Source organism: Echiichthys vipera (genome assembly GCF_963691815.1).
Source record: "Echiichthys vipera genome assembly, chromosome: 9".
Classification (NCBI taxonomy): Eukaryota; Metazoa; Chordata; class Actinopteri; order Perciformes; family Trachinidae; genus Echiichthys; species Echiichthys vipera.
The window spans coordinates 19,176,233-19,244,442 of record NC_139834.1 but is presented as its reverse complement, the minus strand read 5'-3'; the positions used below and the strand labels follow the sequence as shown (position 1 = coordinate 19,244,442).

General features: G+C 40.4%; 9 protein-coding genes across 13 annotated transcripts in view; 3 read left to right on the top strand and 6 right to left on the bottom strand.

The window, feature by feature from the left end:
- The window catches only part of LOC310951931 (uncharacterized protein), a 5,889-nt gene extending 1,369 nt beyond the window's left edge, over window positions 1-4,520 (top strand). Inside the window, exons 2-8 of the mRNA XM_083920416.1 lie at window positions 32-70; window positions 155-463; window positions 1,173-1,481; window positions 2,428-2,742; window positions 2,893-3,042; window positions 3,148-3,220; window positions 3,888-4,520. Of these exons, the coding sequence (XP_083776542.1) occupies window positions 32-70; window positions 155-463; window positions 1,173-1,481; window positions 2,428-2,742; window positions 2,893-3,042; window positions 3,148-3,191 (1,166 nt within the window). The 3' untranslated portion in view covers window positions 3,192-3,220; window positions 3,888-4,520. The remainder of the gene's footprint in view (window positions 1-31; window positions 71-154; window positions 464-1,172; window positions 1,482-2,427; window positions 2,743-2,892; window positions 3,043-3,147; window positions 3,221-3,887) is intronic.
- A 142-nt stretch (window positions 4,521-4,662) lies between these two features.
- Window positions 4,663-10,460, bottom strand: LOC310951932 (uncharacterized protein). Its single transcript, XM_083920417.1, has 7 exons — window positions 10,261-10,460; window positions 10,013-10,111; window positions 9,311-9,342; window positions 9,021-9,046; window positions 8,878-8,931; window positions 8,725-8,787; window positions 4,663-6,194 (listed from the first exon to the last, which is right to left on the bottom strand). Exons 1-7 carry the CDS (start codon window positions 10,340-10,342, stop codon window positions 5,987-5,989), a joined length of 564 nt encoding a protein of 187 aa, XP_083776543.1. The 5' UTR covers window positions 10,343-10,460; the 3' UTR covers window positions 4,663-5,986.
- Window positions 10,461-12,518: 2,058 nt separating this feature from the next.
- On the bottom strand, window positions 12,519-15,143 carry LOC310951492 (uncharacterized protein). Of its 3 annotated transcripts, none has more exons than XM_083919734.1 (7): window positions 15,092-15,143; window positions 13,692-15,008; window positions 13,311-13,607; window positions 13,158-13,224; window positions 12,986-13,055; window positions 12,780-12,899; window positions 12,519-12,686 (listed from the first exon to the last, which is right to left on the bottom strand). In XM_083919734.1, the coding sequence occupies exons 1-7, from the start codon at window positions 15,132-15,134 to the stop codon at window positions 12,570-12,572; spliced, it is 2,031 nt and encodes a 676-aa protein (XP_083775860.1). In that variant the 5' UTR covers window positions 15,135-15,143; the 3' UTR covers window positions 12,519-12,569. The 3 variants fall into 3 exon arrangements, with proteins under 3 accessions (XP_083775860.1, XP_083775861.1, XP_083775859.1); XM_083919735.1 differs by having other exon boundaries at window positions 13,824-15,008; XM_083919733.1 differs by having other exon boundaries at window positions 13,311-15,008.
- A 568-nt stretch (window positions 15,144-15,711) lies between these two features.
- dnase1l1l (deoxyribonuclease I-like 1-like) lies at window positions 15,712-17,994 on the bottom strand (the record flags this gene model as incomplete). The annotated part of the gene is made up of 8 exons (XM_083920627.1): window positions 15,712-15,792; window positions 15,879-15,975; window positions 16,484-16,641; window positions 16,779-16,891; window positions 17,296-17,417; window positions 17,511-17,597; window positions 17,682-17,770; window positions 17,854-17,994. 8 exons carry the CDS (start codon window positions 17,992-17,994, stop codon window positions 15,712-15,714), a joined length of 888 nt encoding a protein of 295 aa, XP_083776753.1.
- A 2,061-nt stretch (window positions 17,995-20,055) lies between these two features.
- Window positions 20,056-26,302, bottom strand: traf3ip3 (TRAF3 interacting protein 3). Of its 2 annotated transcripts, none has more exons than XM_083919546.1 (14): window positions 26,174-26,302; window positions 25,085-25,528; window positions 24,834-24,978; window positions 24,622-24,739; window positions 24,508-24,535; window positions 24,378-24,407; window positions 23,779-23,874; window positions 23,043-23,114; window positions 22,727-22,867; window positions 22,497-22,634; window positions 22,284-22,419; window positions 22,023-22,168; window positions 21,023-21,139; window positions 20,056-20,588 (listed from the first exon to the last, which is right to left on the bottom strand). In XM_083919546.1, exons 2-14 carry the CDS (start codon window positions 25,490-25,492, stop codon window positions 20,388-20,390), a joined length of 1,776 nt encoding a protein of 591 aa, XP_083775672.1. In that variant the 5' UTR covers window positions 25,493-25,528; window positions 26,174-26,302; the 3' UTR covers window positions 20,056-20,387. The 2 variants fall into 2 exon arrangements, with proteins under 2 accessions (XP_083775672.1, XP_083775673.1); XM_083919547.1 differs by having other exon boundaries at window positions 25,085-25,551; window positions 26,174-26,262.
- A 1,790-nt stretch (window positions 26,303-28,092) lies between these two features.
- On the top strand, window positions 28,093-32,983 carry atp5pb (ATP synthase peripheral stalk-membrane subunit b). Its single transcript, XM_083920937.1, has 7 exons — window positions 28,093-28,223; window positions 29,614-29,650; window positions 29,763-29,908; window positions 30,556-30,719; window positions 31,056-31,181; window positions 31,705-31,884; window positions 32,722-32,983. Exons 1-7 carry the CDS (start codon window positions 28,196-28,198, stop codon window positions 32,797-32,799), a joined length of 759 nt encoding a protein of 252 aa, XP_083777063.1. The 5' UTR covers window positions 28,093-28,195; the 3' UTR covers window positions 32,800-32,983.
- Window positions 32,984-34,292: 1,309 nt separating this feature from the next.
- eps8l3b (EPS8 signaling adaptor L3b) lies at window positions 34,293-42,340 on the top strand (the record flags this gene model as incomplete). Its single annotated transcript, XM_083920536.1, has 17 exons — window positions 34,293-34,330; window positions 34,496-34,611; window positions 34,704-34,768; window positions 34,858-35,016; window positions 36,207-36,356; window positions 36,546-36,631; window positions 36,738-36,883; window positions 37,038-37,156; window positions 37,260-37,398; window positions 37,515-37,591; window positions 37,748-37,822; window positions 37,934-38,079; window positions 40,158-40,398; window positions 41,097-41,210; window positions 41,301-41,389; window positions 41,498-41,630; window positions 42,067-42,340. 17 exons carry the CDS (start codon window positions 34,293-34,295, stop codon window positions 42,109-42,111), a joined length of 1,938 nt encoding a protein of 645 aa, XP_083776662.1. The 3' UTR covers window positions 42,112-42,340.
- Window positions 42,341-44,082: 1,742 nt separating this feature from the next.
- Window positions 44,083-50,796, bottom strand: LOC310951336 (glutathione S-transferase Mu 4-like). The gene is made up of 8 exons (XM_083919515.1): window positions 50,644-50,796; window positions 46,753-46,828; window positions 46,591-46,655; window positions 46,415-46,496; window positions 45,399-45,496; window positions 45,210-45,305; window positions 44,626-44,736; window positions 44,083-44,507 (listed from the first exon to the last, which is right to left on the bottom strand). The coding sequence occupies exons 1-8, from the start codon at window positions 50,677-50,679 to the stop codon at window positions 44,412-44,414; spliced, it is 660 nt and encodes a 219-aa protein (XP_083775641.1). The 5' UTR covers window positions 50,680-50,796; the 3' UTR covers window positions 44,083-44,411.
- Window positions 50,797-54,333: 3,537 nt separating this feature from the next.
- ampd2b (adenosine monophosphate deaminase 2b) lies at window positions 54,334-65,572 on the bottom strand. 2 transcript variants are annotated; one of them, XM_083920654.1, is made up of 19 exons: window positions 65,476-65,572; window positions 65,168-65,298; window positions 60,146-60,270; window positions 59,905-60,035; window positions 59,745-59,813; window positions 59,555-59,657; window positions 59,186-59,375; window positions 58,313-58,454; window positions 58,099-58,188; window positions 57,852-57,981; window positions 57,560-57,754; window positions 57,281-57,412; window positions 57,007-57,170; window positions 56,206-56,332; window positions 55,946-56,109; window positions 55,511-55,631; window positions 55,099-55,272; window positions 54,762-54,872; window positions 54,334-54,649 (listed from the first exon to the last, which is right to left on the bottom strand). In XM_083920654.1, exons 3-19 carry the CDS (start codon window positions 60,173-60,175, stop codon window positions 54,434-54,436), a joined length of 2,289 nt encoding a protein of 762 aa, XP_083776780.1. In that variant the 5' UTR covers window positions 60,176-60,270; window positions 65,168-65,298; window positions 65,476-65,572; the 3' UTR covers window positions 54,334-54,433. The 2 variants fall into 2 exon arrangements, with proteins under 2 accessions (XP_083776780.1, XP_083776781.1); XM_083920655.1 differs by having other exon boundaries at window positions 65,427-65,541.
- Between the last annotated feature and the right edge of the window lie 2,638 nt (window positions 65,573-68,210).

Below are 68,210 nucleotides of genomic sequence, written 5' to 3'. Positions count from 1 at the left end.
AAATAATTTCATGTTCCTAATTTCCTCACAGGCCTCTTAGGTGTTCTGTGGGATGGAGTTACTGCTTTTGGTAAGTCTGGGATTGATGTAAATGTGCTGCACTCATAGCTGTTCCTACACTTTCTGTCAAAGTATTTTTTTCTCTTATCCACAGATGGGGTCAGACTAGTGGATGGGGAGAACAAGTGTTCTGGCAGAGTTGAGGTACTCCGCCATGACCAGTGGGGGACTGTTTGCGACCATGGCTGGGACCTCCGAGAGGCTGATGTTGTATGCCTGGAGCTGGGCTGTGGCTTAGCTGAATCTGCCCTTCATGGTGCAGTGTTTGGTGCAGGCAGTGGAGAGATCTGGCTGCGGCATGTCCAGTGCTCCGGACATGAGTCCAGTTTGACACGCTGTGCTGTTGTCCTCCACAGTAATGTCTACTGCACCCATGAGAATGATTCAGGGGTGAAATGCTCAGGTGAGACTCTAGCCTGTTGATTCATTTCATCTATCAAGAAGCAGTGCCAGATGGTTGACTTAGTGATTTCTGCTGGGTTCATTCATATAGGCTTTTCTGCCTTTTGACGAGTTAGACATACACACATACAAATCTAGACCTGTGAAGGTTCTCATTTGTCCAGGTCATATCTGTGACTCCACGACCGTCGTTAAGACTCAATAGAGCACCAACGACTGTCACTCTCACGAGCACAAAGGGTTCCAGTGAAAGGTTAAATACCTGGATCTCCCACCAGTTAGTTGGACCAGTCCCAGCCTGGTCAGATGCCTACATGGACTGATGAAGCCTCTTTGGATGAGAGGTGAAACGTCTTCCTAGACAAATAACCAAGTCCAGTTGCTTTTGATTGAAATTGCTTTGGGGACATACAAATCTAAATACTCACTGCATACAAATTCCAGGATCCTCAACTATTTCATATTTTAGTTGGTGCATGTAAACACTAAATCCTGTATATAGTAGATAGACAGATATTACCTGGGACATTGGTTATCCCACAGTGTTATGGGTCAAAATTTGACCAACATCTATTGATCCGCCTGCCCATTAAACCACTCAGTTTACCGGAAAGCTTATAGCAGTATGAGATCACTGCCACGGCCTTATTCACATTTTATGATTTTATGATATCATTCCCATTTTGTGACTAACCTGTCTTTACTCACAGGTACCCTTTTAATGCCCACCCTCAGTCTGCAGTCACCTCACACTGTGTTCTCTCCTGGGGAGGCTGTTCGCTTCAGCTGCAGTGTTCTACTGGGCCACCACCTCAGCGACTTCCACCTGTACAAGCATGGAGTGTCCACACCGCTGGTTACACAGAGAGCGGACCAGACCCTGACCAGAGTGGAGCTGACACTGTCCGACATAGAGACTTTCCACCAGGGCAGCTACAGCTGTCGTTATAGGATCAAGAGCGGCTTCCCTTCTCAGCTGCTCAGCTCTCCACCAAGCAACTCCATCAACATCACTGTTGGTGAGTCATAACCGCACCGACCATATTAAGGCTGTTGCAGCAGTGGACATTCCCATGGCTCGTTGTTTTGTTATGCAATCAGCTTTTTTCATCTTCATTTATTTATTGTACCAAGGGAAATCATAAGAAGAGAAGTACAAGTACAAGAACAAAAAAAAGTTGAAACTATTATCAAACTAATAATACCTTTGCCACCACCAATGCTACTATTAGTAACAATAATAATAATAACAACCATTAATACAATTATAATAATAAAGTCAGGGGAGTGCAGCCGCATGCATCTGCAGTGAAGCAAGAGGCATTGTCAAGGATCTCTAGATCAGGTCGATAGGATCAACCATGTTATTGTTTCATTTCTCAATAAAATGTGATTTGGTTTTCATTTCACTATGCAATATTTATCACGTTTGATTCTCTGCCCAAGTTAACCTAATGGGTTTGCCTCCCCACACCTTGAATCTTTGAATGAGGTTTTATTTCATTTTATTGGATTTCTTTACTCCTAACTTACATCTTGCAATGTGTAATATACAATGCATGTAACAAAAGAATAATCAAAGCACAAAAGTCAGTAGGTAATTTTACATATTTTGTAATCTGTATCGTCATTCATTGTTTCACTATAGCTGCTGTGCTGCTTATAATTTGACAATCATTAATCGCGATTTATTGATTTCAGTTTTGGTCTTGGCAATTATGCATATGGAAATAGATTTTCTGACCAGTCACCAATTCGCAAAGATTGAGTGTATTACATAATAGGAAATGCTATTTTATCTTAGATTATTTTGTTAAAACAATTAAGGGTTAAAAGGACCCTTTTTGGTTTAATGTTTCAGGCCCATGTTGAGTTTAAACAAAATCCTCATCTTTTCTTTAAAGCCTGATCTAACCTCTGTATTCCTCTTGAGTAACAATATTAACTTGCTTTGACTGATCTCAGTGGAACTCCTGACTCCACAACACTGGTACAACACGTCCACTGAGGCTCCGGCTGGTTCCGTCATTAAAGGCCACAATTTTAACATCACCTGCTCCACGCCGCAGCAGTACCCCGGAGGTTCCTTTCAGCTACGTCTGATCCGCTCCAATGGTACAGTGCGCCAGTCCCTGCCTGCCCTCACGCCGTCCGTCACTTTCACCTTTCCCAACGCCCAGAGCTCCAACGAGGGTTACTACTACTGCCTGTATCGGGTCCAGATGGGTGGACGCACCTTTGTCTCCAGAGAAAGCCAGCCCCTGCCTATAGCCATCAGAGGTGACACTGATACTAATGAGATTCTGTGGAGATATTCCTGACTTGAACAGCTATTTTGTGTTTCTCTTTTGCAACCGTACTTGTATTAGTTAGTTAGTAGATGAAATCCCATCCTGTATGTAACTTATAGATAACTCCTCTCGCCATCAGATCCAGATCCAGTACTGAGCCCAATGGTGATCAGCTGGCTTGTGTCTGGTCTGACATTTGTTGTAGCTGTCATCGTTATAATCATCGTGGCCAAGGTGCTGTGTAACAAAGAGAAGAAGCCCACTGAACTGGAGCGAGAGACCAGAACCTGTAAGTTTCTTTTTCTGTCAGAGGCTTTTGAGCTTTATACAGATGGGTTTTTTACAAAACATACCGTATGTTTACCCAGAGTAATGGATGTGCTTCTGTCTACAGGTGTGGACAACACTTATGTTGCCTTATCGATTAACAAGCTATGACGGGGTATGCAGGCACGAGATCACAAAAGGTATTGAAGGTCTTGATTCTTGCACATACGCCGCCTATAAAATAACATTTACCCTCCTTGGAATATTATTATTTGAAGAAATACACTGAATCAAAGAGGATTTAATATGTTTTGTATTCATCCTCTGACCTGTGCTTTTTATTTTAACTTGTATGGCAGTTTGGTTAATTCTGGTTGTTTTTAAACATGCTGTATAAATACATTTGATTGGATTTTAGTTGAATTCCTTGCAGTGTCTTCATAGTGTAAGCTTTGACACAGTACTAACCTAATATTGTGGCAGGTGGTACAGGTGTATTGAATGTATTAATATTTTTCAATGCATTGTATCAGCTGTGTAAATAAGTGTGTCTTCTAAAATCCAATTGAAACCAGCGACGATTCAGGTGTGTCGTAATAAAGGGGGTAAATAATTGAAACATCTATTTTATTTTGGCAATTCATTTAAATCACTTTGTAGTCATTTGTCATATTAGTCTGTTTTCTTTTGACATTAAATGATTATTGTGTGAAAAAAGACACAGCAGCCACACGAGAGTAAAACATGAAAACTTCCAAGGAAGGGTGAATACTTTTTATAGCCATTGTAATATTGAGAAAATAGTCTGTTTCGTATTTTTGCCACCATTTAAAAAAAAAAAAAGAGTTTGTTTCTTATTTTACGCAGAATCTCTAGCGAGTGGACGGTCGGAGGACTCACGCTGCATCCATCTTGGATTCAGTCGGCAGAAGACGCAACAGAAGGGCTTGGTCGGTCATCCAGCACACCTCATAGGCACCTCATGGATGAGGCAGTTTCTACGGGACTCTAATATAGACCTACAACACACCAACTTCAGGCTAGTGTTACTGCCGGGGAACAATGGATGATTGGCTTTTATCCTCGTTTTATGGTGACACGTGAACGGCCACAGAAGACCGAACAGTAGAATGATTTCCAGCTCAAAGTCTGTAGTGGTTCCAGCGAGACTTCAGATTCACTCAGACTTGGCTTACTGCCATGACGCCAGATGTATTGAGTGACAAACTAACTAAAAGCAAAACTGGGGAAAGCGTGACGGGGCTCCCTCAGGTCTGTGTAAAAACATTGTTTTGTATTTATTACCAGGTGACACTAACGACAGGCTCCACTAGCTTATTATGTACTCGCTTCTACAGATCAATGATTCTTAAAGGATTAGAAGATGTTTTTGTATTTTAAGTCTTAACCAATGCATCTTGTCATTTACAATATGTACATTACTGCACTTACAGCCAGTAAATAGAAGCTGTAGTTGATTAAAATGCTGCTGTTGGTGGAGCTTCTGGGTTCAATGAGTTTTGTTTGACAAACTATAAATATTTCTGCATGTACTGTCGGTGGATTTACAGCATCAGATCAAACTAGTTATGAGGAGAAAGCTTTTGACATAGTGCATTATATAATCAATTTATTTTTACACCCGTCATTTAAAATTGTTGCTCTTGAATAAATTACTTGGTGCTTCAAATCTTTATACAAGCTCTTTAATAGTTTGAATTATGTATCACCAATACAAAACACATCAAACTCTACAAGATGTAAAATGTTGAAGTATGTAGAACAAATGTGATACCTCTACTGAAACAAAGCATAACCAGATTTTAATATTTTTACCCGGGATAAAACGTTTCCCTACTAACTACTATTAACCACTGAAAAACATCAATAATCATCTCATTTATTCCTACAAAAACACTCAGGCACTTGCATTACAGATGGTCTGAAAACTATCCCAACTGTATTTTAATTATTATTTCTTTTAACTGATAAAAGGAAGCATTGTTGTACCCCAAAATTATATAAAGTACAAGGATTGGGGCAATTTTTCATATTAACAATATACACAGAATCATGAACCGTCAGACATCCTTTTTTAACAGGTACTGAGAAGAAGAACTTTGGGACGCTAAATAGATGCGGCGCAATACTGACAGCGGAGTGATTAATACACTGAAACGAGTTCAGGTGTTTGGTTTTGAAATATGGACACAATCTGTCCAATGTCGTTTAGTGCTAAGAAAACTAACTTAAAGGTGCTTAAAATCTGGGTAAATGACATTCTCTTCATCAAATTTAAACAATGCTCTGTGAAGTCTAATTAAAGATGTGTGTAGTCCAATTGATGTGAAATAAAGAAAAACAAAAGATTGGCAGAGGCTCGCCACAGTACAATGTTATCGCCTGTTTTTTTTGTTTTGTTGTTGCAGTTTGTGACGCTTATCCTGCCAAACAAAACTCAGTCAACATCAAAATGTCTCTTTCTAAATGCGAGACATCTTAATATGATAATCCACTGACCTTAAAGTGCTAACATCAAGATCTGTGGATGTTTAATTTCTGGAGTGAGTTTTTCAGATGCGATGAGCTGCCATATTCAGCACTACAAGCCAAACACCAGCGGGTGCACTGTGCTGTGGGTGTTGATCTCTAAAACTTCAACAGATCAAACTGAAACTGTCCAAACTGTAAGAGGAAGAAGGGTTTTGTATATTTTCGAGTGATATGTCAGTAAAAAAATCATCATCTATTCTAATAGTGGTGCTGTAGTGAAGCTGGGTGACAATTTAACCGTTAACCATACGCAAGCAATTAAAACTGCAAGTAAAAGCATAAAAATATTGCATAAAGCCCAATCTCAGCAATGCCTTAAATGAAGACATCAACCAAAACACATTCATCCAATTAAAAATGCACAAAAATAGTATAATATCCCTGAAAACTCCAGGAATTAAAAGAATAGAAAATCATTCTATTTTGTTGAGGGATTCATTCGCCTCCATATTGGAAAACACTAAGTAGAGGAAGACGGCCACAACCAGGAAGAACACAAACTGAACCCAGAGTGGGATGAGGCGAGACGACTTTGGTGCCTTCGGAGCATCTTGAGTCTTCATGGGTGTCGATTTCACATAGGAGTTTGTGTAAGTGGACGGCGTGTCGTACATGTAGGGCCTGAAAGGGAATTGAATCATGCTTCAGTACATAATTTAAATTCTCCATCACAAACTAGCACTAAATGTGACTGTGTTCAAACAACTGTAATGATGGTTAGGCAAGAACAGGGTGACAAGACTCATTCCCTCCAATCACAACTGAACATAATTTTTGTGCTGCCTCCATTACGACAATCAGTATCTAGGTTTTCATCCAAATGCACTGTAACTTTTAACCCAGTTTGAAGAAAATCAGCAAAAGAAAATGCAAATGAATGCCTGTTTCCATGTATTACCGTTTATATATGATGATTATTAGGAGTCGTTTAATCCAGATAAGCAGCAGGTAGCTCCATTTCTCCAGTCAGAAAATCATTATACCATCGCAAAAGAAGAGGGTGCAACACAAGGACTTATTTAAAAGAACGTCAGTCAAACGGTGACAAACAAAATATGACATTGCTGTTTCTCGCTGTGTCTCTGTGTATAAACCACAAATCAGACAAGTATTAGCTAGCTGCCTGGGTCCCCGCGTCCTCCCTGCCACAGGGGAGCGGGCGGTTGCAGCTCCAGAGACCTTACCGGCTGTTGCGGTTTGAATTCAGCCGGATGACCGCAGGCTCCACTGCCGGGGTTCCCAGCAGCCTGGTGTGTCACCATTTATTTGCTAAATCTGTTTCCATTAGATTTTGCTTATATTGATTTACCAACTTTTCCACCTGAGCCAAGCGTTAATACTTTTTGGGGATATTTCACAACTTTTTCAAAATGTCAGTGTTTCCATTCATGGTTTCTTATGTGCAAGTGGAAAATGTGCATTAAAACAGGTGGATGTAAATGAAAGTAGTGTCATTTTGACAGAACTTTAAAGGTGCCATGTTGTAAAAAGACGAGATTAGAAAGTAGGCTGAGGTGCTATATAAATACTGTAAAAGTATCACAACGCTCACTCTACTCCGTATTCAGAAACGGAGCCCTTAAACAAGCTGTGAGGACTTCCGTTAGGTTGTAATGTCACAACTATACTAGGTAGAAAGTGCCACTACAGTGCCGTTACAGTCATTCGCTGACTACATTAATGGTGCAGAGACTCAGCGCCGATGTGGAAGACCCGAAAACGCAGAACTATTAGAGCAGATTGGGTTTTTTGTGAGGGGGGCTTAGAGGGACGGGCATTAAAAAGGAGTGTTTCAAGGTGCACTCGCACTGTCAGTTTGACTGGGTGGGTGACTGTCCCCCTCCCTCTTCTCCCGCAAATGCTTCTTGCTTATACTTCATCACCCCTCGGAGATTTAGTTTTGTGTGAGTAAACAGTGCAGTAAACACTCCACCTCTGCACACCGCAAACCGTTCAGCGGAATCTTTTTAAAGGTCAGTCGCGGGGAACAGTCGTAAATAAATAGACATCGGGACCGCCGTCAATGCTTGCGCTCGTGCTCGCACACGTGAAACCGTGGGGGCCGTGGCCGGCAAGCGCGCTGTGCCTGGGTGCAGTACAGTTGTACTCGCACTGGTCAAACGAACTAGACTTAAGCTGTGAAGCGTGCTTGGGCACGATTGGACAGTGTGAGTGCGTCCTCAGACAGAGGGTGAATACAGATATATTCAGACAGGCCGTATGAGAAATTATGTTTTTTGAACATTAAACCATGTTAACATGTTCTAGTAGAAACCAAAAATACAAGTATTAACCTTAAAATTAGCATTTGAGCTTTAAAGTGCAAGACTTTTGAACTTAACTTTGTTAACTGGCATTGAATATACCACTTAAATATAATTACATAAATATCATTATCAGAATATCCTTCAAATATCAAAGGTAAAGTGAGTGTGTTTGTTATTATTAAAGGTTATATTCTTGGTTATTACTGATATATTCATGTGTAGGTATATACAGCGTTGTACGGGTGCTTGAAATCCTTGAAAATGCTTGAGTTTTAATGTTGTGTTTTCGAGGTTTGAAAAGTGCTTGAGTTTTGGATAAAGTACTTGAAGTTACATGTATCTGCATTTCTTTCACAACAAATGGCTATAGAATATAAATGTAATTATTTTAAATGTCTTATCCTTCGTGATTTTAGAAAAAGGAAATAATTATTTCCCATATGTATGTATTTGTAGAAATATGAGATTTACCACGGCTGTAAGGTGCTGGAAAAGCTTGAAAATGGACCCTGAGAGTGCTTGGAAAACCCTGTATATAGCATTTTACTGTTGTAGTTAGTCAAGACGGAGGTTTTTTATATTATGTTAGGTAGTTTAATCGGAAACACCCCATCATAGATTTTACATAGAAGACTATATGTAAGCCTTCTATGTAAAATCTTAATTTTTAAAGTAACAGCAACTATATCTGTCTTATCACTGCAGAGAAAGAGTACAATATTTGCCTCTGAACTGTAATGTTGTAGAAGCATGAAGCATGAAATCGAAATAGTCAAGTAAAGTACTGAAGTAAAGTCAAAAAGGTGAAGACTATTTAGTAAATCTTCATCTAAATAGACTGATAAGCTGACATCTGAAGACACTTTTTGTCTGAACACACTTACTCATCAACAGGATCCCTTCCTCTGTATTCAGGCTTTGCACTTGAGTAGCTGGAGTAGGATGTCCTGTAGAAAGTGACAAAACAGTGCGTGTGTGTTTACTCGTCACCGACCGAGACGACAACTACTGCAGAGGTTTATATAATTATAACTTACTCTTGTTCATACGCTCTCTCACTCCACTGCGGCCTTGACCTCATGTAAGACACACTAGACAGACAAGAAAAAAGGGTAATTACTAAGTCAGACGGTGAAACGGAAGAAAGGCAATGAACGTTTGGAGCGGATAGAGGACTGACCTGTCTCCTGCACACTCACTCCTGACCTGAACATAGGAAGCAGAGACAGTGACCGTAAATGACATTTGACAGTGATAAAAGTCTGCACTGATTGATAATTTCAGGGCCAATAATAATGACAGGTTTTCAGATTGACCCGTTGACTTTCCCACTGTTGATATATTTTTTGTAAACAAATTGTAGTTACGCCCAAAAGGCTATTTTGACCAATTTTCCCCGTCAAACATTTATTTTCATTAATTTAATTAGAAGAGTAATGAAACAAACACAGTGTGGACAGAGATACTTACAGGTGTCCTGTATTCATAGGTGACTTCCTCCTCTGAAACAAAAACACAAACGTAGGGTTAATTGTACCATTACACTATCACTTACACATTTAAACACTTAAAGTGTAATTCCAGCTCTAAATCATCCCATGGTCTTTTTTCAGCCCCGTACAGACATCAAATAAGCCATCGAGACAGTTTTTTTGTGTGCATAAACTATTAATGGAGAAATCCGGTTGAGCTGCTGTTAGCCATACGTGGCTAACACTGATTAGCTCGGGGCAGAATGGTGAAGACATTAAAACGTCTTTTTTAACCACTTATACTGCTCAAAATAACACCAAACCTCTGCAGTAGCATGAGAAGAGTCCCTACACAGAAAACAAAGCACCAACAACGTAGTTAGTGAATACAGAGTTTATCAAAAGATTGTTTTGAAAGACTCACCAACTGACCCCGGTACCAGCTCCACTCATAGTAAAGTCCTAACACATTAAACAAAGCACCAATGGGCTCCTTCCTTTTGGTTTGCGTTTGGTGATAGAGTTGAATGGACTTTACTATGAGAGGAGCTGGTACTGGGGCCAGTTGGTAAGTCTTTCAAAACAATCTTTGAATAAACTCCGAGTTCACTAACTCCGTTGTTGGTGCTTTGTTTTCTGTGTAGGGACTCTTCTCATGCTACTGCAGAGGTTGGCAGAGTGTGTATATCATGACAGTTACCCTCTTCTCTGTAGAAGGTTTTGTCAGGCGATGGTTTCCCTGTCGTCCCCTTGGCCATGGCCTCTCTCAGCTTCCTCTCGTACAGATTCCTGGTGGAGTCTGAGAACAAAACAACATTACGCGACATTATCAACACGCCTAAACTCAACAAATACTCGCGGAGTTAAGTTAGTAACTGCACATGTAAGGAGAGGAGGTGGTTGATTCAAAAACGGGCGCAAAATAAAGGTTGGGTTAACGCCACTCACCGACCACAGGCCCGTGCTTTATCCCGTACTCATCCAGCAGCGCGCTGATCTCCTGCGCGGATTTACTCCGGAGCGAAGACATTTTTGGACTTATTCCTCTAGATTTAGGTGTCTTTTCTGTTTTGGTTAAGCTGTTTGGAAGCAGTTTCGGTTAACCACCAAAATCAAAACCAACAACAACAGCTCCTCCCACCCGGAAATGGTTGGTTTCCTCGCTCAGGCGGGAGGGGTCGGGATTCAACGGGAGGTTTGGGTCACGGAGAGAGTAAGCCCCGCCCACCTATGGTGACATTCGCGCCTTCCGTCATTTCCGGTTGCGTTAGGTACATTCTTCTTCTACGGTTTCACCACTTAATTGAAGCAGCGCCCCCAGCGGATCGTAATGTTTTTAATAATACTTCCTAAAGCTGATGCTTTATGTAGAAACTTTATTAAAAGCTTTTTTTTTTTTTAAATAATACACCCACGGGGCGTTTTGAGGGGTATAGAATAAAAGTATTGCTTTTCCATAAAAAATAGATTTGGTCTTAATTCATATTTTTTTAAAACTTTGATGGGTTTGACAATGACTTTCTGTCACGTTCTGATTACATTGTACCAGAAAATAGTGGCCTGCATGCGGGTTGCAGGGTTGTCTGTGGTTTGGTGCAGCTACTGTAAAGGCTCATTCCCACTCTACGTTAAACACGGATATGGACCCTTTCGTCTGGTCCCGGAGGTCGTTTCGTCCATCAGTGGGTCCGTCTCCTCTGAGCTTACGAAGAGAGAGTGCTCCGGACGGAACGGGGCAATACCAACGTAAGAGTCAGTCCAACCATTCGCGAAAATCGAAGAAGATGAGAGTAGTATCTGGACATTTAAAAAGCTAAAGAGCAAATCATCAAAATAAGTGGCAGACAGCCGACAGAAAACTCAAAGAAGAAGAAGAAGAAGAAGAAGAAGAAGAAGTGGCTGCGGACATCCTAAAGCTCTCTCATCGGCAAAATCAAAGAAAAAAAACTTAATCAAGGTGTCAGTTTTCTTTGAGTGGTTTCGCCGCGTACACTTTTTGCGCCCTTTTTGATGATTGGAAGCCTCAGCGAAGGGGGAGTTATTTGTCCCAGCAGCTGAGTGACCGGAGACAGGCAAAAACGAGAGTCAATATAGGCCAAGCATTCACTCAATGGACTGAGATAAAAGAGTTCAACGTCATTAAAACGCACACTGAAATGGTTACGTTTCTCTTGATCGGTAAGCTAACTTTCATGTTTACTTTGCTGTAACGGCTAACACTAACAGCTAACGGTAACTCCTTTACATAACTTGTTTTTATGGTTTGATTTGCCGGAGGGAACAGGTTCAAACAGGCTCAAACAAACTCCAGTCTCCTGTAGGCTACTGGACCGGGTCTGACCAACCTGGCAACGCGACTACTTTTAACAATTTTTTGTTGCTGCAACTACGATCTTGAGACACTAGATGGAGATGTTCTGCTCATTCTATATATTCAACCTTTAAGTAAAAGCAGACTGCAAAACCAAAACGATGAACTCTGTTGTAATGTAATTCTGTCACGCAAAAAATGTTCATCCATAAAAATAAAACACTGATATCATCCCCCATGTTACTTTTTCTTAAATTCATTTAAAATATACTTTAAAATTGGTAAATGGAAGAAAAGCACAAACACATGTGCTGATATATGATATATGAATATGATATTCTACTGTAGGTTTTAACTAACTGAAATTAAACTGTAATTCCCCTGTTTTAACTGTATTTTATTTTATTTTTTTCTCTAACTTATTGATATTATAATTCTGTTCAGATTTTATCACTAAACTCACTTCCTTTGTAATCCATTCTTAATCCTTTATTACAAAATGTCTATCTTTGATTACAATGCCGTTGTGCCATTTGGCAAATGCTTTTCTACCATTTATGCAATGTATGAATATATATGTTGCTATATCTATTTTGTGCAATTTCAATACAGTTAATTAAAAAAAGGTACTTTGTAAACAAAAGTACAATAATTCCCTTTGTGATGATGAGGAGTAGAAGAAGAAAACTACTCCAAATATTCAAATACACTTAAATATACTTGAGTAAATGCAATAAATACTTGAGTTATTGTCCATAATATGCAGTTAGAACAAAACTTATCTACAGTGCAGTTCATACAAATACAACAGCACCATTGTAAACAGATATAAATCTTTATTAAGCACAAAACTGCATGTTACAGACAACAGGACACAAGGACATTATTGCCCTGTAGGATTTATCTTTCATCATCAATGAGCATGTGAACAAGTATAAAGTTTGCCCTAAAAGAACCACACGTGGCTGAACCAGCCTGCTCGGTCTGTGGCAAACCAGAACATCAGCAGTCCCGTCAGTATCACCAGAGCCATCTTCAGTGTCAGCTTCAGCATGTTGAAACACTGAGGAACACAGGACAGAGAGGGAAATGTAACCAAACAATTCAGGAACAAATGAATAAAGTGAATGTTCAGTGAAGGCCAGTGAGTACGCACTTTGTCTTTCCTGGTACAGATGTTTGTGTTTCTGACATCTGGCACATTCTCTGGTAGCTGAGTGTTGGGGGGCTCACAAGCAGGCGTAATTTCCGTGGTGTCGTCCGTCTCCCTCGGTTCCTGGGCAAAGACAAAGAAGTTGCAAAAGAAATTGAGCGTGTGTTAATGTGTTTTTAATGTGTGCGGATATGTGTCCGCATGCAAACCTCAGATGTTTCTGTAGAGCTCAGGTCCTCCTCCCCTTCTGTGGAGCTGGTGAATGAGTCTCTGTCACTGCTGAGAAACAAGGAAGCAGGCACAGTTTGTCTTTTGTTTGGATCCGTCACAGTTCAGGTTCAAGAAAAAAGAGTTTTTATACGTACTAGGAATTCTGCTCACCTGTCAGTTTCATACTGAATGACTTGAGACAATGGATCTGCGCAAAACTGCACTTTTATCTCCCTCCCTATAAAAATGCAAAAATGGCAACTGAGTAATTTTTTGAAAATGTTACTCCATATAGAGATTATACCCTTCATCATCTGCACGCACCTTCTCTTTCATTCTCTCCGTCGCTGTCGTTGTAAAACTTGTAAAAAGCTTTAATTCTTTCCTGCTCTTGTTCCCAGTTCCTCTCCTCCTCGTACTCGTCGTCTCCCAGCTGCCCCAGCTCGGCGCTCCCAGATGCTTCCGGTTCGGTGTTGAAGAAGAAGCTGTCGTCCAGGGATCCTTGGTAAGAGGGGCTTGTTGTTGTCAAATCCTCTCTCTGCACCACTGAGTAGCTGTTGACGTCTTCCGCTGGAGCCACATGTGAAAGTGGCGTTTCTGCATCCTCTGTGGTTAACGGGTCTTCAGACAGAAAAGTATGAGATGTTAACACGTCTAGATTCCACGTCAAATCTGCTGAAAACACTGTGTTGTAGTCGTGAGCACCGCAAGTCTCCTCCGGTGGCTCTTTGCCGTCCAGATCTTGCAGACGCGTACTATCGAGGGGTTCATCGTCGCTCGTCTTTTCTTCAACCTCATCATCACTGGAGGTGTAGGAATTGCTCTCTCCTGTCTCACCTTCATCATCAATCCCCCTTGCAGCTGCATCCCTCGACATGTTCCCGGTCTCTTCTCCTCCAGCTGCCACGTACAGGCCCCTGAACTCATCAGCCTCCTCCTCTAAGTCTCTGCTGTACAGATAACTGTCTCCCTCCTCATCTCTTTCCATCCATGTCACATCTTTCACAGCTCCTTCCAGGCCGGTGTTCTGCTCTGCAGCCGAGCCGCTGTCTGACGCATCAGCGGAGGTGTTTGACTGGGGATTTTCTTGATTATGTCCTCCATCTTCCACATTTTCACATGAAGAAAAGTCAGAGGGATAATCTGCAAAGCTCTCACCTGCGTCTTGGTGCTCCTCCCCTGAGAAATCCTTCATTTTCTCTCCACATTCCTCACCATCAACTTCAGCGATAAGATCCTGCAGATTTTGCACTGATATTTCTGGGAACTCCAAACTGGCCTTCACTGGGCCTTCTGTGCAAGGATTTTCCAGCTCCTGCTTAAAGCACACACCGAGAACAGATTCTTCTTGTTCGATTTTCATGCCCTCGCACCCAGAGTCACGCAAGTCCTCTTCTTTTTCCTCTTCCCTCTCTTGCTCATCCTTTTCAATCCCATCACCTTTTATCATCATCTTACTACTACGTTCAGGGACTCTCTCAATATAGGACACCTCCTCATCACTCACACTCTCACCTTGCTCCTTGTTTCTAACTTGAGGGTTTTCAGCACCCTCCGCGGCCAGAGGTTGTCCCTCAGCAATGCTCCTGTCCTCTTTATTATCATCGCAAAGCTCGTCACCGTAGCGATCCAACCTCAGCAAATCCCCTGGTTTCTCTCCTGTTTCCATAGCCTCTTCCTCTTCTCCAGAGACACCTACTTCCTGTTCAGCTTCTCCATCTGAGCTTGTGTAATCCTCCTCCAGTGTTTTGTCCCATACCTTGACCCCTACACCTTCAAAATCCTCCTCATTGCTTTCATCAATACAATTCTCTTTAGCAACGTTTTCAGCCGTGTATGTTTCTTCAGTTTCCATGTCAGAAAAAACTGCCGTTTGACCAGTTGCTTCCTGTTGCAGAGCCTCGTCTTCCTTTGTAAGTGACTTTTCTTGAGGGATGTCTGTTTTATCTTTCTCAGATTGTTCATCGAAATGCAATTTCTCAAAGTCCAAATCTCCTTCTGGGAATGACGGAACGGAAGTTTCTGTAACAACATCATCATTTGAAAATTAAATTCTTAGTAAATGTTTTTTTTCAAACGTGATAAATACAAGACATGTTGCTTACCTGAAAAAGCATCACTAAGGAGATCAGCAAAACTTTGTTCCATCTTTTCAAACAGGGACAACAGTAGTTTATATAATAGAAGTTATATCAAGACAGACATTACTGCATTGCCACGGATAATCTTTTCTCAGAAAGGAAGAGAGCGCAAAGTAACTCTCATCTGTTGCTGCTGCAAGTGGCTTCCTGTCAAACAGACGGTGCATGAATTACACTTTAAAACTAATATATTTGACCATATATATAACTACAGATGTCTACATTATGTAAACCTTACCATAAAACTGAAGATAATAAAAATGTGTGAAATTCCTGACAAATTAAAAACATAAAAGTGATGTTTTGTGTTGCTGCAGGAACTTACCTTCATGAGCTCATGAAATGATGTCAGCTTTGATGTGGTTTGGTTTCAGACGCACAATATAACCACCGACAGCCGAACACGCAGTTCCTTCACGCTGAAACAACTCATGTTTATTGGTGCCTTATAACTGAGTGCAGTGCCACTTTGACTCATTATGAAAGAACACTTGTTATATTTTGTGGGGTACTTTGATTTATTTCGACAACTAAAATCAAGTAAAATTTCAGTTAAAAATCATCCGGGTTTGTGGACGGCTGTCCTACAGCTCATTACGGAGGAGGTAGCGGTGGTTGGGCTTCAGGTCAACTTCTACAGGAAAATGATCACTCACCTCAAGAGCCTAAAGATGCCATCAGAAGAAAAAAGATTAATGTTCGTTTTAAGTTACTGAACTAAAGAAAGGTGTACTTTTTAAAACATGTTTACCTCCTCCTCTGTGAGATGGAAATTCTCTTTAAAGTTGAATGGTTGAGCTGAACCTGGCACTATACTGGAAATAATATCATGTCCATGGACAATGATCCTGTTTGAAAATGTAAAAAAAACATATTGTAAGGCATTACTCTGCAGCAGAAAGTTGTCTGAATATACCTGTATTCACCCTCTGTCTCTTTAAGAGCCCCTCCTCAAAGAGCCCAATCTGCTCTTATTGGTCGGCGTTTCTGGGTCTTCCACATCTGCGCTCTCTGTGTCTCTACAGCATCATTGCAGCCAGGGAATGACTGTAACAGCACTGTAGCAGCACTTTTTACCTATATATAGTACAGTTGTGACATCACAACCTTACAGAGGTCCTGACAGCTCGTTTAAAGACACAGTTTCTTAATACGGGCTGTGTGCATTTCTCTATTAATGGAGCTTTTTGATATTTTCACAGCGTTTACCTGCACCTCGACCTGCTTTGTAATAAAAAAAGACACGAAAATCTCACTTTTTACAACATGGGACCTTTAAAATGATCATATTAAATACACAAAGTAATTCTGCTACTTCAGTGCCTTTGTGTATTTCCGTTTCCATCGGTCACTCACCTGTCATAGGCACAGTGTGTCTTCTCACGGACAGTCGTGTCTTGCTCATCTCCTATCAGCCACCGAAATTTGGGGTCACTCCTCAAGCGCACAGCTCTCCAGCCCTTGATGGTGACGTAGCTGCAGTCGGCGTTGAGGTCCCCTAAGATGATCACGTTCTGGGTGAATGAAAGGAAGCAAAGAAGGGAAGTTCAACAGATCGCAATCACCCGTGCATTTCGTCATATGTGGAAGAGGCAGAGCTGCGGCCAAAACAAAAAAATAAAAAAAATAAGGATGATGTGATTTAACCTACATCAGTCTTCCACTTCTTGTAAATTCCTTTGAAGACAGAATACAGTTCGTTTATCTCCTTCATAGCATTTCTGGGACAAGTGTGCTGTCCAATCAGGACAATATCCTTCACCACTGCAGACAAACAAACAAAAAAGACACATTTTGAATTGATCATACTGGAGATCCAGTATTCACACAGAACATAGAGAAACCTCATTGTTTATAGTGATATCATCCAGCCCAGACGTCTCTTTTATTCCTCCAGATCCGGTTAATGTTATTTAAACTAAGTTACTTCAGCTGTTGAGTAAGAACCCGGCTTGGTGTCTGGCTGTAACTTTTTCATCAGCAGTGACAGAGAAAGACTAATGACCTGGATAATGCGTTGTTATCTGTCTAGCATCCAGGTTTAACAAAACCAGGGAAAGAAAGTCTACATTTTTGAACCAAGGCCCCAGATCATAATACTACATAATACAAACGTGGCCTATTTGTGTTCCTGTGTAATTCCAAAGATAGTTCTTGTTTCACCGTACATGTCGTAGGGGAGTGAAAGCGAACGATGAAAGGCTCTCTGGAGAAAACATCCGTTTCATTGGTCCCTTCTCCTTCTAGTTTAGGGTACTGATAATGATCTTTGACCGTCAGCAAATTGTTCCTGGAGGAGATGAGAGAGGGAAAAGACGACATTAAGGATGTCACGTTAAACTGACCATAAATAGCAATGTGTTGTGTATTTTATACGGGTTACCTGTAAATGTAGACATACTGCTCCTTGTAGGTCTTCTTTCCCAGCCTTTCACTTTCCACATAGGAGTATGAGTTGGATTTGTCAAATCTGCTGATGACAACATTAATGAGTTTAATGTTGAAGATGTGACAGAGGCTTATATTTTATTATTGAACCGAAGAAAGCTCGTACCCATTAAGATCCTTAACCAAAGTTTGTATTGCTGCTCCTTTAGAGTCTCGGACCTCCTGGATCAGACACAAGTCATACCGAGAGAGAATCTTGGGTGCAAAAGAAAGGGAAAGGATCAATCAGTTGTATTGTTTTGAGTGTGTGTTGCTCTGGTTGTTGTACCCAACACTACCTTCAGTAGAATCCCCATAACCTTCTTGTTGTTTGCCTTTGATTCACCGAAGCTCTGGACATTGAAAGCGCAGATTTTCAGGGAAGACGTGACGTTTAACACACTCAACCCCACAACAAACAGCAGAAGTGCAGTCCTCATTTTGCAGAGGGTGATCACTCTGTAAGAAAGACGAAAGATTGGTAAGATCCTCTCAGTCATATTGTGAAATGTGTTACAAATCGCTTCTGTCATCTGCGCCTGCTTCTCCGCTCTCCCTTACCTTCAGCGCCAGTTTCACCAGGAGATTGACCTTCAGTCCAGCAAAGATCCATCTCTACAGTGAGCTGCGGTGTATTTGGGGAACATGCAGGTAAACGTGGGGTGAAAGATCTGTGCGTGGATGTGCTGTGTCAGTGCCTGTTGAGAATGGAGCTTTATCTGGAACAGTTAAAAACCACCGAATACAATGAACAACAGTGTGTTTTGTCTCTGAGTCGGAGTGTAATCAGACAATAGACACCGCCATGTGCCATGTGTCCGTTTCATGAACATTTGTGTTGAATTTACAACATATTATTCTGTCATTTGAGCACTGACATGTGAGTAGCTGGTAGTTACCACACAGTGCCATCACATCACTGAGACAATTAATGCTGAACACTAGTGTGTGGTATTCACTGTGGCGGGGAGGCTTCTCCCTCTGATAGTTGCACTGACATTCATTTTTATTTACACATAACTCTGTATTATGTTCATTTTTGTTCCAGACAAAAATGTTTTATTTCTGTCTGGTACTTGACATGATCTAATACAGGACGAGTAATATACTGTAGTGATACTGATATAAGTGAAACCAAAATAAACTATTACAAATCTATATTTAAAACTTCTATAGCAGCTATGTAATGCAAATGCAGCTGTGAATAAGATACTAACCAGTACTGACAAAGGCTGTTAGTAAAATGCAATAACAGAAACCTTTTATGCACTGGTGAAATGTAATGAGGTACATTTATTCCAGGACTGTACTCAAGTACAAATTTGATAGACTTGAACTTTACTTTCCATCTACTCCTTTAAACTTTAAGACATTTTATAGGCAAACTATGTACTTCACTACACTTATTTGACAGCTGTATTCACTTTGTAAGCTAACATTGTAAATAATAAAACATATGATGAATTCTTAAGATAGGTTGCATTGTTAAAGCTTAAAACTGCTCAACATTAAAATGCTGCATATAAACTGTGATGATGACTCATGAAAATCTATCTCTGATGGAGGTTTGATGAATAATTAACAGGCTACTTTTACTTGTGTTGCTTTATTACATTCAGCTAATAATACTTGTACTAATGAAAGAATTTCAACTGAATCTGTCTTCAAATACTAGCGTTGTTGTTTGCTTATGTATGAAGTAGTTGAAGCAGGTCTGACAGCATCCATCCTCTAGAAAAAAACGCTCTGCGGCTCAGGCAGTGATTTCATGTTTATTAATTACATACAGTATATTGATACGGATAATTTAGAGGGCAAGTACGGACGAGTCCACTGGTGCGCAGGAGTTTAAAGTCTCTATGTGGGATGAGATGGTGATTTGGTTAAAATGCAACAGAATACAACCACCACTGCCAGTGACCTCTGGGGCGCTGGTCACTGGCAGCCCCCTCACTCTAACATCTCTCTTGGGGCGGCAGTAGCTCAGTCCATAGGTGACTTGGCTGGGAGCTGGAGGGTTGCCGGTTCGAGTCTGATACAGATGGACGAGCCTGTCTGTGCATGTGTGTGTGTTTCGGGCCTTTGTGTGTAAAATGATTAATAATAATAGAGTGAAAAAATCGAATTTCCCCGTTGCGGAACTAATTAAGTAGTTCTTCTTCAAACGGTCCTTTCTGACTCTTCTTCTTTACAATGTCTTCACTTTGAGATCTCATGTATTTTGCATTAAACTACGCTCCATGAACTCAACCAGTGACACTTTTGAACTCACCAAGATTAAAAACGTTTTTCAAGAAAACTCCCCAAACAATAACAGTTGTTACGACTCTTTATTCCCTATAATGTAAAACTCTTAACGCTTACTGCCCCTTCTATCTTTGATTGAGAGCAACAGCTAAAATATTTCTTTTGTCTTTATTTTAATGGATTTTTAATATTTTATATGGCTATTTGCTAGTCTCAGGCGATGCTTTCAACTAAATATTCTGTTACTAAGGATACTTTTGATACCTACTTTTCTACTCCTGACTCTTTTGTTGATATACTCACATCGTCTTTAAACGACATTAAAGCCAGACACCTTGAGACCGTGCTTTTAACATGTTTCTTTGTTGCAAACATTACAAACAAACGTTTTTCAAAAAGGAAGTGTTCACTTGAACTTTCTGCTTACACACGTCATCACAACATTTTAACACACACTTTAAGTTCATAGTCATGAATTGTATTAAATACAAAAATGTGGGGAAAAAAACTACATCCTAGAAAAACAATCTTATTTTAAAAGAAAGCAATAAATCAGCCAAAAAATAATCTTCATGAGGAGTGATTATCATATTGGTCTAAAACAGCCTGAGTGTTGAGGAGAGGCCATGTCCATGAGATAGTCGTCGATACGTGTCTCTATGTCTAAATACAGGTCTCCAACCTGCTCCCTGAAAGGAGGATGCCAAAGCCACAACATGGCAACGCCCGCTACAGCGAGGAGAAGAAGGAAGAACACACACACCTTCCACCAGGAGCCACACCGCATCTAATTAAAGAGGGAAAAATGTTATATTTAGTCATTTTCATATAAATATATATAGTGATGTATGAGCAGAATCATAGTCGTTATTGCTGTTATGTCTTCTATGTTTTCTATTTTATCTTATTTTTATGGTACTCTATCCCTGTTTTTAATGCTCATTTTATGTCTATTTTCCCTTATTGTAAAGCATTTTTGTGCTTCATGTATTGTATGAAAGGTGCTATACAAACAAAGTCTATTATTATTATTATTATTTTTATAGATGATTTGGTTTCTGCAGCAAAGGCAAGGACATTTAGTTTCAAATTCCTCTAAAGGAACACACACACACACACACACACACACACACACACACACACACACACACACACACACACACACACACACACACACACACACACACACACACACACACACACACACACACCACAGCTCACCGGTCTCCTACGGCGGTTGCTGCGTTGCCGGAGCTCATCCCTGCACTGCGACAGCCGGGCCTGGCTGGACTGACACTCCTGCTCCACGGCATGCAGCTCTGTCTGCAGCTCCTCATACTACACACACACACACACACACACACACACACACACACACACACACACACGCACCATATGGAAAAGATGTGTATGTAGATCATATTTGACAGCAACTCACTCAAGATACATTAACAATGCAGGTCTTGTGAAAAGAGTAGACAAAATATACCTTTATCTGTAAAATGTTTTGTGAGACGAGAGCAAGTAAATTAAAATGCAACTAAATATTTTTCAAAGGTTCAAATTTATAGTCAGTATTAGGTTCACACTTGTATTTTGGGTTTACATGCTTTAATGTTAAAGAAAAACATAATATTTGTATTCAGCCTCTGTCTGAAACATTCTGTTTAAGCGCCTGTCTCTTTAAAATTGTACTCAAGAAAATTTTAAATACGTTGAACCTTCTGTATCTGCACTCTCGGTGTCTCTGCACCGTCACTGCAGCCGGGGAACGGCACTTTCTACCTTTATATAGTATAGTTGTGACATAACGACTGCACAGAAGTCCTGACGGCTCGTTTAAAGACACAGTTTCTGAATCTTGGCTGTGTGCGTTCGTCTGTCGATTGAGAGTTTCACAATAGTTCAACAGCACCTCGACCTGCTACTCATAATAAAAAAATCTCACTTTTTACATTATGGGACCTTTAAATAGCATTTGAAATACATTAGCAAAGCTAGTGGAAGCGGAGTTAATTCATAATTAGTTTTGTCAATAAATAGAATTACGCATCAGTCTCTGTGCAACACGATTGTAGAAATTGTTAAAAAGGGGGATATTATCTTTGAGGAATCTTATTGTGGGAAACTCTTAACTGTAATTATCTCCTCTGTAAGACAGGTCAAAATCAAAGAAAACATGAAGAATGTGCTACTGTACACTTTGACATCTCCACTTTACCTCTCTCTCTTTGAGTCGGAGTTTCTCCTGAGTGTGACGGAGCTGCTCCTCCACCTGAGAGTCTCTCCTCACCGTCAGCTGTGGTTGTGCTTCCTCTGACCTCGGACACCTCTGCATCGTGAAGTCCTCACTCTCATTGATGCCATCTAGGAAATAGAAAGCAGTTTAAATAAATGATATATGCAGTTCCACGTTGCCTCTGCAGTATTTTAAATGTTACAAAGAGTGTAAAAACATAACCTGAAGGCCTAAGTGCCTTGCCTCTGAGGTGCTGGATCTCCTCTCGTAAAACCTGGTTGTCCTCCTCCAGCAGACAAACGTTGTACTGAAGCTCCTTCTTTTCTTGTCTCATTGACGCCACCTCCTCCCTCAGCTCGGCCTCTCTGCCTCTGGACAGCTGCACAATACACACGTTTTTCACAACCATTTACATTGAAACGTCAGCCAACCGTGTGATCACAGACTTGACCGTACCTCCACTTTGCTGTGCAGCTGTTGCAGCTGGTCATTACTGAGGTGCTGGTTCTCCCTAAGCTGTCCAGAGCTCAACTTCAGCTCCTCATAAAGGCCCTGCCACCTCTGTGCCTCTGCCTTTGCTGTGATTAGCGCTTCCTGCTGGCAAAAATACAAAGTATCTTCAAGATTCATGTGTCTTTCAGCACAGTTCAATAGAAATGTTGTGGGTTAAATGCTAGATATTTGACCTGCATTGTCTCAGCCATGCTGAGCGCCTCAGTTTTCTCCTGTGTGACCTTCTGCAGGGCGACCAGGGCCCTCTCCTCATACACCAGCTTCTGCTTCTCCATCTGTATCACCAGTTTCTTCACTCCATCCTTTGGAAACTTCTATAAGGACACAACACTGCTGTGTTACGGAGTGAGATGCAAACCAAAACCCCAGAGTGGACACTATCACGGCACGACAGAGTGAAAGACAAAACATTTGGGTTGTTGCATAGTGATAATGAAAAAAAACAAAACACTGAGTGGTTGCGTCGTTACCACCAGATGCTGTTCTTACCTGCAGGCAGACTTGCAGCTGCGCCTCAAGAGCCTTGATCTTGTTTCTCAACAGCTCTTCTTTGCAGCGAGCCTGTGTGGGTTAGAAAGGAAATGACTGACTGTCACGCTGTAGCCTGCAGATGGAAAATTAATGGTGCATCTACCAGACTCTGTGACAGCATAATCTTTCACTGTCTGCACTCACTGGTGCACAAAGGGAACTTGCAGAACTACACTGTTATGAGTGTGGAAATGTATATAAGATAACATATAAGTTGCCTCATAATAACATACCTGAGTGAGAATAAAAAAGCATGAACTATTAAAATCAAATCAACGTCTGGATCCAGAGCTGTTCATACTCAAATAAAAAAACAAAAAGGGAAGCACCAACATTTCCTCCTTCATTCATTACAGTCAAGCCAAAAGAGAGCTAATGAGGATGATAGCACCAATAGCAGCTGCTGACTGTCACGCCCTTCCCGTATAAGAATGACAGCGTGCACCGATGTATTCAAAGTGAGAGCGGAAGCAGGAAGCTCCAAACCACAGACTGCACAGGCCGTCCTGAGGCAGCAGCAGCCATACACCGACACGCCTAAGACATTTTAAGTGTTTTATCAACCAGGGAAGCAAAGAAACAACTTGACCTTATAAAAAGAGATGCGTGTTTGATATTTGAAAACTGCAACTGTGAGACATTGAGAGTGTAAAGTGTTAGTGAATAGCCTGTGCATACTGATGGAGAGTCTTACCGTCCATATTATGTTTGAGGAGTTAATGAGGCTTGAGGTGTTCTCCTGGAGGGCTGCCAGCTTCTTCTTCATGGCCTCCTCCCTCCAGAGGGCCTCCTGGAGGAAAACAGACAGCAAATAATGAGTCACTAAAGTCAGTCAGCATCTGCTGTTAAAGTTTTGTCTCAAATATTAAAAGGCAGGCAGTTTACTTCTCACATTATGATGCTCACAGTAGCTTCAGGAAACAAACTACAGAAGAGTCAATAGGTCAAACTTATTAGTCAGTCGTTGAGTTGACATAAACAAAGCACAACTATCTAACTATTGCTTATTAACAGAAACTGTAGCCATTAAGGGATGCTGGTTGATGGTAAAATATGATGTAACATTAGCACAAGTAGAGAAACGTCACAAACACATTTCAGAAATGTCAGTTACAGCAAAATCTAGCTACAGGTCAACTGAGACTGTAACAGTAAAGTGTTTAACTGAGAAAGTAACTTATGAATGTAACTTTTCATTTAGAAGAAGAAGAATGGGTTATCATCTGTCAAGAGACACCTTTCTGATTTAAAGAACAGCACGGGATTGACTTGGAAAGTAATTGTTTGGTTTACCTGCAAGTAGTCAGTTAACATCTGAATATCCTATAATGGGAGAGAAGAGATGTAAAAAACAGTTGGATTTTATTAAATCGTATTTTTATAATATGCAATATAGTTTTTAAACCCCGGTGAATAAACTTACTGACTCCTTGACACTGACAAAACCCGACCTGCGCAAAAGAAAACACATCTCATTACAGAAACAAGACTGTAAACCACTGATCACAGCTGCCTCTGCATCACATTTGAGACTCACTGTGTCTGCACACTGGTCTCTTGCAGTATCTTTTTTTGTAGAATATTTTCAGTTTGGACAGAGAATTTTTGGGGAATCCTTTCTGCTTTGATGAATGTTTTGATGCTCGTCTTTTGAGCTTTGAGAGGAATAAAATAAATAAACAAAACAGGATTATTAGTATTAAAGATAATTTGACAGTCTCTGGTCAAGCAGTTAAACACGACTTTTACCTTTAATACTGTTGCTACTGTTATCTGTGCTTTTCATCCGGAGCTGGTTCGAGTCCTTCATCGCTGGCGTGGAGGTAGATGTTTGCATCCTTGCGTGACCTTTCTCTTGCCTCTTCTGTGTTACGGGTTCTGACCATAATGAAGCCTGAAGAAGTGAGCAGAGAGAAGCATGTGTTATTCCCTGCAGACGTGTAAAGATGAAACATGGATTTGGTGAAATAACACTACTGATAACGTCAAAGGATATTTACCCAGTTGCTGGTGCTTGGGCCATCACTGCTGTTGTTTGATGTAACAATCATAATAGTTGCATGTTTCCCATTCTGGATATTTGTATGCAATGTCTCTGACTTGCTTATTGAACTGTATTGTTTCATTGAAAATGTTTTTGGTGAATTTTTCATCGTGGAAGAATAGTTTGTAGTCTTCAAACCACACGACTCTGGGCTCATTGATCTCCTCCTCAAAAATTCAAGATGCCTCTTTTCCTTCAGTTCATTCTTTATCAGTGCTGTGTCAATCGTTCTCGTAGGGCTGCGACAGGAAGTCACGTTGTTACGTCCTCGCAGGTGTTCACGTTTCTCCGCTCTGATGTCCACTGTTTGGTCAAAAGGTTTCACTGGTGAGAGATGTAGTCCACTGACAGCCAGGACGTCCATGGCAGCAGCTCCTCTGGCTGTTACAGTGTCTCGAGCCTGCAGCGATAATGTATCAGGAACTACAATGATTAAACACTGAGCTGGAATCATACTGATTTATGATTAATTTACTGATGTGTATGAAGCGTTAGTTGAGAAATCAAAGTGTTGCAGGTGCAAAAGGATGTCTCAGTATATGTGAAGGTAAACTGTACATAACTGTTCAGTTTTCTTTTTTTATATGGAAAACACTGTGTGAAATATGCCCTAAAACCATGCCTGAAACTAAGGTGGTACAAATGTGTATTCCTCAAACACTTCTCCTGACAACTCTCAAGAGACTTAATTAATTAAGTAAATGCGGTGGTTGTGTGTGAACAGTGTTTGAACAGTGAAAATAAAATCAAGCAAAATGCAAAGTAGTAACCGTATCTTCTAAATTTAGGATGCCCTGTGTTGCACAGAAATGCCTTTTCTTTGTGTACCATGCAGATCAGTTGCAGTAGAAGCAGCAGTAACTTGTATAGTAGTAGGTCTACTTTTAAAAGTAGTAATAATAAATGTAATGTTGCAGTTGTTGCATTGTTATTTTGTCAGAAAGTTCCCTTAACACTAAGACAGACTAGGCTCCGGCAAGTGTTGTACAAGATAATGCAAAAGCAAAATGTTGCTTAATAGGCAGAAAAACAAGATAGATCTTACCTACAACGCCATCTCACTCAGAGGGGGTAAGTCTTTATGAGGTGACTGAGAAGTCATCCATTTTCTCCCTCCTCTGAAATATATCCGGCGCTTTTTGTCTGTGTTTCACATGTAGCTGTTTCTGTTGAGCATAAATTATTTTTACAGGAAGTGAAGAGAACCACAGCGTCATATGTTCCTCTATCTCACCAGCCACTCGCATCAAACTGATGCCATACACGGGTGGGCCCCAAGATTACACACAGACACAGACATTCCCCCTGCGTGCAGCCTGGGATAAAACCCACCACATGGGAAAGAGCTGTGCGGTGTGTGGTTGGAAATCTACATCGTTTTTATAACAGCAGTCTAATTTTTCATTGAGATGGTTTAAAGACTGTGATCTGATGCTGAACTGTAAATTGTATCATCTTTATCATTTGCTGGTGGTGTGGATGCGTTACACTGACTTAAAGAGGAACACCACCTAAATTAAGAATTGAAACATGTTATTTCTCTCAATCAATATTTGTGAACATGAGCATCTTTCTCTCAAAGTCAGAAACCAGAGAAGTGAGTCTCAAACTTGTGATGTCACCAAATATAAAGTCTGGAGTTTCTCCAAAGACAATGAATGGGAGACTGATTGTTTTTATATATCATAATTACCTTTATTCTATTGTAGTGTCCTCAGTACAATTTGGGCTTTAAGTACTATTTTCTGGGATTTGGGAGATAATTGTTCATGTTAACTAATATTGTTTTAAACAATAGGAATAACATGTATGAAGTTTGAAAATGGGCATAGTTCCCCTTTAATATTTTACTTGGTGTAAGTCTGATCAGGGTCATGAGTATTTTTGAGATTATTTTAACCAAAACACTGTATTTTAGCATCATGTATAACCTCAAATCATCTCCTTTAATACCTAATTCAGGGATCTTCCTTGTTTTTTAGACCAAGGACCCGTTAGCTGAACAAGAGATGATGCAGGGACCCTCTACTACAAATACTGTATTAAACTGAGTTGTGTATTAAATTGGGCCTAACAGCTAGGGTGGCCTAAAGCCTTTACACACAGCTTTATATGGTGCATACTATACTAAGATATAACAATGATCATAACATATTCATATATTTATTTTTTTCCATTTTCTTATTGGAATTTTGAAAAAAAGTACAATAGTTGTATAGTGCATCAGCGCGTCTGCCTTACAGTGAAAAAGAAAAGCATAAATCCCTCTATCCCTCCCAACAACCCATGTGAGACGTAGTTACAATAACCAACTCAGTTATTAAATAACATATAACATAAGTAGATAATTGAGGTACAATGACACAACATAGAGTAAAAAACTATAATAGCAAAAATAATTAAAGTAATTCAAGAACAAGAGAAAAAAAGAAGGGGGGGGGGGTCTCTCCTTTCACATATTAGGAATATATAAATATTATATACAGTATATTCATATATTTATACATTTAATGTTAATGTTAAATGTACATTATGAAGTCACGATGAATCCTCCAGCTCAGTCGTATCTGTGCATGGCTACCTTAGTGGCTACGTTGCCTATAAACCAGTAAGTTTATCATCAAGGTTGTGTAGATTATTATTATTTTTTCACAAATGTGTCTTTTCTAATATCAGATTGCATTCAAAGCATATTTTCAGACATATTTTTGGTAACATGATCAAACAATTTTGAGGACCCCCTGCAGTAACTCTGAGGACCCCCTGCAGTAACTCTAAGGACCCCCTGGAGGTCCCGGACCCCGTGTTGAAGATCTCTGTCTTAATTATTTAAATTATTCCAAATTCAACACCAGGACAGCAACTAACAGTATCTTTGCGTGCAGCGCCATCCAGTGGTCGCTGCATTCAACAACGCCTCAAATAGGAGCTCTGGTGTACTCTCGCGATGCTTCGGGAGGATATCTCGTGTGTCCGCCATCCTTACGGCTCTTTACAGAAGGGCACGAAAAGGCCGAAACAAGGGTGCCCTGTCTAACACGAACTCGGCACTTCATCCTACAAAAACATGCTGTCCAGGCTCATTATTGTGTCAGGTATGTATTCATTTTGTTTTTGCTTATTAATTGAGCTCTCTCGGCTGTGTCCTGAGCCGACAGTGAAGCAGGAGAAACACAGGTTTAAATGTGAAGCTGAAGGGTAAAGTGAAGGCCGCACTTTGAATGAGACATGCTAACGCTAGCTTTAGGGAGCTAGCTTAACTACACGCAAGGTAGAAGCTCTGAAACTAGTTTATTCCTTATAATGTTGTATTTGTATGGACAGTTAATGCTGTTGACTGTGTCGCAGTGTCTGTGTTTGTAGCAGACAAATGAAGGTAACAAAGGTAGATGACGACCTGCAGCAAACCAAAGCTCCTTTAGCTGCTTTAGCTCTGCACGCCTGTAAATGTCACCTTTCTGACAGCTCTGTATGTTTGTAGTGAGGATAAACTTCACTCACTTCTCAATGCAGATCCACCAAAAGTGCGTTTTTTACTGTATTATAATGCTTTCACAAGGTGTTAATTCAAAGCTAGCCATGTTACTAACGTCACCAGGCATTTGTAATAGTTAATATTTATTTAGATATTATCATTTTGGAAATATTTCTTTCAGATTAAGAACAAGCAGATAATCAGCAAAAATAGATATGCATTCAAATTAGACCACTGTGCAAATAATGCATGTAAGAATATAGCTATGTAATAGTTAATATTATGCTATCGTCAGGCAGGGAAATTACTTCATACTCATCTCATCTCTGTATGTATAGTGAAGTTATATTCATTTTGCTGCCAGTTTCTTAGTTACACTTGACTAATACAGCAGTCATGCCTTTAATCCAACCTTCATGGAGGTTGACTTGACTTCTCGTGCAAATCCACCAAAACGGTGGTGTTTTGTTTTATTTTAATGTCACAAGTTATCACAAGTTGTTTATTCAAAGTTAACTTAGTTGCTGACGTTACCAGGTTTTTGTGATATTATTATTTTCTAATTCATCAAAAATTACAATCATAGTCAGACTGCAATACTATTTTAGAGAGCAGAATAAATGCCATAAAGTATATACCTAAGACGTACAAACAACACAAATTGACAAATCACACCAAAAAAGGATGCATTCATTATACAATAAGAATAAACAGAGGATAAAGTAAATAGTATGACATCATTGAAGTTAATCAAATACATTATTTTATCTGTGATGGTTAATATTATTGGTATTGAAATAGCCTCATCCTGTTGCTGTGTTTCTATAGTGACGTTATATACATTTTGGTGCCAGTTTATTACTTACACTTGGCCTGACATCCATCAAACCTTAATGGAGGTTATAATGGTCAACTTTTGTAGAAACTGTTTCATAACCAACCGACAGATTTCAAATGAACATGCGTTAGTTTCAACCCTGAATTTTTGTTATTGTCTCCTCTGTTTGCAGCCAAGGGCCTGAAAAGCAGCGGCGCCCTTGGTGCTGGGTATGTATCTTAAAAAGTTGTTTTATTTACTGTATTTGATACTATCACAATCCTGCAGTTTAGCAACAAGTAATATCTAAATATAAGCCGTTAATGATGTTGTCTCCCACAGTCTGGTTCAGGCGTCCCGCTCCCTGCACACATCGTCCCAGAGTCAGGCCCCAGTTCCGCCTCTGCCAGAGAAGGGAGGGGTCGTCCGTCATGGCATTTTCCCCGAGGAGCTTTTCCAGCTCCTGTACCCCAAAACTGGAGTCACAGGTCAGTAGTTAATTAATGATCAATTATCAATCAATTAGCACAAACGCATAATCAAAGTAGTCTTCTGTCCTTAGTTTGCAGTGTCATGCCTGTAATGAACTACATTTCTTCTGTAAGTTATTGTTTCTGAATATAGTCCCACATTTAGTTTAACAAAATGCAGTGTCAAACAGGAAAGTCTTAAGTCCTGATTTTTAAATGAACGTAGAGTTGAAACAGACTTCAAATTTCCTGCAAGTTTGTTCAGATGTGGTGCGAACAAACTGAATGCTGCGTGTCCATTTTCAGTTCTGCATCAGGGAACAGTGAGCACAAAAGACTCATGTTTATGGGGAAATGTAAAACAGGCTTCAGCGTGTCATTCCAAAGCTAACATGTCTGGTCAAGAGCAATGCATTACATAATAACACATTGTATATGCAGTTCTGTTTGCATACGGATGGATGTAGTAATGTGATTTAATTTTAAATGTAGATTAAAATGCTGGTAGTTGGTTTAGGGCCACGTCCCACTAGTGTTTTATAATTGTTTTTCATGCTTTGTATTGCCTTCACGTTTTAAATTGTCATCAAAAATAAGCTGCTGCATGGTTGACATAATTTTAATTGGCAGTGGAATAAAACCTACATTTTTCTTTTCCTCACTAGGACCATACATGTTGGGCACTGGGCTTCTCGTCTACCTGCTTTCCAAGGAAATCTACGTTATCAACCATGAGACCTTTGCTGCCCTCTCAATCGGGACTGTCGTCGTTTATGGTGTCAAGAAATTTGGTCCCAGTGTTGCAGCTTTTGCTGACAAACTGAACGAGGTAGGCCGGCAACCATATGGGTTTGCATTTGATCTTATTTGTTCTGGTGAATAATTAGATGCATTTTAGATTGAAATGTTTTTTCGTACGGAGACTGTTTAAAGCAGAGGTCTTCAAAGTGAGAGGCGGTCCTCCCCAGGGCGACTCTAAACAGTTTGAGTCTCTATGGGATCAAATAACATAATCATGATCTCATAGGCATCAAGTGTGAAACTAAGCCTAAATAACCCCATGTTTAAATCACTGTTCAGAGACCATTGTGCTTCTCTTTTGTTCACAACCTTTGCAAGCACCCCTGTGATCCTGCTCTCTGTGTGTTTGTGTGTGTGTTTGCAGGACAAAGTGGCGAAGGCTCAAGAGGGGAAGGAAGCCGCCATCACCAGCTTGACTCAGGCTATTGAGAATGAGAAGAAGGAGCAGTGGAGAGTAGAGGGAAGATCGATTCTCTTCGACGCTAAAAGGGTAAACGGCACGAACAATATAGTTTTTACAATATCTCCACTGTTCATAAAGTGCTGCTTCATATTTACCCAACAATCCATATTGACTGATGGAAGCTGGAGATCATCATTATGCAATCTTTGACATTTATCGACCTCTGCTGGCAACAAGTAGAAATTGCAACAACTTAAAGATAAACCTGTAATGGCTTCTATGAATATGTTGAGCTGAAACATTAGGAGAAACATGATATTTTATTCATTTTTTTATTTATTTATGGACTCCCAAAGACCATTCACAAATGTCGAGCAGTCATCTAGCAGCAGTAGTAGCCATCTGACTACGGCTGTATGTTTCTCTGTACACTCAAATCAAATGTCAAACTATTCTTTGTGGCTTAAATTACAGCACAATGTTAAGAGCATGTAAAGGAGTAATTTAACTTGCTTAGAATTAATATGGAAGATGCATGAAATGCCAACAATTTTAGCAAATCAAGTGTAGACCGGAAATGTCTTACGTGGACTCCTCTTTTCCTGTTTAGAACAATGTGGCCATGCTGTTGGAGACCAACTACAGAGAGAGGCTACACATGGTGACCAATGAGGTGAAGAGGCGCTTAGACTACCAGATCGCCCTGCAGCACCTCCACACCCGGATGGAGCAGGAGCACATGGTCAACTGGGTGGAGAAGAGTGTCGTCGGCAGCATCACTCCTCAGCAGGTCAGTCTTTTGTGTCAAACTGTCTCAAATTTAACATTCTAGGCTCAATTTTAATTAGCAGTTTAGATTAGTGCCACATTGTGGCATGATCAAACATGTCATTGTCAGGGCTGGATGTCAAACCGTTTATATTTGGTATTGACCAAAACCGTATCCATCTGTACCTCATTTGCCCAAGTACAAGACGATTAGAAGATGACCCACCTCTTGACCTTTTGAAGATGCAACATACTTTCTAGGTGGTCCTGTTGGGAGAGTTTCCCAGAGCATCCAAGCAGAATGATAATCCCTCATTTGTGTAACTTTATTAGTCCCCAAACTCACACTCTCATGTGTTCATTTGAGCTCCTCAACATCTGTGACACTGATGAAGTCTGTTTCTGCAGCAAAGACATCAGTAGACACTGTTTACTTGTTTTAACTTATCAGAAACATGTTTTACACGAACAACCAGAAACTCCAGTAAGAAACTGTGCTAGCATAACACTTTTGCGGAACTTTAACTCTAACAGACAAACTATAAACAGACTCAACATTAAGGTTACAAAGGACCTTTAAATGCAAACAACTGTCAGAGGTTGACAGGATATCTGATGTTGTGACCACATAATGTGCAAAATGTGAACAACGTAAATGGTTTTGTCCAGTTATTTAACATTTCAGGCCCTTTGGCTTGTATGTAAAGAATAAAATATTGTTTGGACTATGTTCTTGTACAGACACCTTATTTATATGTTATTATACCTTTTTATATAAAAAACAGTTTTCTTACAAAATGTTTTTGTAACTGACCTGTGATCCCCTGTGCTCGCTGTCTTTATCTGTTTGTCTTTTTAGGAGAAAGAGAGCATCGCCAAGTGCATCACAGACTTGATGGCTCTGGCCAAGGCCACTCAGGCCAAAGCTACAGCCTAAACTATCGAGTCTTCAGAGAAGACTTCTCTAATCCTCAACTCATGGTCCCAAGACGAGACGTTCACTTTTCTTTACAGAATAAACTATTTCCTCTTTAAATAATGGTCTCTGTCAATATATTGTGGGTGTGTACAGTATTTACACGTCGGCTGGTAAAATAAATGGTTCTCTTATCCAACATCAACTGGCAAGTTTGTGTTTTTCCACTTCAAACAATGTCCTTTTCTTTCTTCCAACATGTAGTTTAACCTTTGCTTATGTATTTTGTCGATTACGTGAATGTGACACATACTTACGTCACAATTTTTATAACTATAACAGATTACACTTGAGCTAAATAAATGCTAAATAAGACCTTTGGTCTTAAGGGAGGGAGGATGGTGCTGTGAAGTGCTTCTGAACCTTTGGACTCATTATGAGCCAGAGATACGTTGTCTTGCACCATAACTCAAATACTTATTCTCAAATGACAAATCAGGCCGAGCCTCCTGATCCGTCACTACCGTCAAACTGTTGCACTTTGATCCTGATGTCTTCAAGCAGGAAGTTAAGGAAGTTTTCTCTGTAGTTTGTGCGAGGAGTCGATTTCTTCTGCTTAAAATCTGTTTAAAAAGCGAATGATGACACCGGAGCAGAGCTGATGCTGACAGGTAATAAATAAATGCTGTAACGGTTGTGATTTGGAGGCTATAATGAAGGAATGGTTGCATTTGTTTTTGAAAAGGTCATGTGTTTGCTCATGTTAAAAGCAGGTTGTTGACGGTAAACTCGTGACAGCCTCCATTAATTCAATCCAGAAGATGTTTTTAATTTCCACAGTTGTGTGTTGCATCTTGCTGCTTGAGCTGGTGTTTAGAGAATGTGTTTTAGCTTCAAAATAGCCTTTATTGATCTGCCATTTAAGTCCAGACAGTAGGGGTGAGGCCATAGGGACACATTCATAAATTCTGAATCTTAGTCTAATTTAACCATTCATTTATTAAAGTGAACTAACTGGGAATTTCCCTCTTGGTACTTTATTATGTTGGTGTGTTCTGTCAGTCAGTCAGCTATGTGACCTTTGCTGAATAGCAGCTTCTGTAGCCACACGTGACAATCATGAGATAATGGTCAATAATAAAATGGAGAGTAGTCGAGATCATAGCAAAATCCACCAAGATTTCCAACACGAGCTGTAACACAAATGGGGCTGTAGCAGTAAAACTCCTGAGTGCCCTGAGCTGAGAAAAGGTTTATTTTATTGCTTTTGAAACATTTAAATTGTGAAAGGAAGAATTTTGTCCTTCAAAAGTGACATAGTCTCACTTCAAAGCTGTCAAAATAAATATCCCAACTTGGTAAACATCCTGTGTATGCTCTGTTACGTGAAAAGGGTTTCGTCTTAGCAGTTTGTATCATGAGCAGCAACATCTTTTACAGGTTGGAGCGGCTTTAAGAGATTCTAGACTACCTGAAGTTTTAACTCCTCCAGGAAAGACACACATAGTTTGAAAATGTTTGGAAACACTGGACCGTTCTCTTATTCCCCGAGGTGAGTGAGTTTCATTTCACTTTCACCAGTCATTGCATTTAATGTGGTTGAGCCTTTGAGCACCAATCAGGTTCTTAACAACAACCGGCCCACGCCCTGTTACGATAAAACACTACTGCAGCAGATGGTTTATCTTCAAATCACTGTGCTTTTATGATCCCTCAGGGGTTTCTCACCGGACGACCTACCTCATCAGAGGCGAGCTTTCCAACAAGATGACTTCAAGGGTTCTCCACTGCAGAGAAACGGCATGTCCAGACCCAGTGGAAAATCAATATACAGTATGCCAAGACATAAGCAAACCTCTCATCTGATTGTATTTTCACTTTTGTGAGACGAAAGTGTGTCAAAGTGTGTTTTGCCTTTACATCAGTGCAGAGAAAGGAGTACTCTGAGGGGCTGAACAGACATCCTGACAACTTTCATGTCAGAGTGGAGGTAAATGAGTGTGAAATTTGCACCGGCATGAGGACGTAGTACAACCTTAAGCTTTCTTCATCCATGACTTCTCCACATTGACTCCGTAGCACCTGTTCACCTGTGAGCTGGACGGCCAGGAGCTGAAGACCATGGACGACTGCTTGGCCAAGCTCAAGAGGCTGGATGTCAAAGGTCGTCTGTGGCCTCAGGAGATGATCATGGAGGTTCAGAGTGGACATCTACTGCTCAGTGACATTGAGACGAAGGTAGAACAAACACGTCAGACGAATTTAAGCAAGAGAGTGTGGCAGATAGATACATAGATAGATGACTTTATTAATCTTTTGAAGGTAATTAAATCTATAATATATTAAAGTATGTGGACGTGATAATATTTGACCTTAATTGTTGAATACCTCATTGCGTGTTCTGCTGTTTCTATATAAAATGAGAGGATTACCAGAGTAAAGTCATGTAGTAGTCTGTAGAAGGAGGAAAAATCATATAGAAGGTCAAAAAGTTGAGTTTATGAAGCGCTACAGTTGACAAAAGTAGGTGATGAAGTTTACATTTTTATTAACATTTTTGCATATATTTTCCTTTATGTATGAAGAAGTCTGCATTGCTGGATGTACAATACTGGTATAAAGACATTTTCCTCCCCTTCCACTACCTATTTTGTGATGGCCCCGCCCAAGACGATTGTGATTGGTTTAAAGAAATTCAAATAACCCAGAGCGTTTTTTCTCCTCATACCAGAATGTTAACTTGTGCTGCCAAGTATGAAATATATTTCCAACATATTTAAGGGGACATATTATGCTAATTTTCAGGTTCACACTTGTATTAAGGGTTTCTACTTGAAGTTGTTTACAAGCTTTAATGTTCAAAAAACACATTCTTATTCTCATAGTGTCTGTCTGAATATATCTGGATTCACCCTCTGTCTGAAATGCGTTTTGGTGCCTGTCTCTTTAAGACCCCCTCATGGAAAAGCCCAGTCTGCTCGGATTGGCCTTTCACATCTGTGCTCTCCGATGTCTGCATTATCACTGCAGCCAGGGAACGACTGTAACAACCGTTTCTCAGTACTTGCTGTGTGCATTTCTCTGTGGATTAAGCATTCACAGTATTTATAAAGCACATCCACCTGCTTTATAATTAAAAAAAGACATGAGACTATCACTTTTTTACAACATGGGACCTTTAATGAAAATACAACACATCTGGCTTTTTCAGAGATAGAACGATAAAGTACTGGACTTATTTCCATCGTTGTCCTCTGTTTTCAAAGTCAGTCGGGTGAGTCAAGAGGAAGAAAGGAGTTCAGAACTAGAAAATATAATTAGCATAGCTCCCCATTTTCTGCTTGTAAATGATTTCATTATTGATTATTAACTGTGTATTTCATAAATCTGTCGTCGTTACGTTTGTTCGGTTCAATCTGATTCTGAAGGCCCAGCTGGAGTCGCTGCCATTGAGCTGTGTCCTGCAAACCAGCGCTGTGTTGGACAGCTGCGCCTACAACTCTCTGCTGACAGTAACTGTGCAGGAGCGCAACAAACGCAGCCCCCAGGTCTACATGTTCCAGTGTGAGGAGATCGGGGTGAGTCACATCACACCAGAACCGTCAATGTCCCCTTGACCGTAACTTTGACCTCCTGAAAGAGAACAGAGGTTATGAGTTGACAAAATTAAGGCCGTGCTTTGAAACCAATATCAATCTTTCATAACAAGCAGTTTCATGCGGTGTCACGTAGGAGTTTGATTTAATACCAGTTCTGTTTTTTACCAGGCGGGGCTCGTCAAGAGCGATCTGGATAGGGTAGTCCAAAGAAGAGGTGATGCTGTGGAACCACGCAGAGACCAGTCTGACATCAGGTGCGATCATCCTGAACACGGTTTCAAGGGAGATTCAATCGCTTTGATGAGAAAGAAACTGAACAGTAACATTTATTAGCTGCTGCCTGTCTGTTGATGTTCTCAGGAATAATCTTGAGAATATCATCGGGCAACATGTTCCAGGAAGTTTCCGGCAGGCTGGGCCTCGTCCCATGCAGCAAGACAGGACCCCAGACAGGACCCCACCACCGCCTGATCACCCACCCCCACAGTGGAGGAACAGAGAGCCAGGTATGGCTTGAATCCACTGAAAAGCATATGAAAACACTGACATGTTCTCCTCAGAAATTGGAGTTTTGTGCAAATAAGATGGATTCACCGATATACTCTCTCCGTTTTATACATTGATATTTGTCTCCAAACACTTCTTTTTGTTGCCTTGTAGAAATGATACCGCCTCCACTAGTCTACACCCTACAAGAAGCAATGATGCAACATCCTGATCTTCATGAATTACAGATTAGCCCAGTGGTTGCAGAGCAAACGGACACAGAGAGGAACACAGTGAGTGCTGCCAGTTTACAGAAGTTATAGGGAGTGGATTATATCAGTGATGAATGATTCAAAATGTGTTGTTTTATGTGTGTTACCTTTTGCCTTTTCACAGGACATCTTAAACCATGTTCTAAATGATTTGGAGATTTTCATGGGCAAAGTGTCCGATGCAGCAAACGCAGCTTCTTTACAGCAAGAGGACAAAACCAAGAAGAAAAGCGGGTTGAGGAGGAAGAAATCAAAGAACAATGGTAATATCTTTTATCTGATTTAGTTTATCCCTAGGGCACATATAATGAAGGAAGTAATTCCCTCCTAATAAGTGCTGACGACACAGATGTTTGATGTGTTTTTTTTTCTCCTGCAGCACCAGATGTCCGACTGCCACCCTGGGAGGAATATACCGCCTGTCTTCAGAAAATCAAATATGGATTCAATCTGCTGGTAAATACTTCTTTAAATCTTTAAACGCCTTTGCAGGTTATTAATTGACTGAGTGGTTATGGAGAGATATTGAGTGAACGCTGTAATGTGTTGACTGGGGCGTGTTACTGTAGCAAAAACAAGTGGAGTGTGACTGAGAAGCTCTCTGTATTACAGGGCGAGCTGGACGGGACTCTGAGCGGCCCCACTGCTCCTGACTTTGTTCACATCTTCTTCACTACTTTAGGCATGGTGAGCTCCTCTCAACTGGATGAATCTACTTTTAAGACACTATTATTTACAGTGATTCATATTTTTCCTCCACCTCAACGGTTGATATTTACCTGCTTCATTTCCCCACAGGTACTGCCTCAGTACCCTCCAGACCTGCCTCCCACTGTGCTCTCACCCCTGCTCACAGATGCGGCCGTGCGGCTGCTCAGTCAGGTCGTCGACCCGGAGGAAGATGACCTGTGGAGGTCTCTGGGAGACTGCTGGAACATCCCCAGGTAGCTCTTTTATAACCCTCACACACTTACACTGCTCTTTTTATCAAGCTTGTGACCTTCTCATAAACAGCCTTCTGATTGTGAGTGTCACCTGCCCTAACATGTCCTGTAACCTGGGGCGTTGGTTGTGTTTGCTCATGTAAATATTGGTCAGTGTTAATGCTGCATTCATATCCTATAGAATACCTGATCGACGGGAGTGTTTTCATTTCAAACTGCCGCTAATTTCAGTTTTAAGATGATAAATTCTACTTGAGACTTGGAAATGGCAACAAGGAAATACAGTGAAGGACATATTGATTAAATATATACATTTACTAAAGCTTTATTGATCATTAATAAGATCAACTTTCGAGTTGCCAGGTTGTGAAAACCCATTTGGCTGCTGTTTTACTCCCTCAATCGGGACCCTGTGGGTTTTGTCTTTTTATCTTAGTAGGTCTTCAGGAACACCACTCCAATGGACTGTTTGACCACCTATATTGAACTCAAAGTAGCATAATAACATTTTTTCCCCACGTTTGTGCAAACCGTCTGCTGGCTCCGGCTTCATATTTACCATTCAGGCATGAGCTTTGTTGGGCTCATTACTCAAACTAATGTATTAACCATTACTTGTTACTCTTTACAAAAGTAATATTATTATGCCAACAGTAATTCATTACACTACTTGAACTAACTTTTTCCATTACACAACACAAAATTGGTAGTTGGATCTTTTCTCCTCAACATTCTGACTTCATATGTGCACCTCTGTGTGGATGTCAGGGTAATCTCCGATAAACTGAGCAAAAGCTTCAAACAAGCAGTTTTATTTTCCTGCAGACTGAATCCATAAAAGTTACAGGATAGATGGAAAGCACACCTGGCTCAAACTGAATGAATCCGCGATGATTGTTGGATTTAAAATCAGAAGGGGGCTGACAACGAATTTAAGGTTGCATCAACGTTTTTTTTTTAATGGAATTTTATTATCACTAAGATTTTATCAGTGAAAGTAATATTATTACTGTATTGCGTTACTGCTATCTAACTACTGTCTAACACAGGACATGGGTGTTATCGATCTCGACAAGAAAGTAAATAAGCGTGTTTCCCGAAATATATAATTCAAAAGCTGATAAAGAAAAAAAGACTACAAAATAAAATTGGTGTATAGCTCCGTTACTTTTCAGTGTTCTAAACACAAGTGCTTCTTGTGCAAACAAGTACAACCTTAACTTTTTGTTAAAACTTTTTAAATCACTTTTAGAAATAAAAAAACCTGGCAGTGAATTCCATGCCACCATTGCTCAGTAATGCACTGTCCTGTGTTAAATTAGTTTATATGGAGGCAACGGAAAACGACCACATACGTGTCACATACCTGTCTGAAAAAGCTCTTTCATGAAGTTCCTCATTAGATTCTTCCTTTTGGTTTGTTCTACCCTTAGAAGACTTAGAAAAACTTGTCCATGCCTTTATTACCAGTAGGCTAGACTACTGTAATGGTCTCCTTGCAGGTCTTCCCAAAAAAACTGTCAGGCAGCTACAGCTTGAGTTTTAACAAAGACCAAAAAATGTGAACACATTACACCAATTCTTAAATCATTACACTGGCTTCCTGTACGTCAGAGAATTGATTTCAAAATCCTCCTGCTTACATATAAATCACTACATGGTCTAGGGTCGAAGTATATCACTGATATGCTCCCACTACATAAGCCTTCTAGATCACTAAGATCCTCTGAGGCCAGTCTGTTAGTGGTTCGCAGAGTAAACTCAAATCAAGGGAAAGCATCTTTCAGTCATTATGCAACAAACAGCTGGAACAAACTTCCTGAAGATGTGAGACTTTCACCCACTCTGACCACTTTTAAAACTAGACTGAAAACTTTTATGTTCACCTTAGCTTTCTGCTAAACCTTTGCACTTTTAACGTCCGCACTGTTTTTATTATTGTCTCTCTTTGTCTTTCTGTAATGCATTTTATTTCATGACATGTTGTGCTGTGAAGCACTTTGAGTCTGCCTCGTGTATGAAAAGTGCTATACAAATAAAGCTGCCTTGCCTTGCCTTACCCTCCTGTCACCTTGCAGGTCTAGATGGCCGGATGACAACGTCCCATTTTACATCCCAGAGTTCTACGATGGCTGGCAGCCACCTGCCCCCTCACACAGGCCTTCCCCGCTCCCTTATCAGCAGAGTCCACTGAGCAGGAGCAACAGCCAGCTCATCCCAGCCGGCCCCCGTGAGCCACCCCTGTACATGCGGGTCATTTACAACTTCATGGCCAGGAACAATCGAGAGCTGAGCATTATGAAGGGCGATGTTGTTCAGGTGAGATAAAAACCACCGTACAATAACGTTTTTCACTCAGATATACAAGTATTACACTTGTGTTTTCCAAAACAGTGCAAAAATTTCCATAATATCATAGTGAACATTGGAAGCATGTTTGCAGACGTTTACTGTATGTGAAACTCATCTGCCATGCCAATGTTCAGGACAACAGGTCCACAGTCCCCTCCTCTGACATCTGTCTTCCGATGGTTACCAAGCCATTACCAAAAGTCCATTTGACTTTCTGAGTCCTTGGTTTGCTTTATGAGTCCCGTAAAGTCCAATGAACAAATTACTCAAATGCAAAAGAAGGTTTTCAGCTCCCCAAGAAAAGAAAAGTAGACAACAGATGTAGCCTCACCGACCGCCAGTGGTGGAAGAAGTGTTCACATCCTTGACTACATTATCAGCAAAATGTACTTGAAGTATGAAAAGTACTCATTCTGCAGTAAAATGTTATGTTATATGTATATGATACAGCTGCTGCATGAATGCATTTCTGTAGATGTTCATGGATGTGCTCATTTTAACTACTTTATATGCTGTTTCATAGTTTAATCAGCGTACATCATATTTTATAAGATCATATGTTTGTGGTGTCACTGTCCTGTGAGATCGACATATCTCCAAAATAAATACTTTTCACAAGCTCAGAAAAACAACTTGAGATGTTCGGTTCTTTGGACTTTTTACAGGTGGTTCAGAAATCCAAACAATGGTGGCTTGTCCGTAACGCCCTTGGAGAGGAAGGCAACGTTCCTCAGAATGTTCTGGAGCAGATGAGCGACGAGCCCTATGAAGATCTACCGGTGAGAAAAAAAATGACACGTAGCTCTGCTGAGTAACCACTCCAGAATATTTCACGTGACATTTTTATTCCCTTCGCTCCCTCTTCACAGCGGGACACTCGCGGTCCTGTGTCTCTGGACATGACCTCCACACCTGCAGAGGTCAGAGCCTGGCTGGAATACAAAGGCTTCGCCAAACTGTGAGTGACATAATGCACAGAGGGACTGGGAGCTATAAGATGTTTCTACTGTCAGTAAGACTTTGCACTGTTCGATGGAGTCAGTTACTCATGTGTTGTCGTGTGCAGCACTGTGTCCAGCCTCGGGGTGCTGACCGGTAAACTGCTCCTGGGGATGACCAAGGATGAGATTAGGATCGTGTGTCCAGAGGAAGGAGGCAAAGTCTTCTTCCAACTCCAGGGCATTAAAGCAGCCATCGCAGTAAGTAATGTGTCATAAGCAAGCCCCAACCACAGCGACGTCCTGTTTGATCCAATAAGGAAGTGCCACAAATTGCATTCTAGTCTGTATGTATACGTCGTATCTCCATGAAAACACTGAGGGGGGTGAATTTTTTGGTAACAGGCTAGTTTTTATTTTATTGGAGGGTAAAGTTTATGAATAATTAGGGGCGCAGCTAGCCCTCACAGGTATACGTCAGCCAGATGGACGTATCTCCCTCCCCCCCAACATCACATACATGCCCTTTTTTGGTTAGAGGAAATGAGACGGAGTCAAAGTCTGACAAGATGGCGATTCCCGTAGGCAAAGTATGATTGGATCAAGTTAAGAGAAAGGACCTCGTTGTAGAGGCTTGGCCGTTTTTTATAGTCTACGGTCATGAGATACCAGTAACGTTCCACCCTGTTCCCTACAGCTCGCCAGCGAACCATCAGGCCCGTACAACGGTCATTACTATTGACTCGCCTCACTTTTTCTCCTGAATTTTCCTCCACGGATCAACATCTGGAATTAATGTCAATTCATCTTTTGTCATAAATTAATTGCTTTCAGCATTTCTGTTATTTAAGGGAAACCCCACTTCTACTGAATGAAACTTCTATATATTGTACAATTTATCATCAGCAGCAATAATTGAGTTACTCGATTTGTTTATTTTACCTATAATGTACTTTTAGTTATTAAGTACAAACCGGATTCCAAAAAAGTTGGGACACTATACAAATCGTGAATAAAAACTGAATGCAATGATGTGGAGGTGCCAACTTCTAATATTTTATTCAGAATAGAACATAAATCACTGAACAAAAGTTTAAACTGAGAAAATGTATCATTTTAAGGGAAAAATATGTTGATTCAAAATTTCATGGTGTCAACAAATCCCAAAAAAGTTGGGACAAGGCCATTTTCACCACTGTGTGGCATCTCCCCTTCTTCTTACAACACTCAACAGACGTCTGGGGACTGAGGAGACCAGTTTCTCAAGTTTAGAAATAGGAATGCTCTCCCATTCTTGTCTAATACAGGCCTCTAACTGATCAATCGTCTTGGGCCTCCTTTGTCGCACCTTCCTCTTTATGATGCGCCAAATGTTCTCTATAGGTGAAAGATCTGGACTGCAGACTGGCCATTTCAGTACCCGGATCCTTCTCCTACGCAGCCATGATGTTGTGATTGATGCAGAATGTGGTCTGGCATTATCTTGTTGAAAAATGCAGGGTCTTCCCTGAAATAGATTACGTCTGGATGGGAGCATATGTTGTTCTAGAACCTGAATATATTTTTCTGCATTGATGGTGCCTTTCCAGACATGCAAGCTGCCCATGCCACACGCACTCATGCAACCCCATACCATCAGAGATGCAGGCTTCTGAACTGAGCGTTGATAACAACTTGGGTTGTCCTTGTCCTCTTTGGTCCGGATGACATGGCGTCCCACATTTCCAAAAAGAACTTCAAATCGTGACTCGTCTGACCACAGAACAGTCTTCCATTTTGCCACACTCCATTTTAAATGATCCCTGGCCCATTTAAAACGCCTGAGCTTGTGGATCTTGCTTAGAAATGGCTTCTTCTTTGCACTGTAGAGTTTCAGCTGGCAACGGCGGATGGCACGGTGGATTGTGTTCACTGACAATGGTTTCTGGAAGTATTCCTGAGCCCATTCTGTGATTTCCTTTACAGTAGCATTCCTGTTTGTGGTGCAGTGTCGTTTAAGGGCCCGGAGATCACGGGCATCCAGTATTGGTTTACGGCCTTGACCCTTACGCACAGAGATTGTTCCAGATTCTCTGAATCTTCGGATGATATTATGCACAGTTGATGATGATAACTGCAAAGTCTTTGCAATTTTTCGCTGGGTAACACCTTTCTGATATTGCTCCACTATCTTTCTGCGCAACATTGTGGGAATTGGTGATCCTCTACCCATCTTGGCTTCTGAGAGACACTGCCACTCTGAGAAGCTCTTTTTATACCCAATCATGTTGCCAATTGACCTAATTGGTGTTAATTGGTCTTCCAGCTCTTCGTTATGCTCAAATTGACTTTTTCCAGCCTCTTATTGCTACTTGTCCCAACTTTTTTGGGATTTGTTGACACCGTGAAATTTTGAATCAACATATTTTTCCTTTAAAATGATACATTTACTCGGATTAAACTTTTGATCTGTCATCTACGTTCTATTCTGAATAAAATATTGACATTTGCCATCTCCACATCATTGCATTCAGTTTTTATTCACAATTTGTGTAGTGTCTCAACTTTTTTGGAATCCGGTTTGTAAATTGTGTATAGATTTTTGTTCCAATTGACCCCCATTTGTCTCTTGATTTCTACAGTTCACAAAGTGTTGTTATTGAAATACAGTGCATTCTTATAATACAGCCTAATACAGAAAGTGTTGGAATTGTCCCAAACTTAAAGAAACAAAGTCAGTACAAGATTTATTTGAATCTTTGCAAAGACATGTAACAAGTCAATTAAGTGCTTTACCTCAAATTAAAGTGTTGACTTGTCTTCCTCGTACAATACAAACATGGATCTCTTTTTACACAATTGTGATTCACCTAAGAATGGTTTTAGATCTGGCCTTTAAATGTTTAGAAAAGGATTCAAGGACATAAAACCTACTCGAGCAGCTACCAAACAGCGTATCAAAAAAACTACAAACAATCTAGTCCTGAATTTACAAGTTATCGAGTCAGTTGCACTTGTGGACATTTGGCTCTTTAGTTCTCCAAGACGTCAATGCGTTGTCCTTTACTCTTTCTTGCCTCCCCACTTGGCCATCTTGTTGTTGACAGGAGTCTTCATGTATCTGTCTGACTTCATGTAGGCAGCAATCTTCTCCAGACCCTATGATGACATATACCAAGTCATTTAAAAATGAACTCCACATATACATTTATTTCTAGATGTCACAGAGGAAGAGGTGCTAAAGTGCAGGCTGTTTGTATCTGTTGAGTGTTCTCACCTCAAAACGGTCTAAAAGATCTTTGAGGTTCTTGAAGTCATCCAGGCACGAAGGATGAAACATCCTGTGTTGATCCAAAAGCTCGTACATGATGAAGTCCACAAAAGTGATCTGTTGAGACAAATTTAACATGTTGAAAGCAAAAATATTGGCTCAAACTAGACTTTAAAGCTGCACTAATCAATAGTTGTTTAAACAGTCAAATAACTTGAGTGTTAGTCACTTCCTAATAACATGCATCACCCAACTCAGCAGTTCTCCCTCAGCTCTGAGAAGCTTTTTGATCCATTTAAGCTCAAATTGTTTTTCTATTTCACTGCTTGGTTCTGACTCATCTCATCAGCTCCAATCGTTTCCAGCAAAAAAAGAGCTCTAAGAAATCTACTGCACGCTACCTGCTCGACACCAAACATCACACACAGCTGGTGACCATCCAGCACCTCAAGACTATTTTTATAAAAGCAACTCCATTTATAAGGCCTTAGTGTGATAAATGTACATGATTTTCAGCTTGTTGTGGCATTAAAAAAACGCTGTGCAACGCAGCTTGAACCCAACATATGAAGCTTCCCGTGTTGACATACCTTGTCACCGGCAAACCACTTCCTGTCTCCCAGGAAACCTGAGAACTGCTTCAGAACACCTGGCAGCGTCTCCAAGTACCCTGGCTTCATCTTGTCCTGGTATCAGAGATGTGATGTCGGCATTAGTGGAAACTTAAAGTAGGTGAAGTGAGACATTCAGTGTTACTACACTTTTAATGAAGTACTTACAAAGTCAAGGTAGCACAGCCTCACAAAGCCGTTTCTGAAGTCCATCGACTGGTTCTCCAAGATGTCCACACGGATCTTCTCGTCCTCTGTCTCTCCGCCTGTGAGCAGAGCAGATTTTGAGAGACACTGTGGGCGTAATGGAGCTGTTGGGGGTTAGGAAACTTAGTCACCTATATTGGGTGTCTTGTCAGGACACGGGAGGCAGGGACTTTAATGTGAACTTACACAGATGCACAGGCAGTAGTGTAATATTTTTCTACTAATTGTGGCTGATTGCTGATACCAATTTATGCAGTTTTCCCCACCACCTTATTGCAGATAAAGTCTCATGTAGATGAATTAACATCATTATGGCTGCACTTATGATATTGTGATGGCCCACTAGCCAATAACAGACATTAAAAAAGTCCAGTTGTTGTATTTTCATATAATAAGCTCCAGTGCCGGCCTCGTCTTATCGGCAGAAACTCTCACGTTGACCCGGTACCGATGTTGTGCCGATATTATGCATCGCATCAACAGGCACTAATATTTATACACTATTTTAAAGAAGTGTTTGTGTGTGGGACTAACAGAAATAAACAGTGCTAAGTGCTATAAACAGTGGACTAAAGACTTGGGAATATCACTCTACAGCCTACGCATACAACACAGATAAAGGCTGCTACTCACTACACATTTGTTAGGAAGTTGTTACATGAACAACTGGAAATCTCAGGCATTACTGTTTAAATCAATAATAGTAACTAATATCATTACAAAACAAGACGCATTCAGAAACGGAAACTTAACTGGCAGCCTCTCTACAAGCCTGGGCAGGTCTTGCATGAAAAGGTAAAGACAGACACTAACCCCGGACACCTGTGTATGATTGTGGGGTTCCAAAATAAGACTTCCACCATTTGGGAAAAAAAAAATTGAGGATATTTCATTTTGAAATACTGACAATGGATGAATGAAAATATGAAAGCTCTCGTTTGAACAACATGAATGTGAAATAAACAAGCTATACTTACACAAGTTATGTTTACGAGCAATGTATCTCATGATAGCGTTGCTCTGCACTATCTTCCTGTCTCCGTCCTCCAAGTAGGGCAACTATCGTGGGATGTTACGATACCATTATTAGTTGTTGTGTTCAACCTGTCAGCTTTACACTTCAAATTAATGTTCGCAAGGTAAAGTAACTTACATTGGGAAAGTCCATTCCAAGTTTAGGTTTTTCATCAAACCAGCAGCTCTTGTCAAAGGCGGGAGCTGTGAGAGAGAAATGTGGGTTGAAAAAAATATGTAAGATAAAATAACTAGGTTGTACTTTGGTTAAAATTATGTCCGCTGTGTATCTGTAAGTTACCTTCACCACAGACGTAAAACTTCTCCTCATACTTGGAGCCGGTGTACTCCAGCAGCAGGCGGGCAGGCTGGCCGAGCTGGATGAGAGAACAAAAAACAGATTTTTTTCCCCTTCTTTTATATCATCACCTTTGAGCTCTGAGGCTCACGCGTGGCTGTGAGCAGACGACGCGTTTTGACAAACATCTGCATCAAACATCGGTTGCATGGTCAAAAGAAAGAAGCATATTAATTGTTCGAGGGCTACAACAAATACGTATGTATTTTCTTGAACTTCTTGTTTTATCCTCCACTGATTTTAACTAACTACTGGACTGTTTCTGCATTTTGTGCCATCAACAATTACATAAATATGTAATTTATCAGGTTAAAACATTTGCTGTGAAGTCTTGCTGCGTTGTTCGATAGCATTTCAACGACTCAGGTCTTCAGTCCTGACCAAGGTTTAGAAAAGTGCCCTACAAAGCCTAAGTGCAATAACTACTAAACCATTCATACAATAAAAAAAAATTGCTTTGGTTTACCATGGTATGACTTTAATCCAAATCAATCCTAATCTCCATACTTTCAGGCCCTTAACTGAGCAGAACTCATGTTACTAGTGATTTAAGAATTACAGCATTTAAGGCAGTATAGTTATATAGTTAGTGTAGTGTGTGTGTGTGTGTGTGTGTGTGTGTGTGTGTGTGTGTGTGTGTGTGTGTGTGTGTGTGAGAGAGAGTCTGGGCGAGTCTGGGCCTTGTTTTCAGAAAGAAGGATAAGAGAAGTGAAGTTTTTGGATGGGGATAAAAAATGATTTTCAGTGAACCCAACCTGCTGGCTGACATGTTTTCTTTAACCAACGCTGAGTTTCTCTCCCTCACCTCCCTCTTCTTCTTTGGATTAGTCAACTCAGAGTTCAGGGTTGGGTCAGGGTGTGTTAAACCTGTTTTCTGACACAGGGTCCTGATTGGCTGATTTTGGTCACATGCACCTAAGATAGGAGCTAACCCAGTATAATCACCTCTAACATCAGGTAGACACATTTTTCGTCCATAAGAAAGAGATAAAATTACAATTGTTTTTTAAAACTCAGATCCGTTCAAACTACGGGAAACACGGCACTGCTGCGTTGTTAAAATACGAGGCTTGGACCAGCAATCATCTTAGACAGGGCGTTACGTTTAAAATTATTAATATTATATAAAGTGCACCATGTTGCTGCTCAGGAGGAATTGTTGAGTCTCTGTAAATCATAAATATGTCAGTGTTGTCTAGACTTCCACCATATACGTATAAGTGTCTTGAGATAACTCATGTTAGGATTTGGCACTATAAATAATACTGAATGAATTGATTAAAGCCTCACTTTTTCATTTAATGTGGTGTGTGTTTAATCAGGCATAATAAAAAGAAATGTGTACTTTTGTTTTTATATAAATAAATACTCAATTTCACATTTAAATGAGTTTTGCTAAAACCTTCTCTTAAAGTTTGTGTCTGTATGCTTTTGTGTCTGATATTACTCTGTAGCACTTTGGGGTTGCTTTCTCAATGAAAAGTGCTTTACTTATAAAATGTATTTTTTTGATCCAGTTGAATTCGGTATCAATTCAAGTAGAATGTCTTACATTGAATTATCTAATACTGCTCTCCTCACACCTGCCCATGGCTTTGAGTAAGTGTTATTGTACAGGGATATGCAACAGCCCACGCTGAGAGGAAAAAGAAATCTCATGATATACGTACATGTGAATGGATAAAGTCAGAATCTGAACACTGCTTGATCCAAAGTACGTCCTCCATAAAAGGGTTAATTAGACTGATTAAAAGGTGCATTGTTTTTATATGGACACAAATTTAATATGATAAAGTGTGATAAGTGTTAGCCATCACAGAAAATTGACTACTGTATATGAGATTTGAGTGAAATAAGAGCATGTGTTACAAGATAAGCCTTTATTGATCCTCAGAGGGGAAATTCAAGTGTTCAGCAACACAAAGACACAAATGAAGGGGTGTTTAAGCAATCCAAGACATGGTCACTAGGTAACCTAACACAGTATGATTAATAGAAGTCTGGTAAATACTGTATGTAAACAGTGTACACCAGCATAATGTAGACTATACTGTGATTGAGTAATGATACTTAGTGTTGTCAATATTAATATAGCAACATGGAAATACATGACTGTATATGATGTGGTAAGACAGTTTAGTACAGTATGAAGTATAAAATGCATTGTAATATAATATTATTGGTGTAAAAATACAGTACAGTAGCAGCACAGAAGATTAGTTTTATATGGCATAGTACAGTATAGTATGTTATATAATAATTCAGTAGGTCTATAGGGTAGACAATATGATATAGTATGGTATGAAACAAATAGTAAATCAAGTATTATATATAATTTATTTCAAATACATAATGTAAAATATATATGAGAATCAGTCCTGCAGAAAGTCACTGAGGGGGAGAGATGAGCGTCACACCGGTGTGTCCACCTGACAGCACCGGTGTACTGCCTCTGTCAGCTTCATCTGTCTCTCTCCACAGGAACACCTGCAAGTACAATATATGGTTAAACATGTCAGTGAGTGCTGACTTCACTGTATGCACCCGTTAATGACCATTTCACAGCTGTACTTAACCCTCATAACCCTGCATCTGCATTTTATAGTTTGTCCCAAGCAAGCTAGCTAGCTACTTCACCAGGACGCGCAGGAAACTTAAAAATGAACAAAGTTATGATAAAATATTTATATTACACCAACTAACGCTTTACAGCCATTCATTTGACATTTCATTCATAGCTCTGAGAAGAAACGGATAGATCTGACGTGAGGCTAACGTTGCATTTGCTAACTATTGTAAGGTTACACAGGAGAAATATGAAAGCAAAACATTTAGTAACTCACCGTTCAGTGAGCGGCTGATGAATGGTTTTCATCCAGCAGGGCTTCAGCTCCTTCCTCTGATTCTGAATCAGAGGCTCAAACATGGAAGTTATGCTGGACCCAGCTGCTGTTACTAACGTTAGCTCCGAGGATCCGCCATGTTGTGTGCTGGTTGTCATGGGAGCTGTCCATCAAAATTCGATCGGCCCCGCCCACACGGCCCTGAGCCTGAACTATGGTTTTAACAGCAAAATAAGCTGTTTTTTAAACATGTTTTCTAATAGTTATTAAGGTTTATTTTCACTCAGTTTTGTAGATGCTTAATGAGACACCTAACTTTCATATCATATATACATTTTACATTTTTATAGCTGGGTTTCCAGTGACTCTAAGAGCTGCAACAAAGCTAACAGGAAGCTCATGAAGATGTCAATCAACCAACCAGATCAACTTAAAACACCTGTGTAGGTGTTCAGAGCCTATAAAGCTGATTCATTAACAAATAAAAAAGTGAAAGTAGGAGTTGTGTGAGTCTCACCTGAAGACTTGTTTACCAGTTAGAAACCTTCACCACATAAACAAAAGTTGAATTGAATGTGCACAGTGAAGTGTCTTTATATGTGGTCAGTCACTTGCTTGTTTTATTCCTATATTACTGCCATTTAATGTCTCTGGTAACATGATTATACAGAGAAAGCAGTTAATTAAGCTCCTGCTCATTTAAAGTGGGGCAGGGTGGCTAACTGTAGCAACGGTTTATTTCATTCAAATGTAACGGTTGGTAACGTTCTGAGCACGTGCACACGGAGCCTCCGCGCCCGTTGTTACCACAGTAACATCACATTTAACAGAGCAACACTGCTATGCTAATACAACACAGTTAACGCGAGGTTATGTGGTAACGTTAAGGTTTGAACGTCAGTAGTCATTCAGGCCTACATACAAAGAGTTTGAAAAGCAGCGGCGCCGTGAAACGCTGCAAACAACAGGACTGAACAAACGAAATACTCACCCCGCGAATATCCCAGTAAGCCAGTTTCATTGTCATTTTAAAAACACTTTCCCAGACGAAACGTGGACGATTGAGACTCGGGCAGCTGCTGCAGACGCGTTGTGTCGGAGAGGGAAAGGTGAGTCGGTCCTTTCTGCAGCCGGAGAGGGGACACACCAGGCGGGGGAGGAGGAGGAGAGGGCGGGTCCTTTGTTTTGTTTCACATTTTCACGGTATGTGAATATGAATACTCTGACATTACAAGTGTAGGGCGTGGATACCAGGTATTGTGTATGGAAACCCTGTTTATTTTTTTTTGTTTTTAAAAGAAAGAAAACAATTATGCTGAATCATGCAAGTCCAGACTTCTCCACTACAAGCTGTGTAAAAGTGCACACGTGTCTGTGGCTCATACTGCTAAATGAAATAAATTAAATAGTATTTATAGTGCCAAATCCTAACACAAGTTTCTTAAGGGGAGCGTGCCTATGTTCCCACATTTGTAAGATACTTTTAAAAATTAGGCCCTAACCATACCCGTAACCCTAACCCTGTGGGGAAATAGGGCCTAATTTAAAAAATAGTCAGTAAAAAACAAACATAGGGCTGACCCCATCTCAAGACACTTGACACATACACTGAAAAAAAACTTGTAGGATTTTCTAAATAAAATCCTATTAACATTTTTTTCAAGTATTTTACTGCTGAATATCAAGTACAAGTCACTCCACAATTTCAAGTGTAATGTACTTGCCTTAAGGTGTAACATTTGTGGATAAATTGAGTGAATGAATGCTTCAAAGTCAAGTGCACTCCCAATCTGATATAGTCTCGTCAACATCTGGAGTGCTGGGAACTTTTTAATAATTATACACATGATTCTGATAGCTGATATCAAGACCAACACAGTGATATATCACACTTGGTGTTTATGATGCGTTATTGGTGAGAAATATGCAATTTTATTGATAAAATATATCCCGCAATGCATCATGGGAGTTTCCGGTAAGGCCTTTTCTGCCGTAGCTCGGTAACGGAAGGCTGTAGAGAGCTGGAAGTTGAGGATGTTTTCATGTACAAGTGACTGTACTGCAAGAATGTATGCAGTGATAAGCTGCTATACAAACCTTTCATATAACACTATGGTGTAACCTGCTCATGAAGGAGTCTCTTTAAGACGTTTTTGTGCAAACATTTGCTACCACACAATCAGCAATAGAGATAAAGCTGCTTCATTTTGACCTTGGGAATGGTAAATCAATACCTACTCGAGGTCCAGTTACTAGCTTTTTATGTTGAGCTTCTTGCTGCATTACACCGTCTTCCCCAGCAGATTTGCTCAGCGGTTTGTTCACATGCATGATCAATAGTATTATTATCATGTTATCCATGGCACAAGAATGACTCAGTTGAAAGCTCTGGAAGAAGCTGGTAGGACCACAAACGAGCTGTTTTTGTCATCATCTGTTAAAGCAGCATTCATTTTTGTGATTGTGTAGTGAGAAAAATGCCATTTACAATACTACTATTACAGAAATTCATGCAAATGTGTGTATGTCCACTTTCTCATGACAATATCTCAGCTAATTATTAGTAATATTAGCATCTATTACTTTTAAGTCACCTAATCAACTGTTAGACTGAGCATTTTAACGCTACCAGACATCATATTATTCAGTTTATGGTTCAATATATGTGCGCTAGGAATTCATTCTCTGCAGCCAGACCTCACTTTTTTAATTTTGAAAAGATGGTTTGTAGTTGGTCTGAACTTCCTGTTAACTTTGACCCACATTAGAGTAATGAGCAGAACATGGACACTCCACACAAAGCACTCTTTGTTTCATTTTTATACTCACTCACATGAATGACCACAGAAACCCCACTCACTGTTGACTGCTGAATCTTAAACAGACCTTATTTGTCCAAATACATCATTAATTCTTTTAACATTTATATACTTTATTGGATGTAAAAACTGCAGCAAGCCAAACACTCCAATGTGAACGTTTATTTTTAGACAGAAATAATACAAACAGATAATATATCACAAACAGCACATGGGCAGGACATGTATAGCTTTCTGAACAGCAACAGGTGGTCCCACACATCTGGACCCAAACTGAAGGCAGGAGTTTGAAAAGGGTTTTTCAAGTTAGTCAACTTTAAGTTCTCTGACAATGTGCTTATTCAAGGAATTGGCGCTGGTTTGGCTTGTGCAAAGAGTGAAAACGGAAGGAACGGATCATGCATCATTCACTGGACTATGACCCAGAAATATGTGCGTAAAGGACAGATCAGATCAGTTACTGTTCAGACGTTCAGAAGAAACATGTCACACAGGAGTTAGTATAATAACATGCTACAACTGAGTAGTGTTACTGCACACCAGAAACAAGTACTGACGTGCCATCGTGCAACTCTACTGAATAACTACGACCGTAAGAAAACATCAATGAAATGTGGAAATATGTCGCCAATATCATTACCAGCAGCAGCAATACGGCCAGTTTTACACCACAGCATGAAATGTTGTTCTGAAGACATTATACTAGAAAATGGCAAACAAACAGACAAACATGCACTGTTTCTAATTTGACTTTATGTGAATATTCATAAAATGTTGTTTGGCATCAAGTAACACAAATTTTGCAAGAGTTTATGATTTGGTAAGTATTCAGGGCTGTAGCCAGGACTTTTAGAAATATTGAGATCATTAGTTGTCGTCACTCAACACTCCCCATGACACAAAAAAGTCATTTTATTTGGATTTCATTCATTATTTATTTAGGTAGCTTTTCATTTATATTTGCACATTTTATTTAAGTGGGGTGGTGCTTTTGCCAGCTGTCAGTCAATAACAAAGTGTGTGTGAAGTAAATTCTTAGTTACAACTATATAAGTTTAAACTTGTGAACTATTATTAAGTTCTCACGGTGCACTATTAATAAATGTTTCTGATAACGAGTGAAAACTTTCAATCAAGCAATCAGTTGCTAGGAGACATTTTTAGCGCCAATCAAAAGGAGCAATAAACTATGTAAACAGGAAGTGGCTGTTGCGTCATGAGTTATAATATACCTTTTTTTTTTTGGAGGACCACAAATCTTTTAAAGCCATAGTTAATTGCCAGTTATTTTCTATGAATTTTATTAATTTAGGCATAGAAATATATGTCATAGTTAGTAGCATCCAAAGCCTTCTCCACATGCACATTTGTTCATTTTGTGGAGCTAAAAAATCCTGGAATCCTCCTACGAAAATATCCACCATCGAAACTCACAAAGTTGCCGGAAAAGGCACAAAGAATTTGACCTCAGTGTCGTAATGCACCCACAGCCCTTACTTATTAAAGGTCTTAACTCTTCTTCACGTCTTTCCAGATCGTTCGCTTATTTTTATCGGTCAGTGCAGCGAGTTAATAGATTTTATTCATGGGTTGAATCTTGAATGTCAATATCCTTCAATGCTTGGTACAGGAAACACAGACTTTGTACATAAACCCACAAAATGTAGTCGCAAACCATGAAAATCTAATAATTTAAAAATAAATACATCAAGAGACATTGTGAAATCACCATGACAAAGTAAATTAAGAATGACAAAAGAAACTTAAGTAAGTAAACACAGTGAACACACAGATTCTAGGTCCTCTCTTATACTGCCACAGTAGCGGCTCTTATAATCTTCTTGTAACAAAGTTTTTCTCTTTTCACTGGTGTGATATGTTGATATAATGCACATTTGTACAAAGTCCTGATGTGAAAACAGGGGAATGTAATGAGAATTGCGCTTGTGTTGTACTGCATGTTCACTTCTCTCCCTGCACAGCTCCCATACACAGACTCCCCTCCTCCTCGATGGTCTCCAGCTCATCTGTGCGGATGGCCTGTGTGATTAAATTCAGCTCCTCACACATGGTCTCATACCGGTACGCCACGCGGATGTCAGGAACATTGGTGCGCCTGATGTCATTAGACTCTTGTCCTTCCTTGGTGTGTTTTGGGCCCAGCCAGGAGCTCTTCACCTGAGCCAGGAAAGGAGTACAATTAAACTGTCTGCACAACAATAGACTGAGGAGAGAGTGGTATAGTTGTAGACAGGAAAATTGGATAATCTGCTATGAAGATAATTGATACCCTTTGAGAGAATCCGCTCATCAGCACGCTGTTTCTGGCCAGCTCACACATGTCGCAGGAGCTCAGCTTCCACACCTGAGCGGCAATACTGTACTCTTCCATCAAGGGCTCCTTCACAGAGCACCAAGAAATATCAGAGTTACAGTACACTGCTCTCTAAAGGATTTTTATAATACAATGTAGCATTTCTTGTTGTAAATATTAAGTAATTACCCTAAAATTAGCATCTAAGCCTCATATATCCATTTAACATTTATGATAAAAACGCTTCACTTCACATATTTAACATTCCTCAGTTATAGCATTTTGCGTTTACCATATTTCTTTAAACACTCACCTTGGTAAAGTGAAACTGCAGAGGGTCGTCTGTGGACAGAGAGACCATGAGGCCTCTGGACAGGTACTCTGGCAGAGGGTTACGATGGTAGCTGAGGAACAGGCTGTTATTGCTGAGTGGGGACATGGCAATACCTATCTGGGCCAAGTAATACAGATACTGGAGCACAGGAGCCTGGAGGAACATAAGGCACAATAATGTGTGCTGTCCAGTCAACACGCTAGGAGTACATTAATATTGCAGCCTCAATTTTCCACAAGTTAGGTTATACAGTAACTAAAATATTACAAACAAGCATAAGTCAAAGGATCTAGCTCTGTCAAATCCTGGCACAATCTCCAAGGAATACATCATTTCCTCAGGAACTCTAATCATCTCTGAAAATGAAGCAGTTGTGATATCGAGTTCACACCTTCCTGAGCAGCAGCCCGTGGGAGATGTTCTCTGACAGCATGAAACCAGACACCAAGTGATGGATCGGCCCTGCCTCTCCACAATGAGGACGTAGGACGAGTGTGGGAAACCCCCGCTGCCTAGAACGAAAAAAAGACACAAACAGGCTGTGTGAAAGGAACAGAGGGTGACTTCCACAGATTCAAGAAAAGATTTCAACTTTTTTTAGGGTGTTAACAATCAGGCAATGTGTTTTTTGTTGCTACAAAGGGGCAATAGATAAATTCACAAGGATAAGTGTGTATTTTCTGGTATGTTACCCTTTGTACTACAGTAATAGAAAGTTAATCTCATGGACTGTTGTCTGCTGCTTTTGTCCATGTCTGCTGCTTTTGTCCATGTCCAACAAAAAGCAGAATACGGCGGCCATTTGGACTGTGGAGTAGCTACGTACCTGCGCAGGTGATTCAGCACAGTCATGTTTGCATACATGTAGTAGAGGTAGTAGGAGTAGGGCGGGTTGTCCTCTTCTGTCCAGTTGGCTGGCAGCGGACTGTCCAGGTTAAAGATATGTTGCTCTGGTTTTGACTCATCATCCACACTGTCGAAACCCACAACCTGTGTGAGGGAGCAACAAGAGACCCATGAAACCCTACGAGGTCTGGCCACATGTGAATTATATAGATTTAAGATTGCAAAGCAAAGACTCCGTACGTGCTGAAGGAAGAGGTGCAGCTCTGGATGGCTGCCGGGGTCGACTGTGACCTCAAACAGAGGCATGAAGATATTCTCCAACATCTCCTGGAAGTTGCACAGCTGTTTCTTTGTATGGTAGACATCACTTTGTGAGAAAATACAAATTTAAATACCAGTCGTGAGATAATGGTTTTATTGAAATGTTATCTTTTTGGTGGTCTTTTTACTCATGCTGCAGATATTTTAAGGATGTATAGTGACTGAAGTTGATTTGTAAACCTCAAAAACTGCTGCTCAGTAAAAGTAAGCAAAGTGACACTTACCTTACCGTCTTTACAACAGTTACAGACCCTCTAATCCCCTTTAACTTCTTTCTTTTATGTCAGTTTCATTTTTAACAAATCATCATATATCATAAAATGACCCTATGTTTTATATGTTAATATACATTACACCTGAATCTTCATTAGCTGGTTTCATTGGTCTCATTTAAAGAGATGCTAAAAGACTTGGAAGCCGTCACATCAGGCTGTAGGCTGTTTGAAAGTTAAATTATGTTTTGATATCTTTCTGTTTATTTCCATTTAATTGTTAAATCGTTGTGTTGCTGAAACTGTGTTACTTGAGCTGCGGCCTGTCTTGGCCAGGACATTCTTGAAAAAGAGATTTTTAATCTTTTTCCTCATAAATAAAAAAACAAGATGTTAAATTGAAAGGTGTAAAGTAACTAAATTATTTTGAATAGAAGTATTAAGTGGCATTGAGTTGAAATGTAGTACAATACCTGAGAGAATCAGACTTTACTACTACTTTACTCACAAGAGTCGTGGCACTTGCACAAGCCAGCGCACATTGCCGGAGTAAACCTGGTGTGTGACGGCCCACTTGGCCAGTTTGTCCCACTCGTCTCTGGAGCGTCCGTAGATCGACAACCTGAGCTCAACGTTCTGGTACTTGCTCTCCTCCAGGTCAGCCATCACCTCCTGAGAAGCAGCAAAGACACAAACAAGTCAGCAGAGGGTGCCAGTATGTCACGAGTTCGCTCCACAGGCATCAGTGGGAAAAAGAAACTGTTCATGGATTCAGTGAGCACCTTAATGATGTGACCAAAATATTTCCCCTCAATGTGGTTGTCTGTTTTTATGAAGATCTCTCTCAGGATGGACTCGCCGATGGGGTTGTACTTGGCATTGAACTTGTCAAAGCGATGAAAGGTGTTGCGGTCCTGCAACAAGAGTTGAAACGATGTGCTTTGTCATCCAATGCTGTTGTCTGCTTGAATCACTATCTGCATTTCAACACCACGGTACCTTTTTTTAAAAAGTTATTACAGTTAGCTTTTTTTAATCTATCCATTACGGGCATTACTCACTGCATGCATGTCCAGGGTGTCTACGCTCAGGTCAAAGGCTGTCAGGTTCATGCTCTCAAACACCTCCATGAGCGTCTGACCCTTGCCTCTTTCCACATGCACAATCTCCTTAGGGTACTTCTTCATGGCCCTTTTGATAAAACGCAGAAGGTGCTTCTGGTTCATGCAGGACGAAGCGTGAATGTGTGTGTCGACCTGTAAAAATAAGAAAAGAAAAGAAACATTTGAGTCTGGTTCTTGATCACAATAAAGGATTCTGATAAGGCCCAGTAGAAACAGCTCTCAAGTTCACCTTACGGATATTGTAAAAGTCTCGATGTGGGACTTTCTTCTGTGCGGCCAGCTCTTTCATCTCATTCAGCAGGATATGCATCTGGAACTTGGAGCTAAGATACTGGAGACGGCGGTAACAGAAGGACTTTCTGTGACGGATGCACAAACAAGTTATGAGAAAGTCTTGTAAAAAACAACTTGAATGGTCAAAATCTAAAATGTTTGACATACACACTGTTCTGTATTCAAAAATAAGGAAAACATACACTGGTCCGTTGATAATGAGGGCCATCATGACATTCATATCAGCAATGTACTCGCGCAGGTCTGGATACGGCAGGTCCAGCTCTGTGCCCCTGTTAGCAACATCACAACTTAAGCAGGACTCTCTGCTGCCAACAAAAAGTGAGTCTAAAAGCATCCAACACAGAGAGGACTACAAGACAAAGCATGCAAAATTATTCATCGTAAATATCTCACTTTTCCATAACGCTCCTCGTCGTGTACACATGCATGACACCATCCACCATCTTGCAGCCGTAACCGATGTCAGGGGGCATGCTGGCAGGGTCCTTGTTCTCATAGGGGTGCGTTTTAGAAACAGGTGGGTGCATTGTGGCATCTGAGAGGAGACAGAATGTGGCACTGTGTCACGGCTCTGAACGAGCTGGGGGGACGCACATGCAACATAGGTCTGATTTTAACAGCCTGCACGTCGTGACAGCCTAGTCAGGGGTGTGTGACAGATGGATCGTGAAATGTGTGGGTGAAATTAATGTGAGAGTACAGCACATGACACTGGACGTGATTTATTTTCCCATACTGACATAAGACTATTTTTTTTAGAGTGATCAGGGATAGAGCTGCAAATAACCAATATCTTTAGTGTTAGTTATTGTGTCGACTGTAGAGCTGCAAATATTTATGTAGCTATTGATCGATTAGTTCATATCTATTCAATTATTCGCCAACTATTTTGATAACCAATCAATCGCTCTGAGCAACAAAACAAGACATTTGAGGATGTCATCTTGGGCTTTGAGAAAATCTGATCAACATTTTCCAGCATTTTATAGACAAATATCTAATCAGTTATATTTATATATATTTGTGGAACTCAGAAACCCAGATTTACCCAATTTAAAATGAAAGAAAACACAGAAAATCAGCACATCTTTAAATGTGAGATCATAATAAATTGAGGAGGATCAGTCAATTTTTCCATAATTGCTGGAGAATAATTTTCTATCGACATATTTCAGCACAAATCAGGACCTGACGTTTATCGGTCGTACATGAACTAAGTGTGCGCTATCTTAGGATGTCAGTGCGGTGGTGCAGATGTGTACCAACCTGCAGTGGCTGCGGTCTCTAAGACCTCCTCCTCATAGATATCTAAGTCCAGAGGTCTCTCACTCAGCTCCTGCAGGTAACGGGCGGTGGTCCGGCAGAAACTCTGCAGTGACAGACCCATATACTTCTGTCTGATGAACAGAGCCTTCACCACACATTTAGCTGCATCCAAAAGATCTGTGAAGGGAACCTGGAAGAACAATGGAATGAAAAGGAATTAAGACAGAAGGAAAGGTGTCTTTTTCAGAGAGGAGGTGTTATTTAATTGTGAGAAAGAAATTCTGTACCAAGGGCTTCTACGAATAAAAACTTCCACTTTATTTCTACTTCTCCCTCTGAGAAGCACTCAGCACTGAGACTCGGACTTACCCCACATTTTTCCTCTCCAGAAATAGCAACTCGTTGGTACTCTTTCTCTGGAACTGGTTCTCTCTCCTGCAGGTCAAAATCTTGGCTCTGCTCCTTCATGTATCTAATAATAGATCAACAAACCAATGTCCTAAATGTTATTTTATTCTCATATACCTTCAATGGACACTGCCTATAACCAGACACTCACTCCAGATCTGTGGCACTGTCAGTCTTCATGAACTCCTGTTTGGCTCGCAGGAGAATGTCGGGTTCAAACCTGAGCACAGAGAGGTTGAGCGTCAGAACAGTTTGCAGACTGCAAACACAGTCATGCGTCTGTACATTAAACATCCTTTCTCTGCACTTACTTGACATCCTGACTGATCTGTCGCTCAAGGCGATGACGTTTCTCCTCCAGCTGTTCGATGGGGCTGTCCTCTGGAAATTCATAGGGGGCGCTGCGCATCTCACTCTCCGCCAGAGTGCGTGAGAACAGCTCCTACACACATGAAGTTAACAGCATTATGAAAGTCCACACATCTGGCCTCTGTTCAAAAATATATTTGGATTCATTAGGTTGATAAAAGAGCACAATCACTGAGTACTCACCTCAGCAATCTCCTTGTACTTCCCGTCCATGGATGTACGCAGGTCAACGGATTGTTTCAAGGCTACAGGGATCCCAGGCAAAGAATGCTGGGAAGTGAGGAGGTGGCGGGCACCACGAAGATCAGCTGGAGATAAAGAGGAGGAGAAAGAGGAGGGGGGAAAAAAATCATAAAATGAGTGAGAAAGCTATCCATATTTGGAAGTACTGAAGAATGTCTCTCCTAGAATAATCCAAGCCTTGAGACAAATGAAGAATGGCACATTAAGGCCTCAGTATCTTTCAGTTACAGTCAGACATGTAACGCCTCATCTCAGTAGCTCCAAAGACACACAGAAACTAATTTCAGTCTGGAGACATCATAAATCGGTGTTGCTTGCAGCAGCTGCATCCTATTAACTGTCAATGAGGTTATCAAACCTCAAAAATAGAAAATGTCTTCTCATTTCGCTTGGCACAGAAAACGTGGGCTGAATATGATCATGAATCAGCTAAACTAGCTCAATCAGTTTAACGAGCGCACTCTGTCTTTATGCTTTTCAGTCCTTTAACATATAATTAATTCACGGTGACCAAAGCAGTCTGCAGAAGCTTGTTGTTCCTCTTCTCAGCGGGCCTTCACACAACAGCAGAGGTCTGAGCTCAGCTGCTGTTTGAGCCTCAAAAAGACACAATGGACCATTCAGGTGGAGAGACCATCAGCACATACACACGGCTAATACCCTTCATTGTTGCCATTTCAAGACTCAAGTTTTATACAAACGCAGTTGTCATGGAAAGGAAAGAGGGGAAAACGGAGGGGGGCTTGGTCACTGAAAAAAGACTTGGGACAAGGCCGACCGGGGAGTGGATGCTCGGCGAGGAGGTTGTCAACAGCGATGAGGAAAACAGAGATGTCAGGCGTTGGTCTGTGAGAAACAAACAGTGAGGAGAAACAATGCCTTCACTGCCGTGTCCGCTCTCTCCTCTTGTCCTCTCGTATATTTAGCAGTCTGTCTGCAATGATATGAATCTTTCCCTCGAAACTTCGCACCTGCCACTGAAATATTCATCATCCTGTTAAATATTTCATTCTGAGTGTCATTGAGCCTGTTGTCTGTCAGTATTTATAGGCCAAATGAAGGTCAATGAGGACATACATAAGATACCTGCAGTCTGTGTCGTCTTTGTATTATTGTGCTCTGTCTAAGTTAAGAGTCTAATTTATTTAACACAGCACGTCTGAGTCTGTCTGCTCTACGGGGACAGTGAAGGAGACCAGAGAGGCCAATTAACTGGGCCGGTTGGGGCTCAACAAAAAGCTTCATTAAGGGCCTACTCACACTGTCCTTAGGTACAAAAACACTTGAGGAGGCAGGAGGCTATAAAGAGAAAAGAGGTGGTGGTGTAATCATTGGCCAGACCGCAACTCACTACGTTGTTTATCACCTTCTGCTCAACGGCGTCCAATCAACATGTCCCACTCAACAAGTTCGTCTGCACCACAAGGCAGCGACGTCAAAAACATCTTGGACTAAAATACTTCAGTGAACGCAAACTTCTTCAGTGTATAAATATTTACGTGGGCTCATGCTTTGACCTTTAAAAGACTGACTAGTCAAGTCTGAGTACTTTCAAATCCAACAAATAACAACAGAAACAAATGTCCAGGAGATCACTTCTTCAGGAAGAATTTAAGCCGAATGAGCAAAAGAGTTACATATGAGTATCACCTTTTAAATAGTTTGAAAATAAGAATATTAAGGAATATTTATTTATTATCGATGGTATATAAAAGTACATATTTGGAAATATTAATTAATTATAACAATACAGATGTATAGTAAACTGCTTTAGGGTATTAGATTAAGTAATCTTTCAGTGTTTATCCACTAAAATAATCAGTAAGGTATCATCATAGTGACTTTTACCTCATCAGTTTATCTTTATATACTTTACTTACTTTACAAACTGTTTATATATACTTGTAACTTCTCATCATGCATATAGAGTTACTACATTCCTGTTTACTTTGAGTTTATTCATTTGTAATACTGTCTACAAATCTACATTACTATAAATATATCATTTATGTTCATATTTCAGACATATATTGTAACTTTCACTATTTAGCCAAAGATTCAGATTTTGTGTGGTAGCGTTATTTTCTTTATAGATATTAAATTAGCATTGTTGGAACGACTGCTTTTGCAATTGTTGCGCACGTGCTCATAATAAAGAACTTGATGTATTAACAGAGACATTTTCCTCCAGTGAAGGTGTTGTTCGCTACTAAGAGTAACACAGTTGTATTTTTCAATATTTATTGACAAGTGGTGTAATTTGAGTCATTTTGCACTAGCACATAAACCAGTCACAGTAGCTATACAATAAATGGGTTTAGACCTGAAACAATCAACTGATTATTCAATCTTTGAACCATTTTGATAATCAAATAATTGTTGAGGCTGTATTTTTCAAGCAAAAACAACAACCATCCTCAGGTTCAGGTTCCAGCGACTCAAATATGAGGATTTGCTGCATTTTTTTCCTGCAGTACAGATGTGATTGTAAATGAATGATTTAGGGCTTTTGAACCTCTGGGACGTTTGAATGGACACTTAGCAAACAAATAATCAGCAGACTTATTCAGTTGCGAAAGAACAAATGTAACCTCATGTGCAAACATTAAGGGACTTCTCCTGGACACATTTGTCAAGTAATTTATATAAATAAGAAATAATACTATTGTAAGTAACTTCTGTCTATCCAATGCCAGCTTGAATAAAAAATGAAAACACATGTTGTGATGCCAAACTGTCCTCCAGTCTCTCAGTCCACAGAGTCAAGCCACAGATAGATGCTCCTCCGGTGATAGGAGGGGTAGCATCAGTCTCTGTGATGTAAGATGTTTTCTCTGCTGTCGTTTTGAGTGCACATCAATTTGGTGCGATAACAGCGGACACTGGTGTGGAGGGCAGGAGGCGACCAGCGGCAAGGGCGTCCATACCGGGCCGCAGAAAAGCCGAGCCTAGCCAAGCCTGCCTGGGCCTGGAGCTAATCCCCTAATGGCTGCTATATTTGGATCAGCAGCATCTCTGGTTACATAACAACTCATTCCCCCTGCAGTTGGAGAGCAAACCACTCAGAAATTAAAGCCATGTTTCACTTTAATATAAACCTCATAATCTAGTAGGCTGAAGCTTTTATTGATCTAGGAGGTGGAAAGCAGCACCAGGGCTTAACACTACATGAGTAGAACAGATTGGAGGCGTCAAATACGATGCTGAATCAAAGACAATGCAACACATCTTCCCTCAAAATGAGGTCAAAGATTATCAGCGAGAGACTTCCATGCATATTTCAGCAGCACTGCAGAGTACGGAGAGCCAAAACTCCAGTCAGACTCAAACCGGACGTTGCGGTGTAAAATGTCCCCGGGGATGTGATCACGAGTGGAAAGTTATTTGACGCCTACAGGCCATTAGGGAGCAGGAGGTCAGGGGTCAAGAGACTTTATTGAACTTCAACTACAGTGCTGCTTTTTTCCCCACCCTTGTCAGAAAACTTGTCGTTTTTTCTCAAAGACCAACAAGAATCCCTGTCTGAAGGGAATAACATTTAAGCACAAATGCACCTAATTCTGCAGGATTATTATCAACAGATTCCCTTTCTTTTACCCCCTCCTCTCTTCTCTCATCAGGCAAACTGTGCAATTGTCAACCTCTGTCTACCTGTTTCCACTGACTATGCAGATTTGGTGTTCAGTCCACAATAAATGCCAGTGAGTCAGAGCTCACAGTGTCTCAGAGTGAGAACCAGTGCTTACAGTACTTGCAGCTCACATGAGTCAGTAATGCTGAAAAAGCAGGAATATAAACAAAGCAGCACTGGAGGTTCATTTTGATAGGTTTTTGGTAAGGTCGGGTATCATTTGAAATACGTCAATATTAGTGCTGATACCATATCTAAGTTTCAGCACAGATGAAAAAAAATCATACTTATTTCAATACCTTACTTTGAAGAATATAAATATATATATATATTTAAAATTTAGGTTAAAAACGCAAAGTTCTCCCACGTCTAAACACAAGCAGGCACAAATTTTGCCTACATAGAAACGTCTAATTGATTATTTAATTAACTAATTGATTTATTTCACGAACTATATACAAACAAGATTACAAATCACACCAGGCATTAGAAGCCAGCTTTCAGTAACTGAAAGTTTTTGATTCTTTGTGCTTTCGACACAAAAGTGTGCCGGACTACTCAACATTAAGACGTTTGGCTTCCACGACTAACAGATCTATTAAATCAGAAATAAAATGTCACTTATGCAACAATTCACAAGATCCGCACAAGTAAGCATACCAACAAGTAAATCTGAGTGCTTTACTCTCATATAGGGAGTGTCGTGTCCAAAAGACAAACAGGTGCATGGCAGGGAGAATTCAGCAGGATTTAACGACACTCCTCTGCTCCTCTTAAGGATGCCTTCTCCTCCATCTCTCAATGGCTCTGCATCAAACAGACATCTCTCAAGATGTGTAATTAAACTCTTTTCTGTAGTCTCTGCAGCTGCACGTCTGCTGCAGGCTGATGTTAGTATTCAAGTCAAAACTTCTTGTTTCCTTTACTGCTGTCAGCCTTCTTACTTGAACCATGAAGAAAAGGAATGCTAAAAATATGAAGGCAGGGTGCCCTCAGGCCTCAAAAACAACCCCCTCGATCAGATCCCAACGTTGTCAGTGTAGGCAGCACGATTTATCGACCTGCTCCGCTTCTTTGTGCACGTTTGCACCTTTATACCATCTCCCAAAGACACGAGAAAGCTAGTTTGTGGGACAATCAGTCGACACACATTCTCCTCAGCACACTAAAGACAGCACTGCTCAGGGCTATTACACAAAGCCCTCAAGGGACAGGCAGAGGAGAGTGGCAGTGAGTGTGAAGAGGAGAGGGGGAAAAGGGGGGAGGGTTAGAGGGGAAGAGAGCAGAGCGTTATTTGTGCTTTTGCACAGGATGAGGGTAGTGGAGCGTACCTGTCTCCTCAGAGCCTGCGTTAACCAGCAGCTAGCAGGGCCGAGAGAGGAGAGAGAAAGGCAGAGAGGGGGAGAGATAGGCCGTCCTGGCAGGGAGATGGAGCATGCCAAACAGCAAAGGATGACGTCTCCTTTCATGATGGGTTAAACATGGATGGAGGGAGGGATGGATGGAGAGAAACAAGAAAGAAACACTTTAAACACTCAGTCATATGACAAAACTGGCACATACGCTCTCACATACAGTAAACACACTCACAGAGTGAAGGAGTCTTTCTATGCCCTTAATCTGTCCCTGTCATACATACAAAGAGCTGGTCCAGCAGATCCATGAACTCCCCCTCACATCCCAGTGTGTGACCTCCCCTCTGCTCTCCGCCTCTCTGCCTCCTGGTTCAGGCCAGCTGTCGCTGCACTAGCTGCCTCTGGAGCTGATCCTCCTCATTTAAATGCCTCTGACATCTATCTGGAACGTACCACAGCAGGGAGAGGAGGCGGGGGAGACGACCTATATCACCGGCGGATGTGGGTTCTCCCGCTGTGAGTTTCTGTAGCAGCACCCCCCTGTCCTCTAAGTTATCCTCTGTGCTGTGTTTTGCTGAGGGGACCATGTGTTCAGGATGTTTGTATATGTGTGTGTGTGTGTGTGTGTGTGTGTGTGTGAATAAAATGGTGCTGGCTCAGCGGTGAGGTTTGAGATGTCATGGTCTTCTTTTTTGCAGGCTGAATAGTCTGAGGGAGATGACTGTTTAATAAATGAGACCCTGCCTCCATGTTTTTCTCACATGAATGAAATTAAAGGGCCAGCACATTGTCACCATTATGGCTGCAGCAGTCAGGAAGATGGTTTCCCATGCTATGAAGACAGAACTCTGTGTGTGCTAAAACTGATGAAATAACACATTAATAATTCAGTAAACTGATGCAATTTAATGATACAAAAATGCACCCTGTGTCTTCATGAAACCTGTCATTGTGTCTGCAGTGTGCAAGTTTCTCCACAGCCATATTTCTCCTCTAGTCATACTTCAGCACTCTGAGTTTGCTCTGAATGCTTGAATTGCAAAAATAAATGTCAGGAAACATTAAAAACATCAAGTCATGGCAGATCAAAACGATGAGACATTTATCCGATGTAATTTAATTAAGTCAAGTAATATTTGAAAATATGCTGTAAGCTCTAATTTAGCAAATCTTAAAGACAGAAGTCGTTGAATCTGTTGTTAGCTAAGAATCCTATTGATTTGAAAGTGTTTGCAGTGCTTATCTTATCTTCTCTTGCTCAATACTGGCTAGAGTTCAACTCAAGTTGTCTTCTGACCCTAACAAAGAAACTTATTTAGGCATTTGAGCTGTCTTTGTACACTTTTTTTATGCGTAACAAAAGGATAAAGTGGGAAACAATCTATGTATTATAGTTGTTATTATTGTTGTCCCTGTGGTGCTGATGAGGTCATGAAGTTACAGCAAATGTTACAAAAACTGAAGTAAATAGTGAATTTGTTGGGGACTGTTTTCAGTATGCTTTTGAGTACAGCAGCAGGACTGTGTAGGACTGAGTCAAAATAAACGACAGTTCACACGTCCATGGTAATGAGAAAGAAAATATGAGACGGAAAATAACTCTATATCAGGTTTTGGCTACACAAGCAATTTTCAGTATTAATGAACTGCTGGTTTTGGTCTTTTTTCAGATTTATTGATGAGAAACAATATAGAATATTTTCAGCCTTTCAATGATCCTCTCTGATGCTGTTTTCCATCACCTGTTATCAAACATGACGCTCTCTGTCATATTTTAGGACCCCGAGCATTCAATCAGAAGTTCTATACAAGTCCATGTAATATTATACATGGAGCTACAACTGTATTGAAATATAAACAGATAGATAAAAAAAACCCTGCTGCAAACCCTTATTGGGAGAGCTGCTCAAAAAGCACTGGAGACAAACTGTACAGAAAAGACCCTGAGCACCACAGAGAGTCAGACACAATCCCACTACAAGCAAATTACTGCTCTGCCGATCAAGGTTAAATTGTTGCCGGCCCCTACAGCGACACCTTGTCCTCGTGTTCCTGGAGGACACCTACTGTAGCAAAAACACCACAGGATTTGAGTACATTGTCTGTGGACACATGTTGCCATCACCGTGGAAGTTGCAGTTACGAAACTTTACAGGTGTGCAGATGAGATCAAAGTGAAGGCCGGGTTCAAAGACGGGTGTGGTCCGAACAAGGGCGCCAGAAGTATGGGGGTAGAAAATAGGGACTTTACACCCTAGGCCTGATTTGGCATTGTGTCTGGTGATCCCATCAGTGTTTGTGTTTCTTTTTAAGGCACTTAAAGCCAATTAGCTTTTAAGGGAACTAATCATAATGTTGTGGCCCCAAGTGGAGCACAACAAACCAGATTCCTGTTCCTCGATTTACCAGTGCAGCTGCATTTATTCAGACCAGGCTCCCTCTGATGGCTGAATTCTGCATCACACACACAAACAAGAGCTCCTCATTCAGTCAAAGACCAAATGTAACTGTAGACAGGATTGCCAAAGTGTTTATCTACCCAAACTACATCTATTAATATATAAAGGCAGCATCCCAAGCATTAATATCTCAAAAAGTATTATATTAAATAACATTATCTTATTGATACATTAACATGTTAATAGCTTTTTGCAGCTGGCTGAGATGGAGCTTATTTTAACTACTTTACATGGTATTTAGCGTTTTCATCTTTCATTAGCAATGTTCTGTATTACATTTTTTAGGGCAACTAATTATTTTCGTGACCAGTTTACTAAATGATTATTTGATTGATTGATCAGTTATTTGTTTAGTCTGTTGTGTTTCTCAGAATATTGTTTTTGCTGACCAAAGGTCCAAAAGCTAAACATTTTAAATTAATAAAGAAAAGTAGCAAATCTTCACATTTAAGAAGCTGGAACCAGCTAATATTTGGCATTTCTGCTTTAAAAAATGAATGAAATGATTTGTCAATTTTCAAAATAGGTGTAACTGTAAAATAAATGTAACAGAGTAAAAT

Coding starts and splice junctions, on each gene's coding strand:
- LOC310951336 (XM_083919515.1), bottom strand. CDS start 50,679: ATGACAATGAAACTGGCTTACTGGGATATTCGCGGG. Junction 44,737..45,209: donor AGTGGTTTGCCGGTGACAAG/GTATGTCAACAC, acceptor TTGTCTCAACAG/ATCACTTTTGTGGACTTCAT. Junction 44,508..44,625: donor ATCTTTTAGACCGTTTTGAG/GTGAGAACACTC, acceptor ATGTCATCATAG/GGTCTGGAGAAGATTGCTGC.
- ampd2b (XM_083920654.1), bottom strand. CDS start 60,175: ATGGACGGGAAGTACAAGGAGATTGCTGAG. Junction 59,658..59,744: donor GACAGTGCCACAGATCTGGA/GTGAGTGTCTGG, acceptor ATCTATTATTAG/ATACATGAAGGAGCAGAGCC. Junction 56,110..56,205: donor TGCACCTCTTCCTTCAGCAC/GTACGGAGTCTT, acceptor TCCCTCACACAG/GTTGTGGGTTTCGACAGTGT.
- LOC310951492 (XM_083919733.1), bottom strand. CDS start 15,134: ATGGAACAAAGTTTTGCTGATCTCCTTAGTGATGCTTTTTCAG. Junction 15,009..15,091: donor CCTTAGTGATGCTTTTTCAG/GTAAGCAACATG, acceptor ATGTTGTTACAG/AAACTTCCGTTCCGTCATTC. Junction 13,056..13,157: donor ATTCAGTATGAAACTGACAG/GTGAGCAGAATT, acceptor CTTGTTTCTCAG/CAGTGACAGAGACTCATTCA.
- atp5pb (XM_083920937.1), top strand. CDS start 28,196: ATGCTGTCCAGGCTCATTATTGTGTCAG. Junction 29,909..30,555: donor CCCCAAAACTGGAGTCACAG/GTCAGTAGTTAA, acceptor TTTCCTCACTAG/GACCATACATGTTGGGCACT. Junction 30,720..31,055: donor TTGCTGACAAACTGAACGAG/GTAGGCCGGCAA, acceptor GTGTGTTTGCAG/GACAAAGTGGCGAAGGCTCA.
- LOC310951932 (XM_083920417.1), bottom strand. CDS start 10,342: ATGTCTTCGCTCCGGAGTAAATCCGCGCAGGAGATCAGCGCGCTGCTG. Junction 9,343..10,012: donor AACCTTCTACAGAGAAGAGG/GTAACTGTCATG, acceptor TTTTTGTTTCAG/AGGAGGAAGTCACCTATGAA. Junction 9,047..9,310: donor CCTATGAATACAGGACACCT/GTAAGTATCTCT, acceptor TCCTATGTTCAG/GTCAGGAGTGAGTGTGCAGG.
- traf3ip3 (XM_083919546.1), bottom strand. CDS start 25,492: ATGGACGTCCTGGCTGTCAGTGGACTACATCTCTCACCAGTGAAACCT. Junction 24,740..24,833: donor CAGTAGCAACAGTATTAAAG/GTAAAAGTCGTG, acceptor TTCCTCTCAAAG/CTCAAAAGACGAGCATCAAA. Junction 23,115..23,778: donor CCTCAAACATAATATGGACG/GTAAGACTCTCC, acceptor TAACCCACACAG/GCTCGCTGCAAAGAAGAGCT.